Here is a 72,089-nt window from a genome sequence, read left to right as displayed (position 1 = left end):
TTTTCTTTTGCCACTCTGTTTGATAGCATAAGAGAAATGTATTCTTATCTGTCATTTCATCTGCTGCAGTATTTGGTCTACAATAAATGTTGATTTTAGAATCTTCCTGTTGACATTGCTTCAGAATATTTAACACATCCTCTTGATCTATCGTAGAATTCTGTCCGACATTTTTTGCTTTACACATAATATTAATGATATCTTTTCCATTGCAGAAAAATTGTCTACTGAATTGTGGTGGTGGTCCAGCACCTGTAAATAATTCTTTTGACACAAATTAATTCAAGTGTCGCATCAATTCACCTATTTTGCGTACACCATCATGGTGCAAACTAATAATTTTCTTCTCTACTCGGAAATCAACTTTTTCTTGTAAATCTGCCATCCGTTAATTAAGAATTAATATGTAATTATAATTACACACTACTCATGTTTGTATCGTGAATCTTTATATAGTGTTTTATCATACTGCATAATCCAGAAAAATAATATGTATAACGATTACTCTGACAGTGCAAGGTAAAAGACTTCACATTTGGCAGTGTAAATGTATTGTCTGTCATGTTTAAAAAAAACTACTTGTTTAAAGTTAATTATCTATTGAAAAGTTGTATATAATAAATATGAATGTAAAAAAACACCAAGAATAAAACAGCATGTTTTAATGTCAAATTATAAAAGATTATATAGACATTTACAATATTTTATGTCTCTGTAGCTTTGTTAAACATTACCTATTAATATTGTATTAAAGATTATATGTTTTATTAAAAAATTATGGCTGAATTAATAGTATGTCACTCAATGAATAATATTCTAGACATTAAGTTAATATTACAGAAAGAAAAAGAATGGAATGCTACACCAGTTTGGTGTTGCTTAATGGAATGCTTCTATGTACCCCGTATAATATATTCAAATGCTGTATACAAATTAATTAATTAAATATTTGATTCGGGGGTGCCGCCTCCTGACAACTAATTAATATACAAGGATCAAAACAGCAGAAAGTTGTTGTCCTCTAATAATGGTGCACTGTATTGCATATAAAACATAACTTATTATTTTCCAAAATAAAACGAAGATAATATAGTATTTTTAATCCAGCGAAATATTAAAAGACAGTCTCTAGACCAAGACAAACATATATAGTGTAGACATAATACATAGGATGAAATTAGGTGTGCTAATTATAAACTATGTGTCATTGTACCTATTAGTATGAGTTTAAATTGATGCACAGGTATTGAGAGTCTCCAATTATTTTAATTGTTAGGGATATTCTTAATGAATATATATGTATATAAATGGCCTTATATTATAGGCTAAAATACAGAAGTATATAAAGTCTCCTGTCACTATAGTGATTAAATATATTAAATATAATCCCTTTATATCTGACCATAAATTGGACATATGAATGTAAGTTAATACATTTTTCAGATGTGTGTGCACCACATGTTTTGGGTTGATTTTTAAATTGATTGCTAATTTATATTATTTTAATAAATTTTAATGGTCTCAGTTACTAAGCTGTATAAGGCACACTTCCCTTTGTGTTCCTTTTCAACAAATCCATTATTTATTTCATGCACAGGTCCTACTGTTCCCCTATCTCTATTGTGCATATTGTTTTTAATGTTCCAACTAACTGCCCCAAATGTCATGCACTTGTTTGCAATTTGTTTGCATTTATTATGGAATTGCCCTAGGGTTAGTGATTTTTGAACATTAGTGTGGTCAGATATTCAATTCACTTTCCCTTCATTACCCCCACCCAACTCTGTCTGTTTGCACTGAATTTTGAGGAAATGGTAAATATTACTATTTACCGTGATGTTTTAGGTTTATCTACTTTGGCTAAAGTGATTATTGCCAGTCCTTGGTGTGCTCCGGGACCCTCCAGACATATACAAGTGGCTGGCGCTGGTTAACCATACTATTGACCATGAACAATATGTTCATATTAGTTTTGTAAGGCCCTTCCTATTTTCATAAGATGTGGGATAGATGTGTCCTTTCTCCACTGGGTCTTCGCAGACATGTTGGGGATCCTCCGGTGTAATCTAACTTCCTTATACAAGTGTTTCTCTTATATGTTTTTTCTTTTATTCTTTTAATCTCTTTTTTTTTCATTTTGCCTCCATGCGCGAGACCCTTATTAGCTATATACTGTATATGTTGTTAGGCTTGGCTTACTATTACTGATTTCCCATTTGACCATTTATTTCCATTATACAATCTCTGTCAGCAACTCTCATTTGTCTTTTGCAATGTTGTTTGTTTTTTAATTTTTAGGTTTGTTTATACTAAGTAGTTAAAGATATGAGATCCAAACTTACAGGAAGTCCTGAGCCGGAACTCTGTTCTACTCTGAACCTCAACTTTTGGGTGTGTTTGTTTTTTAGATAAAAAAAACGGTCATCTCTAATAAATAGTAATGTTGAAAAAATGCCAAACGATGAAAGAATACATATTGTGTCAAACAATTCATAAATAAAGGATAGAAAAAAAACAGCTAAGTATTCCTAATTATGTAGTAAAAGAAAATGATGGTATTTACTGGTAATGAAGCCAATCCCGTGAGCGGTGTGATCCTTGGATTTAGCATTAAAAATGGCAGGATTGGAATCCTGGCATTGGTGCCTCCAATCCCGGGATTTTATGGATTAAGTTAAGCACAGCACATGTTCTCTTCAGCCCATGGGCATCGCTGAGCACTTCTGTTGGCTCATTTGCTCACACAGCCCAGTTTTTGTTAGTGTGGGCTAATTAACTCAATCCCGGATATCCAGCGATTGAGTTCTTTTTCAATCCCAAAGCAGCGGATTGAAGAATTAGGTGGGATTGGCTTCCCTACTTACCAGTAAATCCTTGTCTCTGATTCCATATGGGACATATACACTAGGGTAATAGGTGGTGTTGACTGGAGTCTGCCTCCTTAAATATTTTGTAAATCTGACATGGCTCTTTCCCCTATTTACTTTACCTGACCTCAGTTCAGATTAAATAAACCAAGTAGAGACAAAGAGGAGAGAATAGAACCAGAAAGTAATAGGGAGAAACAGTCTTCAAAAGGTGAAGCAACATGTTCCAGAACTACACAACAGAGTCACAAACAAGGAACACAGGGCCTGATTCAGAGCTGGACGCTCTGACGAGCGCTCACTCTGAATCAGGGCCGTCCTACCTATTATTGGAGCGGCCTCCTGGCAGCTCGCATAGCTCTGTGGGTGACCACCCACAGCTTATGCGAGCTGCCAAAAAGATGGTCGCGATGGTCAAGACCATCGCGACCATCGGGCTTGCGACGAGACCCTTGCGGTAGGGTCTCGTCTGCCGCAAGCCCGGAGTGCTTTTGGCTCTATCAGAGCCAAAAGCACTCCCACTGACATCACTACTGATGCCAGTGGGTCCGGCCCCAGATGGTAGGCGTTCCCATGTGAACGCCTCCGTCTGGGCAGCAACGCCTCCAGCACGCCCACCAAAGGGGGCGTGCTATCACTCACCATCGACAGCACGCCCCCTTTGGTGCGAGACCCCTAGTCGCTATTCGGGTCTCGCGCATGACGGAGCTCCCTCCGTCGTGCGCATGCGCACTATGGCAACATCGACCCGCTTGCGAGCGCTCAGCTGCCTGAATCAGGCCCACAGCACACAACAGAACGAACAGTGCATGGAGGGCATCCAGTGTCCACATGGAAGTGGAAAAGGATTTACTAATAAGTTATAAACTCCTATTTTCTCCATCGTCCACTGGGGGGCAATATACACTGGGGACGTGTTAAAGCATTACTCACGGTGGGAAAGTAGACACTGTGACAGCCTATAGCACCAGCACCCAAAATTTGCATAAGTATCTAATCAGTAACATTTAGCAAACATATGTACGTACGACCATGTGGCAGCGCAACAGAAACAGAGCTGAGCAGCTGAAGACCTGTGGCCCGCAGCCCATGACCTATTGTGAACAGCACTGGCCTGTCCTGAGACACTGACAGAAATGATTGCTATCAATATCTAGCTACAGTGCTAACAAACATTCAAGCACATGTACATAGAAAAAACTTTGCAAATTTGCCTAAGAAGCCTCACAGCACATCCCTGTGGCTGGGCCCCAGCCAGCTGCAGGGCAGGACCAGGGGGAGTTGTGGTGACAATGGTAAGATTAAGGGGCAGGAGTGAGAAGCAGGAGGCTGTGGTGAAATGCAGAGGTCTGTGGTAAGAAGCATGAGTGACAATCGGGTCTATGGTGAGTTGCAATGGGTTGAGGTTAAATATAAAATGATGTGGTGAAATGCAGGGGGAAGTAGTGACAAGGAGGCTGTAGTGAGATGCAGGGGATTGTGGCAAGATAAAATTGCTCCCGTTCAAAGGCGGGTTGGTTCGCTTGTATTAAAATAATTGACAATAAAACTGTTCTGAGAGCCACCGCAGAACTAATACTGGACCTAATGGTTGATGGAACAATGCGGCTTGAGAAAGGGGAACACCCGTTATCTGCTAGCCATTGAAGGAGCACTATTTACCAATGCTAAGCCCCTCTGGTGCATGGTGGAATCACATGTCTGAGAACACCGACCGTTTCGGCTTCCTTCGGAGGCTACCTCAGTGCAGGAAAACTGTTGGGAGTACACATTCTGCTTAGGAGGAATGCAAAGATAAAATATATAAATATATATTAAAAAATTATTCAGCCCAGCAACCCGCAAAGGATAATCCAGAGCCACATCTGCTTCCCCGCAGGTGAAGTGTGTGGCATGTTATTAATTTGTGGCTAAATATGTGGCACATCAATTTAGGCACTAATATATGACATAATATGAATTGAGGCAGGTATGATGTGACAGAATCTCATTAACTTTAAAGAGGCACGTGTGGTGTCTGATGGCATGTGAGGAGTTTGAGGGGCATTGAAGAGACAGGTGTGGTGGTCTATAGAAGTTATCATAATTTGGTCACGGATGATGGTCTGGCTCCTAAAGTTTTAGGTAGACTAAGATTTTTTAAAAAAAATTTCAAACCATAATTTACATTATGATTTATCATGAACAGTTGTATTCCTTGACACAACTTGGTTTCCAGACAAACATGGCTTATAATTTAATATTTATCTCATTGTTTGTTTTTAATGAGGTCCTGTCATAGATCTACTATGAGGTTCCACTTCAGGACACAGCTATTTACAATTTTTAACCCATTTGCCCAAAAATTTAATTGTTACTCATAAGTCATTAGTGTTTGGAAATACACATTTTATTGCTATGTATATTTAATTGATATAATCAAGTATAAATATAAAATTTTCTTAACTAAAACCTTAAAATATTCAATGTTAACTTTTTTTTAAAAATTAACTTTCAGACAAATTAATCTCATTTTTAAAACAAATTCTTACCTCTCCAGTAACTGTATGAAATTGAAGTTCTGATATCAGAGGGAATTTGGAGACATAGGTATGGATGCATTTAAGACTACCATCTAGAAGGGCTTATTTAATCTTCTTTGCAGTATTCTTCTTTTTTCTGTATCAATGGTGATCTACATTACCATGACAAAATAAATTATATAACACAATATACATTTGATTCCTAATTTTGCCAATTTTATTATTGATTGTAAGATATAATGACATGGGCATTATAAAAAAAAATACTGATATTGGTAAAGGTTTGTTAGGAGTAAGGGAAATAAAATAAATAATAATTTTACATGACATAAATAAATATAAATACATATAAAACACATTTTACGTGACATCAGCCATAACACAATTTAAGTTCAAATGTTAGCAGAATGACCCTAAAAGGATATATATGAAATAAAGATATATGGGTACATAAAGGAAATAAAGGTTAGATGAACCATACATTGACAACATGGCAGGATGTGAGCCAAAGCATTAAGCATGACATCACAGAGTATAGAGGGCCCTGTCCACAAGGGTATACTCTAAGTTGGAGTGTGGGGGGGTATAGAAACATGTAGAGGTCAGTGCTGGAGGAGGTGGAGGAGTACATTTCAATAAAAAAAGATGTTAAGGGGAAAACGAATAGTAAAAAGTCAATTGTTATGCTTCAATAAACGCATACAGGAGTGACATTTTATGGGGAGTATGATCAGGTGTGGAAAGGAATTACACAGCTGGAAGCAGCAGAGGAGAAGTATTGGAGGCAAGATTGACAAGTCATGAACAGAGTGTAGGATAGACATAAGTAACCTGCATAATGGAGAGGGTAATAGAGCTTTTATATGATGAAGAGTTACAAAATGTTTAGTACTGGGGGTGGCATTTTGATTGAGTGGTTTAAGGCTGAGGAGCTTGAACTTGATCCTGGAGATGGTGTGTTAGTGAAGGACTTATAAAGTTGAGAGATGATCAGTATGGCCACACCATTTGCAATAAATTTTAATAAATCTTTAACTGCAAAATGTTGACTTTGTATTCATAGGTGCTTCTGAAAGTCTACCTTTTTCTTGACTTGAGAATGTTAACTGCAAGATATTGTCATTATACATAGTGAGAAAACAGTAACACATTCAGCAAGAGAATTACAAACAATAGGGATGATTTGTGGTTGCTTTTTCATAGAAACAATGCTGCCTACTTACTATGTTATCCTAAGGCAAAAATATGGTACTGCCCACGAAGGGCAGTCTAAAGATAGTATACCTATTTAAAACCTCTATGCAATCCTGTCTATACCTTCTAAAATCCTTCCTATACCTTCTAAAATTGTTGCTCTTTAGCGTAATGAGTCGCACAGTAAATAAATGCTTTCAGACTTTGAGTGTGGTTCCACACCATAAAAAGTTATTATTCAATATAAAAACAGATGGTTACACGCTGTGATCTAAAGGCAATTAGCGCAAATAAATCATACAGACCCAAGGTACAGTTGTTACATACGCACACGCTCTGGGCCCAGATACCGGCATCAGCATAGAAACTTCCGTCAACAGTACAGCAAGAAGACTCTCTGCTGGGGTCAGAGAGCGCACATATATACACTTACAGGGATTGGCAATACAGTAGAACAGTTTGGCACGATTCCATTGGTTCTCCTTCATGGTGCTTCTGTTACAGGATAGTTCATAGGTCAATTCGTATGGACACAAGTCAGCCTCCAACAGCCCTTTGTGTCCTTTTTCCCACTGCATGCTAATCTAAGCTGGTAACATTACAGAGTACATTTTAATGTTCTAACTCTCTATAGTCCATAATGTGCAGACGCATGTTGCGATCTTCTCACCGATGATAGCAGAAATCTGTTGAGACACAGTGGATCAGTACATCACCAAACACGGTCTGCTTACCATGTAATAAACCTTAGATATCAAATAACCTTTATTACACAACATTAATAATTACTGAATAAACCTTGAATATTATACTTTAATGCTAGGGAACCTTTTTATGCAAGTGTGCAGTGTGTAAGTATTGGGGAAATGGGAAAAGACACTAGTTAGCGCTGTGCAACTATGTGTTTTGTTTAGTACACCATGGTACATGTTTTGCAGGGTTAATCATTTTATATGTTTTAGTGACTGTCTGTATTTGTATGGTGAGGACTTTTAACTTTTTTCTATTGCGTGGGAATCGCACGATGCTAAATAATAGCATCGCCATATGTACTTACAATGGCGTGATTCACTAAAATGGCGCTGGGCGGCCAGTCGCAAAATGGCGTCTCATTGCCATTCGCAAAATGGCGTCGTCCCGATCTAATTTTAAACCGGATCTGCCTCAGCCAATTATCCGGCTTCGACAGTCCACCCTTTGATAGCAAACAACATGCTATCATACTCTGACTTTAAAAATTGGATGAAATCAATTTGTATTACCTGGAAAGGTCCGTCAGTCGGAGGAATGTGGGATGGTTCGGTACGGATCATTTTCCCAATGTTTTATCTCAAGCAGGTCAGACAGGACATTGCTCTCTTTTCCGCTTGAGAAGAAAAACCCGATGCGCACCAGTATGCTCTCACCAATTTACACATACCTTGCTTTCCCAAATGAGTCAGACCGTGTGCTGCCTCAGCCAGGCTTGGGTAGTATGCCTTGGGAGCCACTGGCTTACCTTGTCCGTCTCTCCAGAGTCCAGAGGACTCTTGCCCACATCCCTTGGACCTCCAGACTGACTTTTCCTTGGACCTCCAGACTGACTGTGAGCGGCGCTGACTAGAATATCCCAAGTCTGCGCCGGCGAAATTCCGGGTCTGATCCGGATAGGAACTTTGTTCCAACTCCGGGTCAGACCCGGAATTTAGGTGGAAAAGGGGTATTAGTGATAACTATGGACTAATTCACACCTATGGAAAGTAAAGCAGTCACAGCACAGGCATATGATCGTGAACAAAAAACCTTACAGGGCCAGGCAGGGCAGCCATATCCTAATAAGTTATCAATATAAAACTGAAATAAGCTATATAGAAAATCTTCTTGGTTAATTCCATGGCTGTTTTGAGGTCTGTCCCAACAAAAGGGCTGATTTTCAGCCACAAAATCACGCGGAGTGGTAAAATATTAGCCGTGTGAGCATGTTTCAAATGTCGCATTAATACACATTCGTGTGCAAATGCTGGCCGTTACAGGTTAGCATGAAATTGGCTATAGCCTGGCATAATTAGGTAAATGCACAATTCAACTAATTATCATACGACTGTGAGGGGTGTATTAATTAAATTACATGCATATTTGGAGTGTGCAAACGGTATTCAGAGTTATTTTCAGATGCAGGAATTATGTGGCATCCCACAACTTCAAGGTATCAATTCATTGGTTTGCCAGTGCTACTCATGCCGCTGCAGTTATATTGAACTACCAGTCTCATCTAGGGCACATACACAGCCTGAAGTGACAGTTACAGAGAGGACAGTTGGTGACTGTTACAGTAGAGGCAGAGCTGGACAAGGAGGTGCTGGGTGATCTGCACATCAAGGTGAGAGAGAGAAAGACAGCTCCTGGACTTGGCAGTGGAATTCCACACATCCGTTGAGATTAAGAAAAAAGGAGAGATCAGTGAACTGAGAAAGGGGTTTGAAGAAATAGCATAAAGCTAAATCAAATCGGACTGCAAGCAACCCTGCATCCATTCCAGAGTCACACTTACTGCAGGGAGCCAGCAGTTGTTATTATACCTGACATTACCCAAGTACAGACAGAGAGCCTGATTCAGAGCCGGACGCTATTTGCGCTCGCTCGTCCAGAAAATGGGGCTGGCTATTTAAATTGACCGTTCGCACTTTGCGGTCTGTTGACGCCTCTATGTCTGAACGAGCGAACAAAACATGCAGACGTTTTTTTGTAAAAAACGCCCCCTGGCCGCTCGCATCATACGTCATCTCCGCTATTTATTAGATTAATCGAGTACATCGAAAGGCGAATGAACTGCTCGCTATTCTTGTGGTTGCATTTTCCTACCGCAATCATGCGAGCAGTTCTGGCTAAAAGAAACCCAACTGACGTGGTCGATGACGCTGCTTTGTTAATTATGCACACCCTTAAAACGCCCGTTTTGACCTTTTGGCACGCCTGCGTTCGGATCTCCACTCCCCGTTTTCAAGCACCTTCCTCTGTTACCACCCACAAACGTCTCATCCTGTCACTCAAATTAGCAGGCATTCGCTATTTTGCGAGCACGCGATTTTCGGCCGCACTGACTGGTTCGCGCATGCGTACTAAAACCCATATGCATGCACAGATGTGCGAACATCGCTCGGAGCGAACGAGCGGCTCTGAATCAGGCCCAGAGAGCAGATTCACTAGTGATATTCAGCATTAGGTGAGAACGTTCCTATTATTACACCAGAATATGGAATAAATATTGTTGTTAGATTACATCTAAACTGCTGCATCTCTCTGTGTCTGGGGAAATCTTGCCCCTCTGCTGGAGTGTGGCATTAGTGAAGAGCCATTACTGAAAGAAGACCCCCACCAAGGTAACTCTAATCTGTGGCCCTGATTCAGAGCCGGAAGCTCTGACAGAGTGCTCGCTCTGAATCAGGGCCGGGTTTTTGTTTTGTTTTTTAGAACGGCCTCCCGGCCACTCGCATAGCTGTGGGTTACCACCCACAGCTACAGCGAGCGGCCATGATGATGGTCGCGATGGTCAAGACCATCGGTCTTGCGACGAGACCCTTGTGGTAGGGTCTCGTGGCCGCAAGCCCCAGAAAGATTTCGTCTCTAACAGAGCCGGAATCTCTCCACTGACATCACTTGTGATGTCAGTGGGGCCGCCCCCAAACGACAGGCGTTCTCATAGGAACGCCTCCGTTTGGGCAGCCACGCCCCCGGCCCGCCCACCAAAGGGGGCGAGCTGTCACTCAACATCGACAGCTCGCCCCCTTTGGTGCGAGACCCGGAGCGACGGAGCCCGTCACTATCCAGGTCTCGTGCATTCACACGACGGAGCTGGCTCCGTCATGCACATGCGCTCTGGGTCACCATCAACCCAGTTGCGAGCGCTCAGCGCTTGCGACCGGGTCTGAATCAGGCCCTGTATGCGCACCACACAATTATCACCTTTACTACTCCGGGGTATCACAATTACACCAAGCAAAGTAGCCTAGATACTAATGATGACAGGTGCTTACTCGCACGTTTACACAGTTGGCTCAGTACATGCAGTGACACTGACTTTCAATACACTGAATATTACAGAAAGTACAAAGACGCAGCCGCAGTGGATGTGTTCACCTTAGAATCAGCCCCACAATATGTAGAGCTGCAGCTATGCTTACTTTGCACTGTAATACACCATCATCATAGTAGTGCATCCTAATATGTTATATATTGTCAGTTACAGAAATAATTTATTGGAGCCACATTCACAGAAGAGGCCCCCAAACACAATAGACTTATAATTGTTACTATCATAGTTTTGATATCAAGTTACATGATGTGAACCAACAGTGGACATTGGGCCTGATTCAGCAAGGATCGCAGTTGTTAATGCACACGCAATCAGCCAGTAGTTGTGTTCTGCAAACCAGCCTCTGCGATCGGGACTGCGATTGCAGTGACTACACAGACCCATCGTAGAGTGATTGACAGGAAGTGCCGTTTGTGGGTGGTGATGGGGGGTGGTCGGCGAAGCGCAGGCTTGCCAGTGTGTTTCAACGCCGTTACAGGGGCGTGAGTAAATTAGCCACTGCGATGCCGTACGCAGCCTGAGGATTCATAGCGTGCAATTAAGTTAGCAATTTCCTAGTGAGGTCAGACTTTGTGCAAGTGTGCGTGAGGCTGCGATGGTACACGATTGTACCGATGGTGTCACAGTCTTTCTAAACATTACGGATGTGTGTAAGGTAAAGTGGGCGTCCTTATGTTGTGCTGCGACGGTTTAGCGATTGTAATGTATTTGCATATTATCGCAGTTGAACTGCGTGCGTAATCACTATTGCATGTGCAGTTGCGATCTGTAGTGAATCAGGCCCCTTGTTCATTTGCACAATCAGCTTTATCAAAATCAACCCTCTGCTACCCGCCACTCCCATTTCACATAGCAGTAGTAACAAGACCAAGCTGGCTGTGTCTAGCACTCTTGTTGCAAGTAAGATCAATCTGTTAAATATAAAAATGTAGAATTATATATTCATTAAATGTATATTGCTATAAAATAAAGTAAACAGGCGACACAGGCAACAATTGATAGTATGTGTCATGCTCCACAGTTTTAAAACCATTTTCTTACCTCTGTGGTGTTTGTTTCGGCTGGCGCTGAGGTCCGCTTGCGATGTTACCACACATCACTCCCAGATGACGCAGAGGTCTGCCCGCGCTGCACATCGCTCCCAGCTGGCTAGCAGGTCTGTCTGTACTGTTCCTGCTAAGTCCACTCAGTGTTCTGTGGCTGGACATGGAAGTGGCTCTCCACAGCGCTCTGCTTTCAGTGTGTTTACACAGCATGCTAATACTCAGGCTGCACGCCAGAGTTCCCTCCACTATTTCTGTATGAGCGCACTAATGTTGACTCTCCTCCACCACTCAGAGCACTGCTCCCAGACCAGCTGACCGCAGCATCCAATCACTGAACACTCAGCCCTATAAGTTCAACTTCATGACTGGCCCAAATTGCCAGTACAACATCGCTTCTGCTGAAGTTACAGCTCTGTGCTGAGTTCCCAGGTATTCTGTAACTGTACGGTCGCAGGGCCTGATTCACTGTGGATCGCAATATTGCGTACGCATGCAGTTCAACTGCGATAGCAAGCAAATCCATTGCGATTGCAATGCAAACTCAGCATTACAAAAGGAAGCCCACTTTACCTTACACACATCAGTAATACTTATCAGTATAGCAAAAACAATGGTACAATAGAGTACCATCGCAGCATCATGCAGAAGCCCTGACCTTACTCAGAAATTACTAACAACCACGCACGCTATGAGACCTTGTAGGCTATCGCAGTGACTAATTTATGCACGCCCCTGAAACGGCATACCTGCGTTTCCCCGCCCACCCCGTCACCACCCACAAACGGCATTTCCTGTCAATCACTCTGCGATGGGTCTGCGTAGCCTCTGTGTTCGCAGTCCCGATTGCAATAGCTAGTTTGCGACTTTGCGCACTGCGATGCATACACAAAATGCAACAATCAGCCGATTGCGTGCATATTAGTAACTGCGATCTTTGCTGAATCAGTTCCCCAGTCCGTCCAAATACAGTTCCAGTCTGGTTAATGCAAGTCTCCATCTACCTCAGTGTTCCAGTCTGGTCTAACAAGAAACTTGCTTCTAGTGAGACATCATTGATTCCAGTCCGATAATTACATCATCAGCTCCAATCCAATATCTGCATCATTGGTCCCAGTCCGATATTTGCATCCTCGGTTCCTGCACGATATCTGCATCATCGGTCCCATCCCGATATCTGCATCATCGATTCCATTCTGATATCTACATCATTGGATTCAGTTGATATCTGCTCCATCCAGATCCATTACTGCACCATTACCCTGATGGCCTCATCTACTGCAATCAAGTTTAATAAAGCTATATTGTTCTTGTTCATGCCTTCGGGCTAGCTACTGCTAATACATCATCAGATCTCATCCAGTCCACTACCAGCAGTGCCAATGCCTCCTCTCTCCTATCAACTCATTAATGAGCTGGATTAAGCCTCTCAGCTTCATTCATCCCTCATCAATACCTGCTTCAGCCTCACACACCTGCCCAAGCCAACCCTTAGGCGTGACAGTATTGTCCACGATATTGTGCTCTAGTTCTTTTTTTTGCCCCACAATAATGCCTTGTGTACATAGTATGTCCCACAGTAGTGCCTCGGCCCCAGTTCATAATAAGCCCCATAATAATGTGCCCAGTCTATAGTATTCCCTCCTGGTCTCGGTGCCATTTCACTTCCACACTCCGCACTGCTCTGCTGATATTCTATTCACTGACTGTGTACAGGGAGTAGGACAAGTGGCTGTGCTGGCAAAGTGACTGTTTAGGGGGCACGCTGATGCTGCACTATACTCTGCTGATTAAGTGCTGTGTCAAGAGACTCACAAGTAGCTGTGCTGGTAAAGTGACTGTATAGGGGGCACACTGCACGCTAATATATGCTGAGCTATACTGTACTGATTAAAGTGTCGAGACTGTGTGTACAAAGAAAAGTTTTTAAAAAAATAATGTTTTTTGGTGCTGTACCCTACTGTGTATACAGGCACCGTGACTCCTTGGGCCTCAGCCCTCTGTGTATAAAAGCACAGTGACTCCTTGGGCCTTAGCCCACTGTGTATACAAGCACCATGACTCCTAGGGCTGTAGCCCTCTGTGTATAAAAGCACCATAACTCCTTGGGCCTTAGCCCACTGTGTAAACAAGTACTGTAACTCTGCAGGCTGTAGCTCACTGTTTATACAAGCACTGTGACTCATTGGGCCGCTGCGATGTCTGTGCCGTTGTTCTGTCGTTTAGTAACCAGCCAGCTCACTGCAGCCTAGGGCCAATAATGGTGAAAACAATATAGTAAGCTGTGAGGTGGTCTAAATTGACTGGAAATGACTGGCAATTAATGTTATTGAGGTTAATAATACTCTAGGAACAAAGAAAAAGCCCAAATTATGTGATTTTAGCTTTTATTGGCAATTTTTGTAAAAAAGTCCAAAGCCAGTCACGGCAGGTTTGGCAAATCCAAAGCCGGACGACGAATCAGAGCCAAATCCAGCAAAAATGGTCCGGCGCACATCCCTAGTAAAAAGACCAAGCACCTACCTGTCCTGGCTTGGCTGTGTTTTCTGTTAAATATAAATATATACAATTATATATTCATTAAATGTATACCACTGTAAAATAAAGGAAGTAAATAGGCCACAATGTAGAGTTACACTGTAGTTGGGGTGAGCAACAGAAATCATGGGGCCTGGTACAACTGGTAAACCCATCCATGGATCCCTTGCAGGTACAGGCCAGTTGTTTGAGAGTCTTCGTTACCTATATGTGGTTTCTTTGCAATGGAGAACCTCTGAAGGAATTGTTCCTCCCTGGGTAGATGGTGACTTCAGTCGGTATTCATGGTAGAGATCAAATGGTCCAGAAGAAGCCTGTTTGCATAGGAATACAACCAATGTCATTGTCATATAGTAGTGTTCCTTCAGCCCCAGTGTCCATCCACCCCCCACAGTATCTCTCCAGCCCACACAGTCACTCTCCAGTCCACAGTGTCTCTCCAGCACCCCATGTCCCTCCAGCCCACACACTTACCTTCTTCTGGCAGCTCACCATGGCTCCCCTGCTCTGTTTCAGCTGTGCGTCACTGTGCCACGATAAATAAATAAAGACTTGATTGCATCGGCCACTGCCGGAGAGATCCCATTGCCTGCTCCTTGCTGATTACTCTAGGCGGACAGGCAATAGTTAGATCTAGTTAATCTGTGGGGCTCTGGGGGCCCCTGGAACCTCGGGGCCCTGTACAGCTGTGCTCCTAGTCCCTCCCTGTTGCCATGCCTGACTGTAGTGCATACAATTCAGTTTTCCCCATAATAGTGGTTCTACTGTTTTTATGCCCCAAAGAAGTTACCCTAGTTCTTTTTATGCCCCATAGTAGAGTGCCCTCATTCTTTTTATGCCACCTGAGTATAGTATGCCCTCTCAAAAATCTCTGACACCAGTTCATAACAAGTCCAATAGTAATGTGCCCATCCTGGCAAATAGAGAACTTCATATCCTACTTTCTGCAATGAGCACCCCCATCCTTACACTTGTCTATAGCAGTGGTCTCATATACAAGGCTTTTACCTCTGCACCCCCAAGCTATCTGTACTCAGGCCATGTATGACTGGGCGATGCTCCACTCACTTGATATTGGGCCTGATTCAGATTTGGAAATAGAGTAACATATAGCAAGTAACTTCTGTATGTACCTGGACAAACCATGTTGCAATGCAAGGGGTGCAAATACATTAAAAAAAAAATTGCATGCAGGCTAAATACTGGCTTCTTTTTCATGTAGCCCACAAATGCTGAATAGCTTTATTTTTACACTGCAATTTAGATTTAATTTCAGACACACCCTTCTTAAATCTAATCTCTCTGCACTTTTTAATCTGCCCCACCTGCAGTGCAATATGGTTTTACCCAGGTGTTCAGTTACTTGCTATATCTTAAGGCCCCCATACATCTGAATGGGCATTGCGTGATCGGAAACGCTGATCCGCCGGTCGGAAATGCCGACCGGTGGCCATCGATGTTCCGCGATACGTCACAAGATCGGTGAAATTCTACATGTTAAATTTCATCAATCTGCCAATCATGATAATTTTTTGACCGTGATCGGCATATCTGTGACATCCAACACGTTGGATTTCAGCGATCCTGCAATTCCCGGGTTGCAGGATCGCAACATTGCGGCAATCTGTCGGTGATGTATGGGGGCCTTTACTCTATTCCCAAATCTGAATCGGGCCCATTGTCGCCAAACATCTATGATAGAGATAAGGCCCCCATACATCAGCGACGGATTTCCACGATGTTGCAATCCTGCAACCCGTCATCGCAGGATCGCAAAAAATTATCTTGATTGGCAGATCGGTGAAATTTAACATGTAGAATTTCACCGATTCTGAGACGGATCGCGGAACATCAATGGCCGACAGTCGGCATTTGCGACTGCCGGAACGGTGTATCCGATCGTAAGATTGCGCAATCCCCTTTCAGATGTATGGGGGCCTTTATCCAGGGGGGGTTGGGTATGAGATGCTGGCGCTCGGGATCCCGACAGGGCTAGGATAGGTGTCGGTATTTAAGTATCCTAAACCTCTCCCTAACCCCCCCCCCCTAGTGCCTAAACCCAGAGCCGTAACTAGACTTTTTGGTGCCCTGTGCAAGAGAGAGCATTGGCGCCCCCACCCCATTTTTTAAATAGTGACATAACCTGAAAAAGGGCCATGGACTCATAGGGAAGGGCCAGGAAAGAGATATGAGAGTCCAGCAGATGCTGGGGATAAAAGAAGAGGAAAACATATATAGTTATAAAATGTGCATGGGTTTTGTGCTGAACAGAAATTAACGATAGCCTCACTCACTGTCTTCTAATTTACAATTAAATATTTGATTCAAAACAACACGTTTTAGCACTTTAGCTCTTTAAAGGGGCCGGATTCAGTGATGCATGCCAACCTGATGGTTGGTGTACATCTCTGATGGAAAGAGGCCAGTGCATGTGCAGGATCCCCTAAGCTGCAGCCTAATAGACAGGCCTCGGTCGTTTGGGGGCGGCGCTGGGCAGCTTTCCCAAAAATAGGAGCATGTTTTCTGGGAGTGATGAGTGTAGTGTCTGCTTCTTCCAATGCAGATTTGCTGGCTTCGGCAACACAGATGTTGCGGCCAGTCTGTGTAAGCTTAGGCTTACTCAGATGGCTGATACTGCAAACATTGCGAACGATGATCGCAATGTTGACCCAATCCTGCGACTTCGGATGCAGGCATTGGATCTGAGATGCTGGTTGGGGGGTGTCTTTTTCAATTTTAAATGATCACATATCCCACGACCATCATCTGAGATACTAAATCAGAGGGGCTAAACCGACAGGTGGCAGCTGCTGGTGGATAGCCGGAACAAGCGTGACCGTAACAGCATCTGTTGCACTCGGATCATCAGCCACATGTGAGAGCCGCGAGCACTAGCCGTGACTGTGAGTCACGAACACGGATCATTAGCCGCGGGTAATAGCCGCGAGCAGCATCCAGGAGTGACAGTCACTAGCACGTAGGAGTAAGTGCTAGAAGAAGTCGGCCAGGTCTCGGCTGGGAGCCGAATCCTATTTTACATCTATCGCCCATCCTGGTTATAGGATTTCTTCTGAACTAACACTTACCCGTTGAAAACACATTGTGCCAGGATTGTTGTAACTTTGTTTTATTTCAAGCATCTAGCTGAGAGGTGCAGCTGTCAGGTGCAGCAGCAGTGAGGAGCGCTCTTTTTAGAAACCCTATCACACAGCAATCACCAGAATGCTGTTCCAGTACCCTGCACCACTACCTACATACACTCACTGGGGGAGATGTATTAACCACCGAAGCGGCATCAGTGCACGCTTTGTGCGCTGATACCGCTTCTCCCCTATGTATGATTGGGGGTCTGGGCGGTAAATGACAGGGGCGCTATGTGCCCCTGTCATTATCAGCTCTATCTACAAGATAGCAGCGCCGATGTGTTGGGCTATGTATGAACGGTCAGTTCGCCTGACCTTTCCGCACGCTACTGCTGTCGCTATCAACAGCTCCAGCCTGGCGATGCCCTAACCCCACAGCAGGGACTGCGTTCTCCCTGCTGCGAGGGCTGCACGTGGGATCTTGCGATACTTGCAAGATCTTGCGCATGCTCAGTGGAGCCGGCCAGGACTGAGACATAGCGCATCAGCACTAGGCTGATGCGCTGTGGTCTCTAGCAGGGATCGCCGGAGGGAGGAGTTATCACTCCTCAGCTCTGGCCGATGAGATGTTAATACATCTCATCGTTAGTGCTTCCTGCTTCGCCTCGCTAAAGAGGCAAAGCAGGAATCTTTATAGTGGCACGTTAATTGCTGCTGTAATACATCTCCCCCACTGTCTGGTGAGCTGTACAATATCCTGCTCCAACAACCAGTGTGTACAACAGTGACCTCCACTGATTAAGTAACTAGGCTAAAAGGTAAATAAATAACTTCCTGCGATCCAAACACTAAAAAATGCAGCTGGTATAAATCTGGTGACCTACACACGTCACCCGGTATACAATATAGAAAGCAAATGAAAATGCCAGCGCTCCCTTTAGGAGATATAGGGAATATGGTTACCGTAGCAAAAAAACACTTTAAATAGAAAGTCACATAGATATCATATAAATGTCAATTTCCCAAAACAGTGAAAACTGGTTTCTTTAAAATTCCTTAGTAAACAGTCTAAACTGGTTTCTTAGATCCTTCAGTTTGAACTTTTCCTAGTTATCGGGATAACTTCTTAAAAAATTCCTTCAGCATATAACAGCACCTCAAAAAAATCTCAATATGGATTCCACCATGTGAAGTGAAGTTACATTTATTTCTCACAAGATATGAAACAGTCCCAAATCAATTCAGGAAATAAAATCAAGATGGCAGTGTACCAGAATTGACCTTTACAGAAAGGCACAGCGTAAAAGCATAAGGGGTTACAATGCTACCCCCACAGCAAGTCACCTTCCCTTCAGATGGACAGGTCCCTCTCTGTAATAGTGAAGACTGGCAGTCCCTTCAATACCATCGCGTTTCGGCAACAGCCTTTATCAAGGTATATCCATATGTTCTAAGGTGCATAGTTTATATAGAGGTCCTAATGAGTGATGAGCCCGCTCTTTTTACTAATTGTCCAAGCGGGTGTGTACAATCAGGGCTATGCGTTCCATTACCTTGGAACGCATTCCCGCTGTTTCCGCCAGAGGTGATGTCAAACAACCTCCTTATCACTTCCGCTTCAGCCGCCGGAAGTCTTACTCTGATCCACGTGGTGCGTGACTGTGGTCTTCAATATATAGGTAGGACCACAAGAAAATTGAGAGAAAGATGGATGGAGCATTTAAGAAATATAAAAAAAGGTTTTGATAACCACTCTGTATCGCAACATTTCAAAGAAAAACATCTGTGTTTAACTAGTGGTATTAGATCTATGATAGGTATTAAAAAAGTGGAGAACCACTGGAGATCAAAGGGTGTAGAAACTTCATTAGCAAAAACTGAAATGAAGTTAATATATGACATGAAAACCCTAATACCAGACGGTCTAAATAACGACTTCGAATTGAAATGGTTTCTTTAATGGAATCTTCTTAGAAACTCCTTGGTGTATCCTAGTCAGTATAGCTTTAGCGCCACTAGCGTTCCCGCAGGGTGACTAGGTTATCCGTGATTAGGATATGGAAGGGATACATATATTTGATGTCTGTTATTTATGTGTTGTTATACGCCTGTACTTATTTATTTATAGCTTATTTGCACATTGCACTATATTCTTCTTTTATAAAATATCCTTTTATATGTTTAGCCTATCTTTATGATTATTAACCTATGTGATATATTTGTTTAGGTTTTAAAATGTTTTTATCAAATGGATATTATGGACCAACACTGTATGCACTTTAAATGCTATTTGCACATTATAAAGGGACCATATATATTATTTATTGGTATAACCTGCTTTATTGTTTTTGAGGTTTAAATACCATTATGATGGAGTAGATCTATGCATATATACCTATGTATTGTAATAAGTGGAATGCAGTGATATAAATGAAAGAGGAAGCGCTATGTGTACACTTAATAAAGGTGGAACGCATTTACATATATCCACCTAACTACGCGCGACTTCCTGGTAACGTCGGTGGAACGCACCACGTTGGTCAGAGTAAGACTTCCGGCGGCTGAAGCGGAAGTGATAAGGAGGTTGTTTGACATCACCTCTGGCGGAAACAGCGGGAATGCGTTCCAAGGTAATGGAACGCATAGCGTCAAAGGAGCACTCAATGTAATAGGCAAATAGGGAGGTTAATGGTGACATCACCTCCGGCGGAAGTAGCGGGCATGCGTTCCAAGGGAATGGAACGCATAGCCCTGATTTTACACACCCGCTTGGACAATTAGTAAAAAGAGCGGGCTCATCACTCATTAGGACCTCTATATAAACTATGCACCTTAGAACATATGGATATACCTTGATAAAGGCTGTTGCCGAAACGCGTTGGTATTGAAGGGACTGCCAGTCTTCACTATTACAGAGAGGGACCTGTCCATTTGCAGGGAAGGTGACTTGCTGTGGGGGTAGCATTGTAACCCCTTATGCTTTTACACTGTGCCTTTCTGTAAAGGTCAATTCTGGTACGCTGCCATCTTGATTTTATTTCCTGAATTGATTTGGGACTGTTTTATACCTTGTGAGAAATAAATGTAACTTCACTTCACATGGTGGAATCCATATTGTGATTTTTTTTGAGGTGCTGTTATATGCTGAAGGAATTTTTTAAGAAGTCATCCCGATAACTAGGAAAAGTTCAAATTGAAGGAACTAAGAACCCAGTTTACACTGTTTACTAAGGAATTTTAAAGAAACCAGTTTTCACTGTTTTGGGAAATTGACATTTATATGATATCTATGTGACTTTCTATTTAAAGTGTTTTTTTGCTACGGTAACCATATTCCCTATAAGTAACTAGGCTGTTCATAGTTTGAGTCACCCGCTGGTTTTGTGTCTAAAGCTGCATACACACACAACGATTTTTTGAACGATTATCGTTAAACGATATCGTTTAACAAAATCGTTCACTTTCTGAGTCGAACGATTATCGTTCATGCGCGTTCACGTTTGTAGTTCAGTCAGACTTGTCAACTCAACGATTTTCATTAAGTTAATATGCAAAATTCGTTTGTAGTTCAAAAAAATCGTTCATTACACTTTAAAAAATCTGACAGATAATCAATCGTTCATAAAATCGTTCATAAAATCTTTGGTAACAAAATCGTTGTGTGTGCAGCTTAAGGGGTGTATTTACTAAAGTGAGGGTTTTTAGAATTGGAGATGTTGCCCATAACAACCACTCAGGTTCTACTTAACATTTATCTAGCACCTTCTAGAAGAAAATAGCTAAAATGTGATTGGTTGCTATGGGCAACATCTCCATTCCTAAAAACCTGCACTTTAGTAAATATACCCCTTAATACTCTGCAACATCAACACCTGTACACTCCTATCATTTTCAACAGAAGGAATGTATGGGATGGATCAATTCAGATCTACATTGCTCATGTTAGCAATGCAGCATCAAGGCAGCCTACTATATATATATATATATATATATATATATATATATATATTCTAGTATTCTATAAAACACCTGTGTATTATGCTACATGCAGGGCTTCCATATATTGCTTTCCAAGTTGCACTGTTCTGTGCTGTGTTCCAGAGTCTTAATCAAACACCTGCGTGTATTCCGCCTGCATTCTAAACTGCTGTGCTGTGATCTTGAAACTTTATTATACACAAGTGTGTAGCACTTCAGTACTCAGTATCTTCTACTCAATTCTATTAGCTGTACCTTACATCTCTCCAATGTCTCTTCCTATTCCCTACAGTCACGTCTGGGGCTTGTCCAGGGCCACAACCTGTGGAGTATCTGCAGTGGAGCCCAAATCCTTGTGGGGAGCCCCTGGTGAAGACCAGTGATCCATCAGACACTGCTCCTCTGGGAAAGCAGTGTCAAACCAGTACTGACCAAATGAATTCCCCACATTCCAATGCACTTCTGACACTGATATCAGGATCCTAAATATTTCAGAAAAAACACAGATGTGTGTACACAGTCTAATCTGTACCCATATTACACTTTCAAAGCGAGTCACTGAAAGCCAACATTTCTATTATTATACCTCACACTTTGAGAAAGATTAATAAGGCACACTAACGAAAAATTGGGAAAAGGCCTGTATGTACAGTGCTGTATGCAAAAAAAAAAAGGTTTAAATAGTACATGTCAAGTATATTTAAAAAAAAACATACTGGAGAATGTTGCATGCCCCACTATAAATTAGGCGCTGTGTGAATCAATAGAAAAAAAAAAAAAGCCAAATTATATCTATTATGGTCTAAAAGCTAAATGGTACAGTAAATCCACAGCTTAAAAAACTCTGCCATTACAGTCCAGGTTTTAAGGATATCCATTGCTTGAGTTGGTTAAATCAAATTGACTGAGTTACTAATGAAGTCACCTGTGCTCAAGCATGGCTATCCTTAAAACCTAGACTGTAATGGGGGAGTTTGGTCATCTCTGCTATAAGGTGTTTTAACAGAGGGTATACTAATCAGAAGCTGATTACACCAGTGTGAAAAGTAATTAGCTTACTGAACAAGCTCAGGCTGGGATTCTCAGGTCATTTTGTCCCAGAAATGCTGAACTTATCTCACAGTCATCACTTCAAGCCACTAATGTCATGTATTACAGGAAAACCATGGTCATTCACACTGTATTTTCGGATGCAAGTATCCAGTATATGACAATAAACACAGTACCACGAATACCCCTTTTACACTAGTGCTAAAACCCAGGTTATTGCAGGGTTAACCAGGGTAGCTCCTTGGTGTAAAAGTGGACAGGATTGGATTTCCGGGTCGAGTGACCCGGCAATCCAACCCAGGTAACTTGCAGGATTTAACACGGGAATAACTCTTGAAACCCCGCAATGTACACGGCGCAATCCGGGTTACGATGACCTGGAGCGAGCCGCATGCCTGCCGATTGGCCGGCTTCAGTGGTACTTGGAGGTGACATCTCCAAGCGTCCACTTCCTTGCCGGAAGAGCCAGGTCACTGCAGACTCGGTTCCAGTGTGAACAGCGCCGACTCGGGAATTTCCTGGGTCGGCCCCGGCTAAATTCCGGGTCTGATCTGGTTTGGAACCCTCTTCCAACCTCTGGGTAAGACCCGGAATTTAGGAATAAAACCAGTATTATTGGGCAGCAACAAAAAAAAAAATTTAATGTGAAGTATAGATGAATGTCTCTATCATTCTTCATACATGTAATTTGGTTATGAAATATGATGTGTATGCCTCTGCTGTCAGGTGCACTGGCTAGGATAAATAAAAGTTGTGCAAAACTGATATAACTATGAAAGCTTTCATCACCTGTCTGAACAAACTGCAAAACAGTAAAGCCGGATGGGGGAGATATATCAAAGCTGGGAGAGAGATAAAGTACTAACCAATCAGCTTCCAATTTCCATTTTGCAGGCTGTGTTTAAAAAATTATAGTTTGGAGCTGATTGGTTGGTAATTTATTTTTTACAATTTTATCTCTCTCCCAGCTTTGATAAATAGCCTCCTATGTTCATTCCATATGTGTTCTGCTATTAATAGATGACCAGGCAAAGTACTAGGTTTTGGCTTTGAATAAGAAAAAAATGATGGTGCAATCTGTTAACCATAATAAATCAGTATTAGTAAGGGACATTAACTGTATGCATACACACAAGACATACTGCAGTGTTGAATGATGGTTATTGCAATGACAATATGAGTTCAATATTATAAAGCACTTATATAAAAAAAAAATTTGTTTTGTATCACATGTAACACATCCTTTTGACTTCTTTTTGTGGTGTGAGAATAGTCTATTTCTGCTTTTCCCACTTACATTTCATTTACAATAGCCTGGTGTGATTTAATACCATTGACAATGCCAATTGGGTTATTCAGATGTTTTGAGAGAATCTGTTTGTGCCACAATGTAAATGAAATATTTATGATGCAAAGCTGCACTACAAGTCACAGGCATGCTGCACATGGTAGAAAAAAGTAAATCTACAGGTGTGCAGGCTAATTGCAGTGTTGCCACACATCATGTACAATTCATATGGATAGAAACTTACATTTTAGGGTCACCATTCTGGTAACCCTAAGTGCTTGTTGAGACAAGCGTATTCGTTATAGTGGCTCATGCCACAGTAGTAGTATAAACTGTGGATCAATTTTTGTATTTGGAACACAGCATGAATAAATTGTGAAAATTACATGTTTACACACTGCCATGTGACACCTCGGGCAAGATCAATGGTAAGCATTACATTTTGTATGGAATCAGTTTTGTTTAATTCTTCCTAGTGCAGGGTTGAACCAAAATGATTAGAAACAGCTGTATTTTAAGATACGAATTTGACTTGCAGGGGAAACAGTTAAGTAAAGCTGGCCACACATCTAAAGATTATCTGTCCAACCAGCCAACTAGTTGATTGGTTGGAATGAAAATCTGGTAAGGTATGAAAGCAAATGACAATCAGCAATTTGCTCCCAAACGCCGGAAAATGGACAAAAACTGTTTGAACAAATTGTTTAGATTATAAAAAATGAAACAAACTTGTCTGACGACCATTTTCATCAGTTTTCTGGCATTTAGGAGCAAGTTGCTGATCATCAGTGACTCCCATATCTTACCAGATTTTCATTCCAACCAATCAGCTAGTTGGCTGGTTGGACAGATAATTTTAGATGTGTGGCCAGCTTTAGTCCTTGAATGATTGATTGTGGGATTGCTGTCATTGGCTGATTGAATGTGATTAATATATAATCACTCAGCAGCCCTACAAAAGGCTGTTCAGACCAAATGAGACTACTTGGTGCAGAGATTAGTCTATGATCTACATCGCCAAGCATCCAGTGCTAAATGTATGCTATGCTGGAGGGTGATGTCAAAAGCCCTTTGCAGGCTATGAAAACTGTGCAATTCGGAGTCAAACATGATAAGGTTGCTCTGAGCCCAAAGCGAATCAAGAGGCCTATGAATGCCTTTATGGTATGGTCCAGAGGGCAAAGGAAAATGCTGCACCTAGAATATCCCAAAATGCACCATTCTGAGATCAGTAAGAGACTGGGAGCAGAATGGAAACTCCTTACTGATGTGGAAAAGAAACCTTTTGTAGAGGAGTCAAAAAGACTGAGAGCTGAACACCAAATAGATTATCCAGATTACAAGTACAAACCAGAAAGAAAGCAAAAGACCCTCAAGAAAAAGGACCAGTCGTCTTTGCCTGACAACCTCAATGCTCCAGATGTAAAACCAGACACCAGTATTATTGGAAGTGGCCGCATGACAGACAATGTTACCCACATGAATCCATGGCCTACTGGGGCTTCTACTCTCACACAGGACCAACTGGGCTACATGCAATATACTGGGACAACTGGTCCCTTTATTCCGCATATGCACAGGTATGATATGCACCGCTTGTATTATAATCACATGATGCCTTTTCCTCAGGCCTACATGATTGCAGCTTCCACCTGTAACTCATCACCAGCCTACAACCAGCAGATCCCAACTGATCTGAGCCTGGGAAATTTGGGCTCTGTGGCAAAACCTGATTCCAGTTCTTCAACTGCCCTACATGCACAAAGAGCTTCCTCAGAAGACCTGCAATGTATGACTAGCATGTACATACCTCTAGGGAATACTGGAAGTGATCAATGTTTCCTCCCGAATACCGCACAACCCTATGCCCATCAACATTATCAAAGTGTGGGTAATGACTGGGATTAATGGCACTGCACTATTAATGCTCACTTAGGCTGTGACTATCCTTATTTTAAGATGCTTTGCTTGCTTAACAGGAATATGAACATATATTAACAACTTGGGCAAAGAATGGAAAGGGGCATTATTTGGACAATGTGTATAACTTTTAGAATTTTTTCTTTTTTTTTTGTCCGTCTTTTAGCACTGCATTTGTATGTATGAAGGTATTTCAGGTTTTAATTGTTTCAGTGAGGCCTGGTTTTTTACTAAAGAGGTCTTTTATAAATGACTCTTATAATGAAGGAGAATTCTATGAAAGCCTCTTAATGTTTTAGCATTCATTTAACAAACCTTTGCCGGTCACTCATGCAAGAGATGTTCGCTTTTTTTTTTTTTTTTTTTGGAGGGGGGGGGGGGGGGGGCTACTTTGTTACATTGCAAACCCATATTAAATCACACAACATGTTAGTAAATGGTTAATGTGGTTTTTTTTTTTTTTTTTTTTTTTATAATGACTTGCTTTGGGTTGAAAGCTATCAATAAATCTTCTACAATGAATGTTTATCTACTTTTGTTTTCGGAATATAAAATCCTAATATAATTCCTGGATTTGATCATTGTTGGTTTGGGTAATGATGAAATTATCTCTAGTTGTCAGCTGAGTTGCATTGTAATTAAATCCAATAGCTAGTTGGTGGTTTATGATCCTACTGTGGGGGAAAGCTGGGTACTCTCCTGCTCAACCTAACTTTTGGTAAGTGGTCAGTGTATATGCAATCATCCACCCGCTATGTCTGCTAGCAAAGCCATTTAAATAAGCCCACCCATTTGTGATGTCATTCAATGGATTTTGCGGGCAACATGTCAGTGGATCAGATGTACACATAGCCAGATATCTGAAAAAAATTATAGAGATATATAATATATATTCATAGCTGATCGGCCCTGCAGCACAGCCGATGCCTATGTCTGTGAACTACATCGTTCAGACATTCAGTTGTACACACCCACCATTTGTACAATCAACCGATATCGTTCAGGTGGGTACCCAGCATTAGTCGGCTGGCTGAATGACCTATCGAATAGTGTGTACCCAGCATGAAGCTGCATACACACGAGTTAGTTAATGAACGATTTTAGTAAATGATTTTCTCCCTTGAAAAAATGAACTAAAATTGTTTACTAAAGTTGTTCATTTACTATGTTCATTTAAATGTAATGAACGATTTTTTTAGAACTACAAATGATTTTTTCATATTCCCTTACTGAAAATCGTTGAGTTGACAAGTCTGACTGAACTACAAACGTGAACACGCATGCAGGAAAATCGTTCATCGTTTGACTCAAAGTGAACGATTTTTACAAACGATATCGTTTAACGATCGTTCAAAAAATCGTTGTGTGTATGCACCTTTAGACCCCACTTGTGGATGCTATCCAGTATCTCTAGGCAGCAGAGTATCACCCAGCTACCCTGTTGAAGTTATTAATTGAGGCAATGCAAGTTTTCTATTGCTGTAGTAAAATCTTTATTGGCTTTAATACTTTACTGTTAGTTTTGAATAACATGCAATATCTAATGTTATATTTTATTTAATACATAACTATTTGCTTGGTGCATAGAAAGTAGCTACTAAAGGTTATCATATATGGTCACATTGTTTAGTATGGAGTATTCTAATGTTTGTTGGGTATATAATAAGTGGTGGGCTTTCCCTGTGGTACTTAAAACTGCAATAATAAATGCAACTTTAATAAGCAGCCACTTAGTAATTATAGAAAATTGTATATATATAGAATGGTACTTGTCCTGAACTTGCAAACGCCTTCTCATGATTTACAACACATTGCAACTATCTTTCTATTCCATGTGTCTTCATTAAGGGTAGAGAGCATAAAGCGTGATACGTCTCCGCGTGATACGGTGTTGGTAATCGGGTACCCCTTTTCATCTGGCACAAAATATCCTTCATGAGTCAATATTTCTTTCTCTGTAGAGGAGATTAAATAAGTAGTTATTAGCTTGTTCTATATACTAGTCTTTTACATTTTACTACTAATACAACACTTGAAGTAGTATAATAGCCTGTTTATTAGGGTGCAATTAGATTCTTATGCAAGGAAGATCACATGAGGGGTGGGATGTACTAAAGTGAAAAATTAGGTAAAAACCCTGAACATGCAGTTTTTGGGGATTTACTGCAGTTTCCATATGTACAAAGCAACAAGATGCATTCCGGTGCCTCGTCCTGGTGGGTAATGCCATTTTCAGATGGTATTACCCAATAGAAGCCTATGGGCTTCTTTTCGGGATGTTTCCCCAAGAGGGATCCATTCGGATCCCTCCCATCTCTGGTTGTTAAACCTGGAAGTTCCTCTACGTTAGGGTGTCGCAAATGAACGCTCTTATTGGGAGAGCTGTCCTTTGTGACTTTTATTACATTTGTAAGTACATACCACGGTATGTACCTGATGAGAGGTGAGATGTACCACATCATGGATGCGATGCTTAGTACATCACACCCAAAGACTTTAGACCTTAATGGGGAAACTTTACCGGTGAAATCTGTTAGTATAGTAATATACCATCAGGGAGTATGACGATTTGTTGGATGTTTTGACTATTGGGGGGAACTGCAAGTGCTCAGATACCATAAGTAAAACTTTTTCCAGAAAAAAAGTTAACGTTTAGGTCCATTTATATGGAAACCTATTTTAAGTAAACTAAAGACATTAATTTGAACACTTCAAATGGTGCTCAAAACTCTGCTTGAAAGTAACAATATAATTGTGTACATTCCTCTTTGTAAGTAGGCTTAATCATGGAAAAATACTTAAACATATTCACCCTACTAGAAATGTCCCCTATTTGTTTATTATTCTCACCTATAACCACATACCAGCATAATGAGTAAAGGGTATTATTGTGTGGCATAATGTGTACAGGGGCCCTACTACTTCTGTGGCAATCTGTTAAGGGCATTACTGCGTGGCATAATGTGTAAAAGGGGTACTACTGTGTAGCATAACCTGAATGGGCTCTGGGCCTGATTCAGACCCGGTCGCAAGCGCTGTTTGCTCGCAACCGGGTCGATGGCCCAGAGTGCATGACGGAGCCGGCTCCGTCGTGCGCATGCGCGAGACCCGGACAGCGACGGGCGAGCTGTCGATGGTGAGTGACAGTTCGCTCCCTTTGGTGGGCGGGCCGGAGGTGTGCCTGTCCAAATGGAGGCATTCCCATGAGAATGCCTGTCGTTTGGGGGTGGCCCAACTGACATCACAAGTGATGTCAGTGGAGAGCTTCCGTCTCTGTTAGAGCCGAAAGCTCTCTGGTGCTTGCGGCCACGAGACCCTACCACAAGGGTCTCGTCGCAAGCTCGATGGCCGTGATGGTCTTGACCATCGCGACCATCATCATGGTCGCTCGCTGTGGGTGGTCAGACCGCTCTGTCAGAGCGACCGGGTCTGAATCAGGGCCTCTGTGTGGTGGGGAAATGTATGTTTTTTTTGGGGGGGGGGGGCTTACCTCTGGGGGGACCCTTTTAAGATATTGCGCTGTGGCCCACAAAGTTCTAGTTACGCCCTTGCATGCGCAAACACAGTGCTGACTAATATATATGGTCACTTTAGCAGTGCACTAGCTTAGTCCTTTTAAACAGATTCCCAATGGTTGGGAATCTGTGCAGGCACCCAACTTTGTGCTGCGCATGTACAGTACGGGTCCTGCGTGATCGAACGCAGATCGGCAGCAGACTGGCAGTGATTGACAGTCTGCTGCCGTTTGTGGGCAAGGAGGGAGCGGTGACTGACTGACTGTTTCCCCACCGTTGGGGGTGGGGGGGGAGAAGAGGAGATTTCCTGGTCTCTTTCGCTCATCGGCTGCAGCCAGCTTGCTTGACCACCTGGGTCACTCAGCCAGCTTGCGTGACCACCTGGGTCACTTAGCCGGGCGATGTTCCCGCAGATTATCCGATGCTGTTTTGTACAACGCAGCTTGGATAAATAATGCAGCAGGAGGCCCCCCGTGTAGTTTGCACCTCCGCCAGGCCCGCCACTTTCGATATCCACTCAAACACATACATTGTCTAGTGTATATGAGCCTTAAGTCTGGATTTTATATGAACTTGCATGAAGTCATGAAGTTTCACTTGCTCAGACTGATGTTAAAAGCATACTTTTGTAGCATTTACACTGGTTTTTGGCAGACTGCCAATTTCCACTTGAGCCAGACCTGGAACTTGTGTAACTTAAGTGTCACAATTTTTAGGAATTGTGTGACAGTGTGTTGCCCTGTCGAAGTTCAAACCTAGGCAAAAACCTAATCCTGGTCAAACTATACCACCATGCCAAATTTGGTGGAGCAAGGTCCAAAACTCTGGCTGTGCATAAAGGACAAAAAGACAGTCGCACTTGCTCGCTTATTATATAGGTATTCATTTATACTTCTATCATAAGACTGTATTTTGTGTTTAAATATAGATTACAGCACATAGTACATAGCCACATCACACTGGAAAAATTTAATTTCAAGGTGGAACAATAATGGATGATATAACTGGCCACTTAATTGTGTTTTAGGACATATAGGGGTCTATTTACTAAGCTATGTTAGGAGATAAAGTGAACAGTGATAAGGAACCAGCCAATCGGCTCCTAACTGCCATTTTTCAAACACTGCCTGTGTTGGTACCTTTATCACCGTACACTTTAACTCCTAATGCAGCTTAGTAAATAGACACCACAGTTGTTTACTGTAAGGAGTGTCTTGTTTAGACCCTTTGCCTTATAAGGATTTGATAGATGTCATGTGACTGACTGTAAGTGTCAAGATGAAGTAGATATTTTATTTTATATTAATTTTAGACCTTTATGTAACCCTAATTGTCAATTTTACGTGTAGAAATTTGAGGATTTACACCATCGCCAAACTGGATGATGGTACTTCTGATTAGAATGTATTAATCATATGCACTAAATAGTTATAATATTGTGTTGTGGGTATCAGTGGCGTCACAAGGGGGGCGTGGGCCACACCTGGGTGTCACCCGCTGAGGGGTGACACCAGGGTGCCGATGACTTCTCAGGGACAGGAGCCGGGTGCTGCTTTGTAGCAGTATGAGCAGCACTCCGCTTCTGACAAAGTGAGGGAGCCGGCACTGCACACAGGCCAGTCAGCACCTTGGGCACCAACCCCGAGTGATAAGAATGCCCCCTGCCGGCAAGGCCACGTTCTCTTTTGTCGCCACGCGTACCCCAGCCCTCCCTGCAACGGGTGTCAGTCAGGGTAGGGGGGGGGGCTGCCACGGGTGGGTATTTTTATTGCATCAGAATGCCTTCTTAGATTTATTAAAATTGTACTCCAAAAATTTAGATTAAACTGTAATACATAGACTAGAAATTATTTGTATTGGATGCATATTAAAGCTATTGAATATTAATAATCACCTGATGGAATAAGATTTATGGTGAGACTAAAGAATCTGTGGCTTTGATCTCCGCATACCCCTCATGCGCCTTTAAGTGATTATAAGGGAGATGCATTAAGCATTGGATAAATTGTCCTCATTAACAGAGCATATTGTTGCACCTGGGGACACCACACACTAGTTCTGCCACTGAGAGTAGAGCTATTCAGCACTGCAGGATTTCATGAGAGACCAGTACGATGTGGTCGCTCTGGTTTGAAAACTGGAGTTGGCAGAATTTAAACTGCCCAGGTTGTTCAGCTGATGATGGATTCTGTTTCTCTGGGAACAAGGCCTTTCCAGGCTCTGTTTTGTAGTTTATTTATCATGACTGAATGTGGATATTAGTGTTTTCCAGCATATGCCTTTAACATAATTTGTACCTTGTAAAGCAATGGTCATCCCATGCATACCTGTTGCTGGTGTGTTCTGTAGCCCTGGTGGCCTTACAACAGTCCAATTAAGATCAGAACATTCTTTTTCCAGGTATTTTTCCATCTCAAACATGTTTGTAAGCACACTTCTGATTAGAGGTATGAGTAGATTGCGTACAAAGAATGAAGAATTATGTGCTGAGCTAGCTGTAAAGCGGGGGGGAAAAGACCATTGTTTATATAGAGTACATGTAATAAAAATGCTATCAGTTGATCTGTACATTATTCACTGAAAATATACAAATTACATTATTTAAGACCATACTTGCCTACTTCTTATATGTCCTCTCCAGGAGAAACCCGGAGAGGAGACTCATCTGGCCACTTGGGGGGGGGCATTCTGCTAGCCTAATCTGGCTTACAGAGTGCATAGAATGGCATCCTGCAGCCAGAATCTATGCAGCAGTGCCACCAGGACACTTCAGACGGTCACACTGCTGCCCTTACAGGATGCTCCAGGCATTGTTGTAATCACTGGCGATTGTGGCCCTGCTCCTGTGTCACATCACACGGAAGGTACGTGGCCTGCAGCGGACCCACGAATAATACAGTAATAGAACTAGAGAGAGAGATATAGATATATATATATATCTCTATCAAAATGGCCCTCGGCAGAAAAAAGGTTCCCCGCCCCTGATGTAGGGGATCAATGAGTATGTCTGTCTGGCATTTTGGTTGATATGTGGAACTGAAACCTGACATGGCTTCTATTGCTGAATTTTCATGTCGACATGTACATGTGACTACAGAATAAAGTATATGCTATTATAACAAACCATACATAAACTTGTTTATTTACATGCCAACGTTTCTCTGTCTCTTCATGCTTAGCTATCAAACAAATCTGGGACGTAATAGGAGTTTGTTATACAAAACCTTGGTTGACACACTAGTAGAGAAGCTTGAATAGACTTTATATCACAAATACCTACTATCCGTATACCATGAAGTCATTGTCACCATCCTGCTCACTCCACTCTGACGCATGGCACTCACTAGGGCAGTCATGGAGTCTGTGTATCCACTGATGGATGAAAACATTTTACATGGGAATCCCAAACATGATAGAACTGCGTCCTGTCCTTTAAAATGCTCTGTTAATGATTCTGATGAAAATATATTGCCTTCTACCACCTGGAAAATACATGTGCCTATTAAATAATTTATTTAGAGCATTTTTAATTTTACATTGCAACTATAATAATTTATTGTATAAAGCCGCACATTTTATTCCATAGTTACCAAGAACATCCGGGATCCAGTCTACAGATCTACAGTAAAAAGGTAGATAATGTCTAGATAGACGCCAGATGTTAGACAGCTAATGGTTCAACACACTAAAGATCGACGTGTAAGAAGGTCGACAGGTACAAATGGTATACAGTCAAAAAGTCGCATGAAAATGACTGACACAAAAAAAAGGTTGACACTTTTTTGTTGCCTTTTTAGGATTTTGGCACTAACCCCAACGGTTAGGGTTAGGTTCTAGGAGATACGGTTAGGATCAGGCACCAAGTGGTAGGGTTAGGCACTTACCGGGGGTTAGGGTGGAGATTAGGATTAGAAAAAAAAATGTCGACCATTTACCTGCCGATCTTTTGACCTTTAGGGCCAAATGTAATAGGGTGAGAGTTTAGAAGTAAGCATCTGGAAAACATCTGGATGAGATTTTAAATCACAAGTTTTTTGAGTCTGAAAACATGCAAGTTTGTTCTCGGACTCTTACATTGGCTGAGTTTTAAAAAGTGTGAAAAAACTCAGGGTAAGAGTTTAAAAAATGTGAGTTTTTTTCACACTTTAAACTCAGCCAATGTAAGAGTCCGAGAACAAACTTGCATGTTTTCAGACTCAAAAAACTTGTGATTTAAAATCTCATCCAGATGTTTTCCCATTTTGAAGATAAAACTCGACCAATATGAGAGCTTGCTTCTAAACTGTCACCCTATTACATTTGGCCCTTAGTGTATCAACATTTTGTCCCTGTTGACCTATTTACTGTCTACCTTTTTACTGTAGATATTTCAATCCACATCTGAACATCCGTGTGGCTCCCAAAATTTTGTTAGTCCTACGGATATCCAGAGGTGTAGGTCACCCTATTGAAACCCATGCACTTCTAAGTGAAATGGGGTGGTGTGATCATGATGATGTGATTCTCATGAAATTGCCCCACGTTGGCCCCAACCCCTTTTCATGGACCTGTTATTGGCAGTATTATGCCATGAGCGAGCGGGAACTAATGACAAGAAGCACCAGCTCTGCTACACACACACACACACTCACACTGATTTGCTGCAAATCCCACCTAGCTTTAAAAGTAGAGGAAAATCTCCTGGAGATGTAGATTTTATTTTTTGTTTGTAAAGCAAAGTTAACCTTTAGTGCAACATATGTTTAGCTATTGTTTTTCAGTTTTATAATACATCAGAAAAAGTACTACATTGTATGACATTATTTTAATTTTGTAAAAATAAATGTAGGACATATTTTATAAGGCATAGTATAGATAGGTAATTGCAGCAGTATGCTCCGTGTCGATGCACCATTAGAGGCACCAGCCTCTATGGCATGTGCAGTTTCTCCGTCTGAGCATGGCCTCCAGTGTGAGTAGTTGTGCGTCTTGGGGCTCAGCCGCTTACAGCAACACACCTGCATCTGTTTAGGCTGCCAGCCACTGCATTGAAACCACTGTATAACCAATGATGGTTATACTACTATTATTATTATTTTTTATTTATATGGTGTCTCAAGGGTTCAGCAGCACCTTACAAAGTATATAAGCAAATAAGAAAACCGTTATTAACAGTACAGAACAATGACTTGGTTTATAAACATTGCTGCACTAGCGATTATAACATTCAAATAAGCAGCAGGGAGCAGTGGTGTAACTACCATAGGTGCAGGGTGTGTGGCTGCTATGGGGCCTGGCCCTCCCCCTGCACCTAAGATGATAGGCCATAGTATGCACCCTCCTCACTCCCCTCGGCTTACCTGCTGGCTGCTCCGTGGTCCCGCTCCCCACTCCCTCTGTTGTCGCGTCTTCTTGGTCAGCTTCGGCTCTCCTCATTGACTGATACTGGGAGGAGGTGTGACCGCCTCTTACCCAGCATCAATCAGTGAGGAGAGTCTGATAGAGCCGACCAGGAGAGGAGATGTGCCTAACTGCGCAGCATGACAATGGAGCAGGTAAGTCGAGGAAAGGGGAGTGAGGAGGGGGGGGGTGGGACCTAGTTGGTGCCCGTGAAAAATTTGCTATGGGGCCTCCCTAGCTGTAGTTATGCCCCTGGCTGGGAGTAAATGATAGTATAAGTAAGGGAAAGGAAAAGCACATGACAGTAGAGGGTCTTGCTTGTGAGAGCTTACATTCTAAAGAGAAGGGGCAGACAGACACTGATGACACAGAGGTGGTAGACAGTGAGGAAGGAGAATGGAGGATTGGGTTAGGATAAGAGCTGGAAGGCTTTGGTGAAAAAGTGAGTCTTGAGATTTGTAGAGCGGTGGAGATGTAGTAGCATTAAGAACAGATTGGAGTGGAGAAAGGTGAAAGTCAGGGAGGCCAGATAGGAGGAGGTTACAATAGTCCACTCTGGAGATGACCAGTGAGTGGATAAGTGTCATAATTGTCTCCCGAGTGAGAGAGGGTCTGATGCCTAGAAATGTTTCTGAGATAGAAATGGCAGATCCGCAGAAGGTACTGTGAAGGAGAGGGAGGAGTCAAGGATAACTCCAAGATGGCGCACTTGGGTGTCAGAGGAGACGGCTGTGCTGTCAATGCATGCTCACTTTAGCTGAGCTGCAGACGCCACTTTGGATGTCTGCAGTTGAAAAAAGTCAGTCATTGGAAAGCTGCATCCGATGGCAGGCATCCATCAACTATAATTATTATTATTCTTTACTTTTATGGCGCCACAAAGATTCATCATCAGCGACTTACAGTGCATAACAATGCAGGAGAAGGACATGGTTTATAAACATTGCTGCATCCGTGATCATAACACTCAGTTAAGCAGCAGGGCGGCAGTAACCAGGGCTTAGGTGCCATTGTAGGGAGTATATGACAATATGAGTAAGGGAAAGGAGTAGCACACGAGGGAAGAGGGCCCTGCTCGTGAGAGCTTATATTCTAAAGGGAGGAGCAGACAGACATGGCTGACAGATGAGTTTGACATTCAGGAAGGAGCATGGAGCAGTGGGTTAGGATGAGTCCCAGATGGCTTTGATAAAGAAATCGGTCATGACAGCCAGTGTGAAGTTTTGTGGAGAGTCTGAGAGGGAGAGAATTCCAGAGGTAGGGAGCAGCACTGGCAAATCTTGGAGGCAGGAGTGGGAGGAAATAATCAGTTGGCAGGAGAGGCGGCATGCATATGTGAAGTGGTAGGGCAGTAGTGTGAAGGGAGATAAGGTAAGAGATGTAAATGAGAGAGGATTGGGTGAGTGCCTTGTGAGTGTGAGAAGCTTGAATTGGGTTCTAAAGGGGAAGGGGAGCCAGTGTAGGGCTTGTAGGAGAGGTGAGGCAGATATAATATGTTCAGAGAGGAAAATAATCTGGGCAGCAGCATTGAGGACAGATTGGAGTGGAGAGAGGTGGGCCAGATGGGAAGTTACAGTAGATGACCAGTGAGTGAATGACTGTCTTAGTTGCCTCCAGGGTGAGAGAGGGTCTAATCCTAGAAATGTTTCTGAGATGGAAATGGTAGGTCATAAAAAGGTACTGAATGTGTGGTTTGAAGGAGAGGGAGTCGAGGATAATGCCAAGATGGCACACTTTGGGGCTAGAGATGGTTGTGCTGTCAATAGATAATGAAATTATCAGAGGTGAGGTTATGCGGAAGTGTGGGAAGATGATCAGCTCAGTCTTAAACATGTTAGGTTTAAGAAAGCGCTGAGACATCCAGGAAGGAGTATCAGAGAGAAAGTTGGAGATACGAGTGAGGAGAGAGGGGGAGAGGTCAGGGGAGTAGAGGTAGATCTGAGTGTCATCAACATAGAGATATTGGAGGCCAAAAGAGATGATTAGCTCACCTAGAAAGAGGATTTAAAGAGGGAGATTAGGAGAGGTCTCAACAGTACTTTGAACTTACCATTAGTGGGAGTCGGGGTGAGTGGAGTGATGATAGGAGACTGAGAAAGAGCAGTCAGAGAGTTTGGAGGGCAGTATCACGGAAACTGAGGGAGTGAAGGATTTGTAAAAGGAGAGGGTGGTCTCCAGTCTCAAAAGCAGCAGAGAGGTCAAAAAGAATGAGCAAAGAGTAGTGGCCCTTCTATTTGGCAACAAGGAGGTCATTGCTGACTTTTATGAGGGCAGTTTTAGTGGAGCAGAGAGGACGGAAGCCAAACTGAAATGGGTCAAGTATGGAGTGGGAGAAAAGAAAGGCGGTTGAAGTCAATATACTCAAGGAGTTTGGAGGGAAATGGGAGGAGAGAGTGGGTGGTATTTGGAGAGAGTGTTAGGATCAATGGTGTTTTTTTTTAAGAATGGTGTGTGACAAGGGCATGCTTGAATGCAGAGAAGACAGTGCCTGATGTATGGGAGTGATTGAAGAGGTGGGCAAGATGGAAACAAGCACAGGAGAGAGGGGATAGCATTAAGGGCGGAGGTGGAAGGGGAAAGGACCAGATGAGGGCCATGACTTCATCTTCAGATAAAGGGAAGAAAGATGTCAGAGTTTGTAAGATGGACGGGAAGTGGTGGTGTGAGAAAGGAGGATGTGGTGTGCTGAGGGTCTTGTGGGATATAATGTCCTGACATTTGTAGTCAAAAGTGGCAGAGATGATGGAGGTTTGAGTACAGGGATAAGGTTCTTGAAATATGACTGTTTAGAGAGGGAGAGGGCGGTAGAAGCACCCTTTCCTCTATTGTCACTCGGCAGTTTGTGAGCACTTTTGCAGGTATATGATGTATTTGGAGTGAAAGGGTTGAGGTGTGGATCTGCGAGGGTGAGTAGTGAATTGATACACTATATTCTTAAATTATGAATATTAGTTCAGCCCACAAATTGTCTGGTGTCGTGATGTTTATGTGACAGTTCCATTTTAAGGCTGGTAGCACCTGAAAAGCATTTGGTGCAAGCTCTATTAATAGTGAACTACAGGGATGCTAAGCATGGGACCACAACAGAAGTCATACAAAAAAAAATGTGCATGGATTATCCCCCAAAAAATAAATCAGCAGCTTGCTAAACTAAACAAAATGGTCTAAAGCAGCAAATGTGATAATCAGGTAGTCTTATGTGAAAAAGTTAGTAATATACAATACTGTAGAGTGCTCCTAATTTTGCTTTCATTCAAATTAGGACAGAAAGCCGATACAGCATGGCAATGTCTGGGATGTTTGGGATTCTGCGCATTTGCAGGACTAGTTCTGCATAAACGCTCATAGTCCACCCTTAACTGCAGCATGATTGACATGTTGCAGCGCTTGAGGGAGCGGCAACCGGGAGCATTCTACAAAACAGAGGCATGCTGCCCCTGTGTTGTAGGTGTGCTAAGCCAAGGGTCTGTGTAATCAGACGCAGATTTCCTGGACCGGGCAGAGAGGTTCCGACAGCCAGGCTAAGTAAGCTTTGGATTACGCAGCCTGGCCAAGGACAGCGACTAACACAACCGATGATCCAAAGCAGCATCTACGGACGCTGAACTGGGATCGCAGATGCAGGAGATGTCTATTTCCTACAGATACCTCCTGCTGCATTTGCATTTTAGTTGGACGGTAGCCGCTATCTTGTAGCTGTGCAATACCATCCACATCTGAATTAGACCATGTGAAAGTAATGGAGCATACACACGGGACGATGTACAACGATAACGATATCATTGTACGATCTCCCGGGTGTGCTGGATGATCGATATCGATCATCCAGCACACCATGTACCCACCAACGATGGCCATCGTTGATCGCGGGTCCCTATAGTAACCTGGTCAATATCGACCAGATTGGCCTACATGCACGGGCGATGGACGATATCGTTATCATCCATGCGTGCCCGGGCATTGCAGGTCGTTGGCCACTGCAAAATGGACGATGTGAATGATAACGATATGATCGTTATCGTTCATATAATCCATTTGAATCGTACCGTGTGTGTACCCACCTTAAGACACACTACCTCCCAACTTTCTGACCCACTCAATAAATTCAAAATCAAGCCAGTTGGGAGGTATGCGCAACAGCTACCTATACATAATATTTTAGTTTACACTAAAACAAGTACTACAAAAAATACTCCGAAACCTATTTTACACATTTAAAAAAAAGTTTGGTGTTTCTATATTGTTTTAGCTTTAAATAATAAAGTGTCAGATTAGCAGGATCACAAGGTGAGTTTATTGTCCTTTACCTTAAGATTCTGGTGCTTAATAGTCAATTTACTGACATTTCTCACAATAGCTGTTACTTCATGTCCATCCTGCAAGGCTTGGGAAACCAAGAACAAACCAGTCTGTCCAGTAGCTCCAACAACAGATAATTTCATTTTGATACCTGCTTGTGACACAGTTGTTTTTATTACATAATTTTGTTACTGCAGTCAACTCTAAAGCTGGGTCCACATTATGCCGATCGGAACGATATATATCGAACACAACGTTTAGTGTGTACACATGGTCCATCGTTCCTGGCTATCATTCATTGAATCATTCCATCTGCTGTCGTGCACGTCAGATGGGACGATTCAATGAACGACCTGGTGCAGTTACATGCAGCATGTGACAATATGTCTCGACATCGTACAGCGGAACGTGCAGTGTGTACAACGCACACAAAGTAACATTACATTGCTCGCCACATCACTGGGTCGCACCGTCTTAAGGTCTACCCAGCCTAATGGTGCATACACACGATCAGATTTTTCCTTCAGATATGAACGATAACGATTTAAAAATCGTTCAGTCGTTCATATCTGAAGGAAAATCGTTCATATCTGACATGCCTGAACGATGGACGATCAACGATGCGCGTTCCCGTTTGTCAGATAACGATATCTGACATCTGATGGGTTTGCAGTCAGACTTGGACGATTCCATTCATTTTAATGCAGTCAAAAATCGTTCAAATCGTTCAAAACTTTGGTAAAATCGTTCAGTCGTTCATCTGACAAGTCTGACAAATCTGACCGTGTGTACGCTCCATAAGAGTCAGCATCAAGCTACCAATATGAATAAAAATGCCATTAATAAGAAGGTGCTGCACATGCTGTGTAAATTAAGTATTTTAACAAGTGAAGGTTGTGATTTCTTATTTTATATAAATGCTAAAGGGTAATTACATTTTTTATGCCAAAAATATGAAGCATCCTGTTTTGTTAGTTTTATGTCTACATAAGTGACTGTTGAAAAATACTGTTCTCTGTTAGATTATAAGTTTAAAGTTGTGTATAAAACGGTACTCCTATACATGATTTTTACATGTTGACCACATGATGTCACTGTAGTAATGCAGGTGTCTGTGTAAATAGTTACAGTACTGTATATGACTTTTGTCAATGTGTGTACTGTATGCTGTTATTAATGTTGGGGTTCGTTGTTAAATTATATGTATATATTTTTTTTCCAGTACTATTATGTCATTTTTATTACCTGTTTTATATTGGATATGTGAAATATTGTACAAAAGCTACTTTTATGCAGAGCACAAAATCAGTGAAGTATGTGTTAGTGAAAAGGGGTACCTATGTGAAGGCAGCATGTATAAATGTCACTAAAATCTTCCCAAACTTAAAATATGTGACACAATGGAGACTTCATAGTACTAATTCATCACGTTGAAGGGTAATAATTAAATTACGTCTGAATGCCTTGTTTACACTTTCACACTTCAGTTTGCGCATGCTGAAAATCCTATTAGAAAGGCTGCAGGCATAAACAGATCATCCCCTGTAACTGCTAGACAAATGAAGAAATTCTTACCTGGAGGATTAGGCTAGCCGACACCACCTTTAATGGACTGTGGTAATACTGTGTGTTTGTACATTGTCTTAGTGATGCAATCATGCAAGGGGAGGACCAAATTACACAACCAAGACCAAAGTATCACATTACATACTGTATGTCTATGATCTGTGCAAAGAAGCACATTTCTCTGAGACACTCCCATTACCCTGCATTTAGCTAGTGCTCTTGACTGCAGTTTGATCAGTACAGGCCTAGCACGAGAAAATGCAGGGCCTACAGCTTAGACTGATTTAAAAAAAAAAAAATGAGCTCATGGACAAATATAATGCCGCATTGGCAGTAAAGGGCAAAAAAGCATTTATCTAGTGCACTGTGCTTGGCACGGCACTGGATATGGCAGAGACTAAGGGGCATATGTACTATGATTTGCAATTTAGCTGCGTTTTTTCTCAATCCAATTCACCACTAGAAATGTCTCTTTGTGTATTTTTTTTACACCTATGTACAAAGGATGTGTTGCTTAAGTATTGGATGCGATAACCAATACTTCTACGATAACAACTTTAATGTTAACGCCGCTTTTAGCACCGGTTTGGTCTCCTGTGCACTCTCCCCGGTCTGGTCTCCTGTGCGCAGGCGCTGTCTTCAGGTCGCCCAAGGCACCCACGCATACTAAAAAAGGGGGTATATCTGACATACATATATATAAAACCAGGACTTGAGGACTGAGGTTGGGAATCACTGCTGTACACTGTTGATCTGAGAAACCAAATGGACCACAGATTGCAGAGACTGCCTATTCTTCCTTAGGGTGCCACCTTCAGTTCCAGTACACCGTGCTAAGGCAGACTGCTGTGCTAATGACAGACATCAGCGGAGGTAGAGCCTGGCTAATTTAAAGGCCCTTATCCTCTTTGGCATTGAATGATGTGCAAATTGCTTCTAATGCAGTGAGTAAACTTCAGTACTCAGGATTGAGATTTGATACTGGGTTGCTCACAGGATTTGGATCCAAGGATTCATAAGGTCATTCATGCTGATACAAAAGTGGTGTTTTCCACTTACTAAGGTACACCCGCATTCACATAGAGGGGACCACACTTGGTGGAGGTTACCACGAATATAAAATACTGCACTAGGAGGCGCTCTCTCTCTACCTTTTTGTCTTATAGGATAATACGCTGTCTGAACAACAGTCTTTGGGAAAAGGAGCTGCCACCCTTGAGACTTGGGGAGTGCATCAACTGATGATCATTTAGACATTGATTTGATTGAACTAAGACTAAGCGCCATTACCACTTTCTTGTAATTATATATATATATATATATATATGTGTGTGTATGTGTGTGTGTATGTTTGGAAACCCCCCTAAAAATCCTGCCTTTGCCACTGCAAGGTGCCCTCTGAATAACTGTGTATTCAGTCACTTGGCCTGCAGTGGGAGAAGTGCGGGAATCGGCTGCGGAGTGTTCACGGGCAGCAGAGTTCAAGCCCCAGTGGTCATCAGCGTGCCAGAGAGCGGGCGCCCAGCAGAGAGTGCACCACAGCATTCATCAAGGACAGTGACGGACAGTGTTTTGGATAGTGGCAAGAGCGGTGTCACGGCAGAAGCCAAACTGACAGTGCAGCGTTTTGTAGCTGAGGTGGAAAGCACTTATGCAGGCAAGTTTGATATGTTCTGTTAACACTGCGGCAAATGTGTACAAATACGTGTAGTAGTAGTAGTAGTATAATAGTGGTATGTGGAGCAGGTGGGGGCGGTGGGTGCCAGGTCTCCGTGGCGCAATAATGTACCAATCCTTTACCAAGTTTTTGCCTTAATTGTAGAGGTTACGAACAATGGAATCATGTGAGGAGAATGGCGCGTAAAGGAAAAATGTAATGCAAAAACATTTTGAATGATGTTTTGGTCATTTCTCCCCAATACTATACCCACACTACACTGCCATTTTAAACTAGATATCTCTGTGGTAATGGATTTTGCCCTATCAAAATCCATTATCACAGAGGACAGGATGCATGACGCATTGCATTTTAAATGTGATCCTGCCATCTTTCACATGCATGCCGATGTCCGCAACGCCAGTATTCATGACGCTCTCTTGGTAAGTGTGCCCCTTAGCAATGGAGGGACTTCCAGGTCTATGACCCAGAAGCCCCTCTGGCATCCTTCTGCGCATGTGCAGAAGGAACCGCACTGCAGGGGGGTGGTGACAGGGATCTGATTAAATCCCTCTCACAGCACACTCTGATAGAAGCCCATATGTTTCTATAGGGTAATGGCATGAGGAAGACTGTATTAGCCTTTGCAACCAAGCTTGTCAGTGCATTGCATTCTGGGGATTTCTGTATTTGAGAAATTCAGTCAAAGCTCCATCTTGGGGTTTTGACAGCTTTTGTCCTTTTGTTGTATCTTGGCCGTTATCTTATTATATTGGGTATTATAGTTGCTCACATTGTGGTGCTCTAACTAATACTGCTTGACCTCTCTAGTGAGGTGAATCTTGAAAAAGTACTAATGAGATGTATTAATATTTCATCTGCCTGATTGTGGGAGTGTAAACTCTCCCCTCGGGCGATTCAAGCCACAGCATACAGTGCATGAGACTCGTGCTGATGGGCTGTCTCACCTCCGGGCTGGTTGGACAGTGCATGCACTAGATATTGTGGTGTATGTATTCATAACTACGGTACTTCCGCAATGATTAACGGGCCAACTTACTGTGGATATTTTTTTGTTAAATATCCTGCCTATGTACAATGGAGAACTTGCAGGGACAGTGGTTGCGGTAACCACTGTCCCCATGAGTTATATGGCCGGCATTTAACTAATTTATTTCACTGAAGTCAAAGCCTTTCCCGGAGGGAGCGGACACTGTGTCAGCTTCCTGAACTGGCCGGGGTCAGCAGGGGAGAGATCAAAAGACATCTCTCTTGCACCTGCAGCCCCCATAGGCTTACAGCAGTTTACACCATCTGAAGATGTTGTAAACTACCGGGCTAAGGGGCATATGTATAAATTATTGTGGCACTTTCAATGAAAATATTCTGGTTATGTACCAAGGGGAACTCACAGGGACAGCGGTTGTGGTAACTGCTGTCCCCACGAGTTATATCCCCAGCATTTTGGAGAAGTCTTTCACTAAAGTAAAAGACTTCTCCGAGGGAAGCTGACACTGCGCATGCGTACAGTGTCAGCTTACGGGACTGGCCGGGGGCTGCGGGGGAGAGGTCGGAAGATCTCTCTCCTGCCTCTTTAGTCCCCATAGACATACAGTAGTTTACACCATATAAACTCCAAATAGTTTTGCTTTTTTCTGTGAAATCTCCTGCAAAGTGCTATTAGTGCATCGGATCGTTACATAAAATTATGCAGAAACTGCAGTTTCTGCATAATTTTATGTTAAAATCAGCTTGATACATATGCCGCTAAGGGATCTATGTATCAAGTCCTTTTGTTATCATTATGCTCAAACTGCAGTTTCTGCATATTTTTATGTATCGATCTTATGCACTAATAGCACTTTTCAGGAGGATTCACAAAAATCTCCCGCAAAGTGCTAATAAGCATTTCAAATTGCAGTCGCCATTATTATCAATGGGGACTACGATCTGCCCCATATGTACTAAACTCCAAAAAGTGCATGCACACTGTCAGCTTTCCCCAAAAGAAGTCTTTCAGTTGTGCGAATGACTTCTCAGAAATTCCGGGGATATAACTTGTGGGGACAGTGGCTACCACAACCGCTGTCCATGAGAGTTCCCGGTAATACATAGTCGGGATTTTTTTCCTATAAAATGAAACTATTCACAGCAAGCTGGATTGTTAATAATCACAGTAGTGCCGCAATTAGTAATACATAGGCCCCTAAAAATGTTGAATTTACCTGCCGATATGGATACATACTAAGGGGCATATATGTATCAAAGCTTGATGTGAGATAAATTTGTGAGATATACTGTATATGACCAACCTATCAGCTTCTAACTTACATTTTGCAGGCTGTGTTTAAAACATGATAGTTAGGAGCTGATTGGTTGGTGATATATACAGTATCTCACAGTTTTATCTCACATCAAGCTTTGATACATATGCCCCTAATTGCGGTTGGTCCGTGACTATTGGTGCAATCCAGTATTGAATTCTCCAGCATTGTGTTGTTTAACATCGGTACGATGTAGAAGATTTTGCAGTAACAATTATTTAGTTTAAACACATAGTCCCCTTAAAATGTAAATTTTGAATTGAAAACTAAACGTTAAATAGCATTTTCCCCTATAATATTTTGCAGATATGTCTTCAGAAACAAATAGTGGGATCGAGGACGTTGACGACATACTGGAATCTACCTTGAGTCAAGACACTAGTTCACAGGCAAATAACCCCCCCAAAAAATTTAGATCCCCGAGATTTTCATTTATTGAAAATGTGACTTTAGTAAATGGTGTGATGCGCAATTATGGTTTTAGTTATTGAGGAGAAGCTAAAGGTGCACATCCACTAAACGATTTTAGCCCTGTCCAACCTCTAAACGATTTTCCCTTGAATTTTCCCTTGAAATTTGATCTTCCACTCTAAACGATTTGCAAACGATTTGCAAAAGATCTAAGGATAAACGATGTCGTTTCAAACTGATTGACAGCTTTCAGCTATAGTGGGCAGATAATATTTTAGAGGGGTGGGCGTGGCTATAATGAGGGAATAAATAGGTGGCGGCCATTTTACTCATTGCATTTATGCTCTGTGGCTAGTTTGGTTTGGTTTATACCTGCTGAACGCTGTTGCATTGCTCATTTGCTGTGGTTTGTTTTTGGCTTGTCTTTAAACAAACTGTGCTTATTTCTCTTCCTCATGGATCCTTCTTATCGCTATCGTGTGATGACAGCATATGCTGGAGTCGTGCTTTTAGCTGATAGGGAGAGGTCTGAGAGACGGAGAAGGGTGCACTCATGCTGGACCAGGGAGTGGTTGCTGCAGAGGGATACTCTGTCGCACATGCCACTGCTGATGGGACTTCGTGAGAACAACCCTGATGACTTCCGAAACTATCTGAGGATGGATGACGTCACCTTTCGGGAGTTATTGAGTTTGGTGACGCCCTATATCGAGAGGCAGGATACGAGGATGCGAAGGGCCATACCCCCTGAGGAGAGGCTGATTGCTACCCTGCGGTTCCTGGCGACTGGCAGATCCCTGGCTGACTTAAAGTTTGTCACCCTCATCTCTGCGCAAACTTTAGGTCGCATCATTCCGGAGACCTGTCGAGCCATATTTATGCTTTTGAAGGCTGAGTATTTTAAGGTAATCACATTTTATGCTGCTCATTTATTTAGGAACCCATTACCCCCCTCTCCCCTCAGAAATGTTTGTATGTGCAGGACTCCTAGTATACACTTGCAGGTCTCCGCAATCTGCCCTAATCTCTCACACATCATGTGCTGCCCCTCTCCTATATGCTGCAGGACCCCACATTCCCCCCCCCACCCCCCGAAATGTGTATGTGCAGGACTCCTAGTATACACTTGCAGGTCCCCGCAGTCTGCCCTAATCTCTCACACATCATGAGCTGCAGGACTCCACTATCCCCCCCCCCCTGAAATGTGTATGTGCAGGACCCCACTATCCCCCCCGAGATGTGTATGTGCAGGACTCAAGAGTAATTTTATTTGCTAAAACACACTTCACTTACCCTTTTTTAATAATCTGTTTTAAATTGGAATATAATGGGGTTGATGTATGAAGCCCAAAACCAGTATCAGCGCACGTTATGTGCGCTGATACCGCTTCTCCCCGATGTATGATCGGGGGGTCTGGACGGTAAATGATAGGGGCGCTATGTGCCTCTGTCATTATTGGTGCTGCTATCTACAAGATAGCAGCGCCGAGCATAAGCGCTATATATGAACGGCCATACCGCATGACCATTCGTCTGGCTGTAGCTGGCGTTACGGACAGCTACAGCCTGGCGCTAGCCTATACCCACAACAGGGACAGCGCTGTCCCTTCTGGGGCTGCTGCCGGCTCTAGGGCTGCACGTGGGGATCTCACGATACTGGCGAGAGCCGGCCGGGACAGAGACACAGTGTATCAGCACTAGGCTGATGCGCTGTGCTCTCCAGCGGTTAGTGCCGGAGGGGGGATTTAACGCTCCCACCTTTCCGTCCGATGAGATGTTCTTACGTCTCATTGGTAGTGCTTCCTGCTTCACCTCGGAAAAGAGGCGAAGCATGAAGCGGTATAGGGGCACGGTAAGTGCCGCTATCATACATCTACCCCAAAGTGTTGAAATCTCTTTTTGCATTTTTTTATTTTTTTTATTTATATTATTTTGTTTTAGTTTCCATCTACCGTGGAGGAATGGCAAACAATAGCTCAGCAATTTGAAGATAAGTGGAACTTTCCAAATTGTGGTGGGGCAATTGATGGGAAGCATGTGCGCATTGTCCCACCAGCTAATAGCGGCTCGCTCTACTATAATTATAAAGGTTATTTTAGCCTTGTGTTGATGGCCATTGTCAGCGCCAACTACGAATTTAATTTTATAGATGTGGGTAAAAATGGCCGTGCATCAGATGGTGGATCATTTAAGGACACTGAATTTTACCATCGTATGATCTCTAGAGCCCTCAATTTACCACCTGTTTCACATTGCAAGCATCAATTGAACTTTGTGTTCGTAGCTGATGCGGCCTTTGCCTTACAGGAGAATGTAATGAAACCCTATCCCCAAAGGGGTTTAACCAAAGAGCGGCGTATCTTTAATTATCGCCTTTCAAGGGCTAGGCGTACTGTGGAAAATTCGTTTGGCATCATGTGCAGCAGGTTTAGAATTTTCTATACACCTGTTAATCTGGAAATTACAAAAATTGAATGGGTAGTAATGGCCTGCTGTGCTCTACACAACTTGTTACGGCATAAAGCAACATCGCAAACATACTTACCTACCTCTGTTTTGGAGCGGCCCGAACAAACGGTGAACAATGAACTCTTGCCATCAGTATCCCAATCCAGAGTCCCTCAGGTTGCGTCAGGGCGTGCAAAAGCAATAAGGGATGAATACCTCCATTTCTTCAATGGTGTGGGTGCCGTGGAATGGCAAGATAATTACATCTAATTGTATATTTTACCCATACTTAATATTTTGAAAATGACAATAAAAGTTTTTACAAACACTGAGTTTTTGGATACTTATTTGAATTAAATTTATTAAAATGTCATTAGATTATGTACCAAAATGTTCTTAAAGTAGCTTATGCTTTTAGATAAATTCATTTGTAATTATTCTGTTTTTTTAGGAAAATGTAAAGTGGTTTTTTTTTAAAAGTGGTTTTTTTTTTATAAGATTTTTTTTTTGCTTTTCGAACAACGTCTGGATATAATATGGGTATAAAGCAATGATTAGGTGGGAAAATTGTGGGCCTGATTCAGATACGGTCGGTCTGATAGAGCGCTCGCTCAGAATCAGGGTTTTTTTTTTTTTTTTAAATGGAGTGGCCTCCTGGCTGCTAGCATAGCTGTGGGTGACCACCCACAACTATTGCGAGCGGCCAGGATGATGGTCGCCATGGTCAAGACCATGGCGACCATCCGGCTTGCAACGAACCCCTTGTGGTAGGGTCTCGGCCACCGCAAGCCCCAGAGATCTTTCGGCATTAGTAGAGCCGGAAGTTTACAAGTGATGTCAGTGGGGCCGCCCCCAGACGGCAGGTGTTCCGGCAGGAACACTTCCATTTGGGCTTCCACCCCCCCGGCCCGCCCACCAAAGGGGGCGTGCTGTCACTCAAGGAATTGGCTGTAGTTGGGATGAGGTGGGATAGGGAAATTGTCAGAAGACAATGGGGTGGGCTGCGCCATCATATATGACCCTACGTTACTATGCTCGTCCAATTTTCCTTCGTGAGCTAGTAACATAGCGTTATATATAATACGCTTGAAATGATGCAGCTGGTTATGAGCCATGCTGTCCATTTCGTTGCCGATGTAAGCAGCAAAAGTTTGATTTGGACTGGGGGGTGCATGTAATACCTCCTCCGAGTGACTCAAAAATCTGTCACTTGACGGGCCAGAGGATGGAGTCCTGGAAGCCGTCCTCCGCTTCTTGGCGGGTGCTGCCACTGCCGGCCTCTCAATTGTAGACTCCATAACCTCTGTGGTCTCGCTTATTGAAGGGACAGGATTCACATCCAGGACTTCCTCCTTTGGAAAAGTGACAAACAAATAATAAAAGTATTAGATATTAACAAAATAAACATACATACAGTGCCTTACAAGTTGTTTTTATAATTAAAAAAGCACAACATTTGGAGCATCACCATCCTGTCCATCCTAGCAAAAAATAATACACTATGGGCCTGATTCAGACCCGGTCGCAAGCGCTAAGCGCTCGCAACCGGGTCGATGGTGGCCCAGAGCGCATGCACACGACGGCTCCGTCGTGCGCATGCGCGAGACCCGGCTAGCGACGGGCAATCTGTCGCTCCGGGTCTCGCACCAAAGGGGTCGTGCTGTCGATGTTGAGTGACAGCACGCCCCCTTTGGTGGGCGAGCCAAGGGGGTGGCTGCCCAAACGGAGGCGTTCCCATGCGAACGCCTACCGTTTGGGGCCGGCCCCACTGACATCACGAGTTATGTCAGTGGGAGAGATTTCGACCATCATCATGGCCGCTCGCTATAGCGGTCCTGATTCAGAGCGATCACTCTGTCGTAGCGAGCGGCTCTGAATCAGGCCCAATGTCCAATTAAAAAATACAATAGTTTAATGGCATACCTGGTCCTGCCCCTCCACATTCTCCACGAGGGTCTCTTCCTCGGGAACCAGCGAAGACCGCGCCCGTGTCTTTGGCTCTTGGTCAAGGATGAAGTTGAGCAAGTCATAGTACCATAACTTCGGCTTTATGACTTCATCTGCACCTGCTCCCGAACGTTTAGATTCTTCATACTTCTTGTGCTCCTTCAGGAACACTGTTCTCAAACCCTGGATCTTGTTCTTCACCCACTCTATGCCAACATCACTGTCGCACTCCCGACTGTATACTAACAATTTCTTCAGTGCCTGAAGCTTGACGTCACGATTGGAGTAGTCCCGATCTGCGTGCTTCCAAAGGCACTCATTGGCCTGGTAGATCTCAATGAACCCGGTCACAAACGCTCTGGATTGAGTTCCAGTCATGTCTGCAAGTGAGGGAAAAAAAAAAAAACAGATGCATTACCCCATGCAGCCTTCCCCCCTATGCCCTTTATGCAGCCTCTCCCCTATGCCCTTTATGCAGCCTCTCCCCTATGCCCTTTATGCAGCCTCTCCCCTATGCCCTTTATGCAGCCTCTCCCCTATGCCCTTTATGCAGCCTCTGCCCTATGCCCTTTATGCAGCACCCCCATGCCCTGTAAGCAGCCTCCCCCCCATGCCTTGTATGCAGCCTCCCCCCTATGCTCTTTATGCAGCTTCTCCCCCTATGCCCTTTATGCAGCACCCCCATGCCTTGTATGCAGCCTCCCCCCCATGCCCTTTATGCAGCACCCCCATGCCTTGTATGCAGCCTCCCACCTATGCCCTGTATGCAGCACCCCCATGCATTTATGCAGCACCCCCCCCCACAGTATGCCCAGACAGCACACCCCCAAGTCCCTCTATGCAGCACCCTCCAAGTGCCACACCCCGCTTGTGTGCCCCCTCTTGTACCCCTTCCCAGTGCCAGTCCCCAAGGAGTGCTACATTGGTGGACAGTGGTTTACAAATAAATACTTACCGAACTTGATTGTCTGATCTGCGTGGTCCTCCAAATGTTGCCTCTTGTCAGACGCTCCGTCAGGGCAGAATAAACAAAATGGTGTTGTGGGAGTGTCAGGGAGTGGTTCATCGTTTGATCGTTCAGTCTGAACGATTTGCAAACGATGTGTAAACGATGTGCAAACAATCTACAAGCGATATAGAAGCGATCAAGTGAAATTGACCTGCATGTTCACTCGATGGAGGAGACGATCACACGATCAGCGGGAGCGCGCATCGTGCATCGTTAGAAACTATTTCTGCACGATTTGCAAACGATTTTTGAACGATATCGTTATCGTTCAATCGCCTGCTAACATCGTCTAGTGGATGCCCCCCATAAGGCAGAGATCTGGCGTAAAAATACAAACGAGGTGTCTGCTATTGGCCAATGCAGAAGATCCCCCGGAGTATGTAAAAGACGTTTTTCTGACTGTAAATTGAGGGTGAAGCAAAACTTATCTGATATGTATAAACACCAAAAAGGTACAGGTGGAGGCTCCCCACTACAAATGTATTTCAATGAGTGGGAAACTCGTATTCGTGACCACCTAGCTCCTGAGTCTTTTGTCGGTGTAGTGGGTGGCATTGACACTGCTGTGCCACTGGGAAATATCGGATCTAATTGTGGTATGTGACACTTTTTTTTTTTTTTTTTAAATGTTCTCTTTCAAATTATACATTCAACACAAAATAAGTAATGTTGTTTGTCTGTTATGTTGCACTGTAGGAGACAGCACTAATGGAGCTGGCAAGTCCTCAAACACCTCAATTCCTAAACCTTCTACTTCAAGTAATGGGCCTGATTCAGACCCACTCGTGAGCGGCTGTCCGCTTGCAAGTGGGTCGATGGTGTGCACTGCGCATGCGCACGACGGAGGGAGCTCCGTCGTGCGCATGCGCGAGACGCGTTGAGCGAAGGACTTTCCTTTGCTCGTTGTGTCTGATCAAAGGGGGCGTGCTGTCGATGTTGATTGACAGCACACCCCCTTTGGTGGGAGTGCCGGGGGCGTGCCTCCCAGACGGAGGCGTTCCCAAGGGAACGCCTACCGTCAGAAGCCGGCCCCACTGACATCACTAGTGATGTCAGTGGGAGTGATTTTGGCTCTTGATAGAGCCAAAATCACTCCGGGCCTTGCGGTTGAGAAACTCAACAGCAGGCTCCGGCTCGCAGTGGCGATGGTCGCGATGGTCAAGACCATCGCGACCATCAACCTGCACGCTCGTATAGGCTGTGGTTGGTGACCCACAGCTATACGAGCGTCCAGGAGGACGCTCCATAATTATGGAGGTGGGCCCTGATTCCGAGCGAGCGCTCTGGTCAGAGCGTCCGGCTCTGAATCAGGGCCAATGTTTGCATCGATCTGTATGTCTTTTCGTATGATCAGGATGTAAGTTTAAACATTTTTAGTTGATATCTTTCTATCTATTTCTTAAACAGCATTTTCAATTAAACTTATGGACCAATGTCTCAAGGTGTTTTTTATGTATTGTTCTGCATTATTTTATGTATTGTCCAGATGTACTAATGGCACAATGTCGGAGAGTTTTATGAATCTCTGACAAAGTGCTAATTAGCACTTTAAATTGCAGTCCCCATTAATATCAAAGGGGGATAACACCTGACCACATTGTATTGCACTCTAAGGGGCCTATGCAGCAAGGCATTTTTTACCTAAAAACTTGATCCTATGTAGTAATAGCACTTGGCAGGCGTTTTGACCGACATCTCTGGTAAAGTGCTAATTAGCACTACAAATTGCAGGCCTCATTATTATTAATGGGGCTTACGATCTGCCCTCTATGTACTAAACTCCAAAAAGCAAAGCTTTTTGGAGTTTAGCCCTGGTAGTTTACGCCATCTTCAGATGGTGTAAATTACTGTCTGTCTATGGGGACTCCAGGGGCAGGAGAAAGAACTTTCTATCTCTCTCCCGCAGCTCCTGGCCGGCCCCGGAAGCTACACTGTGCGCATGCGCAGTGTCAGCTTCCCCCGGGGAAGTCTTTCACTTGTGTGAAAGACTTTTCAAAAATGCCAGGGATATAACTCGCGGGGACAGCGGTCACCTCAACCGCTGTCCCTGTGAGTTCCCCTTGGTACATAGCTGGGCTATTTTCATTAAAAGTGAAAATATTCCTGGGGCATTGAAATGTTAATAATTGCTGTAGTGTCAAGATTACTTATACATATGCCCCTAAGGGGGGTACTTAACAAAGCTGGGAAAGAGCTAAAATTGGGAGAGTTAAGGCGCATACACACTGGCAGATATTTTGGCCGACTGAACGCTATCGTTCAGTCGGTCATTTTATAATCCAGTGTGTATGAAACAAGGACCAACAATGCGCGCTCCCGCAGGTCGATGTCGGTGATTACCCGTACATGCAGGGCAACCCGATGATATACTCATGTTGCTGCATGTTTAGGGTTCAGGGTGGGAGCCCGGCACTGAACAATATCGTTCAGTGAGTATGCACAATGTCGTTAATGACATTGTGCATACACCTGGCGGGGAGACACTGAACAATGTTGCTCATGGAGCAAATATTTTAGTGTGTATGCCCCATAAAAGTAATAACCAATCTGCTTCAAAATTAAATTTTTCACCCTGTGTTTAAAAATGTAAAATAGGAGGGGGTTGGTGTTTTTTTTTATTTTAATTGTATCTCTCTCCCAGGTTTGAAAAATACCCCCATAAATCTTTATCTGAAAAGTACAGTTTTAACCTTTTACATGCTTACATTTTGCTCTAGGAGTCAAATGGAATTCTGCAGTAAACCTTCCAAAAAAAAAAAAAAGATGCCTCTAAATAGGACACGTAACGGGATCCTAGTAGGTCTGTAGGTGTGTAGGTTTTTTTTTTCTAGTCAAATTGTAGATGGCGCCATTTGGTAACATTTATTGCTGTACCCATTATTAACAATGGGGATTAAGATCTATCCCATATATGGCAACGATATCGGTAGCACTGTACAGCTAAGTTTTTTTTATGCTTTGTAACTGTTACTTTACTCCATGTTCAGATGGTGTAAAGTGTATCAGCAGGAGTCAGATGTTTGTCTCTCTCTTCTATAGTCTGTGGCAGTAGAGTGTGACTTTTTCTCAGGGAATTATTTGACTTTTGTTAGTCTTTTAATAACACTAATGTACTTATTGTATCCAATAGGTACTGTGGCTAAAAGGCCAGAAAAGTTAGCCACAGAACACACTACCGTAATGTATACCTCAGGTATAATTTAAATATACATTTTTTGAACCGAAAATATTCTTAGATCACAGAATATGTTAAAAAAAATCACAATATTTTTTTTTCTTCTTTTAAAAAAACTACATATTCCTAGGACTGCAAAACTTCTTGTCCTGCAAGTCTTTAGTGACAAATTCCACAGGTATGTTGCCAACATTTTTAACACATCTAATAGGATTTTGTTTGAAATTCTACTTTTAAAACAATTGATACTCAGAACTACTTAGCAAATGTAGACAATTATATAACATATGTATGTATGTATGTATGGATACATAGAGAAAGGGGATATTACGCAAAGGGTATACGTTCAGCTTCCCACTGGTTGGGATGGTGACGCCTAAATTTGTGCCACATAAAACACATCGCCAGTTAGAATCCCCAGTGTCATCCCGACCACCGGAATAAATAAGCTAAGTAGCTGCTTTGGGGGGGAGAGTAAGACTTGCCACTAGGGGGAGGGTTAGGGTTACACATTATGGGGTGAAGCTTTGGTTTAGTCGCTAGGGGGGAGATTAGGTTCAGACCCAAAGAAGGGAGGGTTTTGGTTTGGGCAGGGAGAGGGTGAGGGTTAGCATAACGGCTAAGAAGGGTTGGGATGATAACCCTGTTGGAATGCTGCCGTTGGGATTTTGTTTAACTGGGATCTAAAGTGCTGCCATCCCCTACCCTACAGTAATGAAGTTCAGTAATATATAACTATGTTTGGGTCTATATCTAAATGTAGGGGTCATATCTAGGTGGGCTTTGTATGTGTATATTTTGGTACTGTTTATTCCCAAATAGTAGTTTGTTTAATTGTTGTATTGTATTTTGGTTATGCAATGGGGGGTTTGATTTTAATTTAGCAGATCTCATCCAATGGACTTATTAACGCATGGGAATTCGTAATGTTTGATCAAACATGCCTGCTAGGCTCGTTTTCTAAGTGTTTTTTTTTTTTACAAAATAATACATATTCCAAAAAAATTTATTTGTGGTTTTTAAAACAAGAATCTATGTGTACTAACCAGTTTCAGCAATCGTTTAAAAAATGAATACAGTGAAGGAATACCACAGGTTTTACAGTTTCACATAATTATCCAGCAAAGTGCAATTGTTGACTAGACATTTCAGGCACCCTTATTATCTAAGTGAACTTTGTCCTGCAGTATGTGTCCCAAACGTAAGAAATTCATTTTGCCATGACTCTGTCCCTGGTAGATTACACTTTTTTGATAGGGTGAAAGCTGCTTTAAAGCTGCTTACACTGTGTAGAAAAACCATGGCGTCAACCAGTCATAACTGTATAGAAACGAATTGCCAGGCCCATGTGCTGCCCTTGACACATTAACCGGGTGGCCAGTTACATTGCATACCCAGTTGAGCTGTCATTCATGGCCGCATCCATGCATAATGTGTAGGTCCAATGAGTGGGTTGCCTGTACACAACAGCAGATGTCTGATATATATTTCTGATATATCACAGCAGATTGCATCTGTATCCAGACTGGTATTCAATTAGGCTGCGAACAGCCGTTATCGGTGATAATTTATCGCCGATGACAGCGTTTTCGCCTGTTTTAATTATCCCGTATATAATTTCAAAGACTTTTCGCAGGTGCAAAAAGTCTTTGTTAAAAAACGGGGATAAGTTTTCGCCATGTAATACATGGCGAAAAAAAGTGCAGAATTGAGGTTTAGGGGAACAGAATAAAAAAAATAGCCTGCAACCTTTTTAATGTCCCCTAAATGTAATCTTTGTCAAAAAAATTTGAAAAAAAATCTTAGGACATCCTAAAAAATGTACTTTCATTTTGGGGACAAAAAAAAATATTGGGGAACAAAGTTTTAAACTAGCGAATTTGATTCAGGGGGGGTTCCCAAGTATGCAACAGGTGTTTTCTAGAATGCAGGTGGTAGCGGCAGGTGCATTTTTGAAGAAATTTTTAATCTGACTTTAGGAACTTAAAAATATGCTTGCACCCATTTTTCATGTACCCCAAATTTGATGGGAATAGTTATTTCCCCCCCCCCAAAATTAAGTGCTATTCTTCACCACTTCTTCTAAAGCCGCATTGATGCACCTGCCGCGGCTATTAAAAACCCCGACTACCTTCAGCAGGCCAAATCGGGGGTACCCATAGCGATCCCCTATGTCAGACCATCTTTAGGGGGGTGCCAGGATGATTTCCTGAAAATTCCCAGGACTTTGATACTTACCTTTCCGCCGGGTCCCGTTTTCGCCGCATCCTAATTGAATGCGGGGATAAGTAGGCATGTGTACATAAAGATTATCGTGCCACAAGATGGCGCTGCATATACAACCAAACAGAAAAATATACAGTTCTGCCTGTATAAGTCATTAGAATCTCACTGTCTGCAAAATTAAGGATGAATGGGAGGTGCTCATGAGCTAGTGGAGAGTTGGAATAGAGAGTAAAGAAACCTTGATGAGCATCTAACACACATTGCACATGTGAGTAAGGTATGCCACACCTTACAAACTATCTCTATTTGAAGCACCTGTGATTTATGACTGCATAGGTTAAAGGATAAAAGATACCTTGATGTGAATATTCCCATACTTTGACCTGTGAGTTTGGGTACGCTCATATATATATTTGGATCAGATTACTATTAATAAAACACGTTACCATATGACTAGAAGTATAAGTCCAAAAGAAACCTTGATGTGATCATCCCTATACTTTGTCTTGTGAGTTTGGGTACGCCTATATATTTGGACTACTACACCATTAAAACAAAAATCTTGCTATATGATTAGAGGGATATTGCCTATTGCACTGTATGTACTATTATTAAGGAGCTGTTTCCATGTTGTTCCTTTTGCATATATACAAAACGGAGACCATTTGAATCTTTGGGATCTCTACGTTGAAAGAACGATTGGCCGAAAGGACCCTTTTTCATATTGCACCATTATATAAGGACTAAGGGGCCTATTCATTAAACCTAAAAATTCTCTAGAGATAATTAGGTTTAGAACTCGCATGGAGTTCTATCTAATTATAGGTGGAATTCATCATTCCACCTCTCCATAAGTATCTATTCCGAAAAGCTGTCATTTTTGCGATGACAGCTTTTCGGGAAATAGATACTTTTCCCTGCCTACACTAACTTATCGCATCTGGAAACAGTGCTGCGCATGCACTGTTACATCTGTAAAACCAGCGCATGCGCAGCACTGCCTACAGATGCGTTAAGTTTGTGTACCCCCCCAGACCTCCCCCCTCTGCTCACCTAGCCCCCCCCCCTCCCGACTTACCTGTCCACGCAGCAGCCTCCGGCTCCGTCCTGCTGGTCTGTCATGTGGTTTCCCAGCAGACCACATAACAGATTAGAAAAAAAAAAAAACTTTTTTTTTTTTTCTAAACTTTCTTGTGCTCTGCTGTGGAGCACACATGTCCGACCAGCCTCCGGAGCCTGAGGACGGAGCAGAGCGCCGGAGGGACTCGTCGGGGGACCTGCACACGTGGATACAGGTAAGTCGATTCTACTATTCGCCACCTCACAGTGGCGAATAGTAACTGCATCAAATTCCGAAAATTCATAATTTTCGGAATTTGATGAATACCACAATTATTATCTGTGATATCTCCTGTGCTAAGTCTGTTCATGGATACCAAAATAACGTTATTTAAGGAAAATGTCCTTAAAAACGTTATTTTAGTGTTGATGAATAGGCCCCTAAGGGCTCTATTTATCACAATGCGCATTGCGAGTTATGTTCTTTTCACATGAATGTATTAAAATTCTCAAACTGGGACTGAGCTTGCGAATAAGCTGTGTCCCGGCGAATCTGTCTCCTTTCATCATCGCAATATTTACACTTCTTTACTGCGCATGCGCTGTCATTTTGTAGCGCTGTAGCCTTCCTTGGCGCTGGACAGGGTTGACTCCGATGCTGGAGGAGGGAGACCCGGCGGCGCTGGAGGAGGGAGATCCGGCGGTGCTGGAGAGAACGGACGCTGGACTAAGGTAACCTGCACAGCTACCCTGACTCTGACAGTCACGCTGCTGTCCGCGCATCGCTGGTTTCTGCCTGTCACCAAGGGTCTGGTCCTAATGAAGTGACAGGCTCTGAGGGCCGCCGCTGGGGAAGAAGATCACCTCCGGCCTGGACAGCAGCAGCACATGCGGGGTCTCTCTACCGCAGTAACCGCACCACTGAGGCCGTTAACTTATTCACCCTGGGCCTACAGAGCAACAGTGCCCGTGAGGAGCCAGCCTGGATGCTTGTAATTCACCCTGTGTAAGTGCAGCACTGCCCACACTCACCTCTATCCCTGCAGCTGGCATTGCTCTCTGTCCCTCCCATGCTGCATGCTTGCTGTCTCTGCTTACCCTGCCACTAGCTTGTTTTACTAGTCAGTTTTCTTACCTCAATACCCTCCCGCCTGTCGCCCACCCTGCATTAATACCATGTCGCCCACCCTGCATAAATAATCTCCCTCCTGTCGCCCACCCTGCATTAATACCCTCTCTCCTGTCGCCCATCCTGCATAAATACCCTCCCTCCTGTCACCCACCAAGCAAATTAGCTGGTCTCTCCCAAGGACCAGCCACATAAGTGCGGCAGCGTGGATCATTGATCCATCCCTCTCTCCTTCCCTCCAGTTACCCATCTCCTTCTGCCACTCTCCTCTCGCTCTATGCCCCTTCCTCCATAGTTACGATTTGGTCAAGTGGGCATGGCATAGCTCCAGGTGTGAGTGGGGCGCCAGCAGGGAGAAGGAATGTCGGCAGTTGTGCAGTTCTGGGCAAAAGGTGATCACCAGCTGAATTTTTCGTTTAGTATCACTGTGATACAAATTAAAAATTTACTGGTATTTACTAATACTTGCCCCTCCGGCGAGGTCCCACGAAGTCCTCCTCCTCTTCGAGGTCTTCCGCTTGGCTGCTGGCAGCCTAACGCTGACAGCAATGGGGCTCCTGTGTTATGCACAAAGGTCCGTCTGCGCATGTGCATGACACAGAGACCCGGCAGTGCCTGGAAGGCTTCTCCATTGCCAGCAAAGGGGATCGCATCACTCTCGCCATCTAAAAGATACCGAGAGTGGTGCTTGACAAGCAGCAGTAATCTTAGATTACCACTGTTTGTTAAATTCAGAAAGGGTGGCCTAACCCCTTTAGCGAGCACTAAAGGGGTTATGCTTCGTTGATAATTGGGGGCCTAATGGGCCTATACATTAAACCTAAAGTATAATTTTTCATGTATTTTTACACATACTTATGTATGTATTGTATTCATTAAAAGACTTAATGCAGGAGATATGACAAATATCTCATTGTTAAGTCAGTCTCCGTTAATTTCCACACTCCCCATATAGTAATATGAGGATGTGGAAATTACTGTGTTCATCAAATTGATGCTGTTAATTTATGCCGTCTGCAGACGGCGTACAGCTCCCCGAAAGTGCTAACAAGCTGCCGTTTAGACGGCACGGCAGCTTGTATAGAACATATTCCCCCAGTCTGTGCGCTCCCCCTCCCTCTACTCTTCCGGCAGCGGCTGCCCGCTCCTCAGGACACAGATCTTACCCAGGCCACTGTCTACTGTGGGACCTCACACGACGCTCCGGCATAACTTGTGTTCTCCCCGGCGCTCCATCCTGCTGCAGACTAAAGCATCTCCCTCTGCTCCCTGGTGGCACTTGTAAGTAAGCTGAATAATTAACTGTTTACTTACTGTTGGAGCACTTACAAGTGCAGAGGGGAGATGCTTCAGTCTGCAGCAGGATGGAGCGCTGGGGGGAACATGGGTAAAAGTTAGAAATATAAATATATTTTATATTCTTACGGCAGCTGAAATCAATGCTGCGCATGTGACTATTCTGTGATTAGAAGCAGCGCATGTGCAGTACTGACTACAACTGTGCGAAGGAAGGAGAAGCAGGGAAAAGTATCTATTTCCCGAAAAGCTGTCATCGCAAAAATGACAGCTTTTCGGAATAGATACTTATAGGGAGGAGGCAGGGGCATTTTAAGAGAGGAGGGGGCCTGTGTGCAGCCTCCGTTTGGGCCCCCTCCTCTCCATCGGCGGCTCAGCGCGGTACTGAGCGCTGTAGATTCTGACTTCATGCCAGAATCTACAGCGCATGTGCGGGTCTCCTGGTAAATGGCGCCTGTGCCTGCTTTCCCGGGGACATCTTTTCTGCGCCATTTTCCCAGTGTGTTTGCTGCTCTGCAGCGCCAGTACAGTCATGCACCTCATGGGCTCTAATAACTTCCTTCTTACACCCGCATCTGTCTCTCTCCTTACCCACACTACTTCATGCACCTCATTGGCTCTAATAACTTCCTTCTTACACCAGCATCTGTCACTCTCCTCACCCACACTACTTCATGCACCTCATTGGCTCTAATAACTTCCTTCTTCCACCCGCATCTGTCTCTCTCCTTACCCACACTACTTCATGCACCTCATTGGCTCTAATAACTTCCTTCTTACACCCGCATCTGTCTCTCCTCACCCACACTACTTCATGCACCTCATTGGCTCTGACTTTTTACTGTCCCTCTCCGCATCCACTGTGTCTGTCGCTCTCTTTCTCTGGTATTCCATCCATCTGTTATCCCCATGTCTAACTAAATTCCTTGGTCCTAATACCTCCTTCTTTCTATCTTCATGCTCTGACTTCCTTTTCTCTCTCTCTTTCCTCATGTCTACATTAATTCCTTCATCCTTATACACCTTCTGTCTCTCACCGGCTCTATTGCTCTCTTCTTAAATCCCCCTCTGTCTCTTTCCTCACCCACACTGCTTCATGCACCTCAAGGGTTCAATTGCTGGTTTTATACCCCCTTCTGTCTCTCTCTTCACCCACACTACTGCACGCACTCACTGACTCTATAACTTCCTTCTGTCTCTCTCTTCACCCACACTACTGCACGCAGCTCACTGACTCTATAACTTCCTTCTGTCTCTCTCCTCACCCACACTACTGCACCCAGCTCACTGACTCTATATCTTCCTTCTCTCCCCTCACCCACACTACTGCACGCAACTCACTGACTCTATAACTTCCTTCTGTCTCTCTCCTCACCCACACTACTGCACGCAGCTCACTGACTCTATAACTTCTTCTCCTCACCCACACTACTGCACGCAGCTCACTGACTCTATAACTTCTTCTCCTCACCCACACTACTGCACGCACTCACTGACTCTATAACTTCCTTCTGTCTCTCTCCTCACCCACACTACTGCACGCAGCTCACTGACTATAACTTCCTTCTGTCTCTCTCCTCACCCACACTACTGCACGCGGCTCACTGACTCTATAACTTGCTTCTGTCTCTCTCCTCACCCACACTACTGCACGCAGCTCACTGACTCTATAACTTCTTCTCCTCACCCACACTACTGCACGCAGCTCACTGACTCTATAACTTCTTCTCCTCACCCACACTACTGCACGCACTCACTGACTCTATAACTTCCTTCTGTCTCTCTCCTCACCCACACTACTGCATGCAGCTCACTGACTATAACTTCCTTCTGTCTCTCTCCTCACCCACACTACTGCACGCGGCTCACTGACTCTATAACTTGCTTCTGTCTCTCTCCTCACCCACACTACTGCACGCAGCTCACTGACTCTATAACTTCCTTCTGTCTCTCTCCTCACCCACACTACTGCACGCAGCGCACTGACTCTATAACTTCCTTCTCTCTCCTCACCCACACTACTGCACGCAGCTCACTGACTCTATAACTTCCTTCTCTCTCCTCACCCACACTACTGCATGCAGCTCACTGACTCTATAACTTCCTTCTCCTCACCCACACTACTGCACGCAGCTCACTGGCTCTAACTTCCTTCTCTCTCCTCACCCACACTACTTCACGCAGCTCACTGACTCAATAACTTCCTTCTCTCTCCTCACCCACAATACTGCACGCAGCTCACTGACTCTATAACTTCCTTCTGTCTCTCTCCTCACCCACACGACTGCACGCAGCTCACTGACTCTATAACTTCCTTCTGTCTCTCTCCTCACCCACACTACTGCACGCAGCTCACTGACTCTATAACTTCTTCTCCTCACCCACACTACTGCACGCAGCTCACTGACTCTATAACTTCTTCTCCTCACCCACACTACTGCACGCAGCTCACTGACTCTATAACTTCCTTCTGTCTCCTCACCCACACTACTACACGCAGCTCACTGACTGTATAACTTCCTTCTGTCTCTCTCCTCACCCACACTACTGCGTGCAGCTCACTGACTCTAACTTCCTTCGGTCTCTCTCCTCACCCACACTACTGCACGCAGCTCACTGACTCTAACTTCCTTCTGTCTCTCTCCTCACCCACACTACTGCACGCAGCTCACTGACTATAACTTCCTTCTCTCTCCTCACCCACACTACTGCACGCAGCTCACTGACTCTATAACTTCCTTCTGTCTCCTCACCCACACTACTGCACGCAGCTCACTGACTCTATAACTTTCTTCTCTCTCCTCACCCACACTACTGCACGCAGCTCACTGACTCTATAACTTCCTTCTGTCTCTCTCCTCACCCACACTACTGCACGCACTCACTGACTCTATAACTTCCTTCTGTCTCTCTCTTCACCCACACTACTGCACGCAGCTCACTGACTCTATAACTTCCTTCTCTCCCCTCACCCACACTACTGCACGCAGCTCACTGACTTTATAACTTCCTTCTGTCTCTCTCCTCACCCACACTACTGCACGCAGCTCACTGACTCTATAACTTCCTTCTGTCTCTCTCCTCACCCACACTACTGCACGCAGCTCACTGACTCTATAATTTCCTTCTGTCTCTCTCCTCACCCACACTACTGCACGCAGCTCACTAACTAGAACTTCCTTCTCGCTCCTCACCCACACTACTGCACGCACCGCACTGACTCTATAACCTCCTTCTGTCTCTCTCCTCACCCACACTACTGCGTGCAGCTCACTGACTCTAACTTCCTTCGGTCTCTCTCCTCACCCACACTACTGCACGCAGCTCACTGACTCTAACTTCCTTCTGTCTCTCTCCTCACCCACACTACTGCACGCAGCTCACTGACTATAACTTCCTTCTCTCTCCTCACCCACACTACTGCACGCAGCTCACTGACTCTATAACTTCCTTCTGTCTCCTCACCCACACTACTGCACGCAGCTCACTGACTCTATAACTTCTCTCTCCTCACCCACACTACTGCACGCAGCTCACTGACTCTATAACTTCCTTCTGTCTCTCTCCTCACCCACACTACTGCACGCACTCACTGACTCTATAACTTCCTTCTGTCTCTCTCTTCACCCACACTACTGCACGCAGCTCACTGACTCTATAACTTCCTTCTCTCCCCTCACCCACACTACTGCACGCAGCTCACTGACTTTATAACTTCCTTCTGTCTCTCTCCTCACCCACACTACTGCACGCAGCTCACTGACTCTATAACTTCCTTCTGTCTCTCTCCTCACCCACACTACTGCACGCAGCTCACTGACTCTATAATTTCCTTCTGTCTCTCTCCTCACCCACACTACTGCACGCAGCTCACTAACTAGAACTTCCTTCTCGCTCCTCACCCACACTACTGCACGCACCTCACTGACTCTATAACCTCCTTCTGTCTCTCTCCTCACCCACACTACTGCACGCACCTCACTGACTCTATAACCTCCTTCTGTCTCTCTCCTCACCCACACTACTGCACGCACCTCACTGACTCTATAACTTCCTTCTCTCTCCTCACCCACACTACTGCACGCAGCTCACTGACTCAATAACTTCCTTCTGTCTCTCTCCTCACCCACACTACTGCACGCAGCTCACTGACTATAACTTCCTTCTGTGTCTCTCCTCACCCACACTACTGCACGCAGCTCACTGACTCTATAACTTCCTTCTGTCTCTCTCCTCACCCACACTACTGCACGCAGCTCACTGACTATAACTTCCTTCTGTCTCTCTCCTCACCCACACTACTGCACGCAGCTCACTGACTATAACTTCCTTCTGTCTCTCTCCTCACCCACACTACTGCACGCAGCTCACTGACTCTATAACTTCCTTCTCTCTCCTCACCCACACTACTGCACGCAGCTCACTGACTCTATAACTTCCTTCTGTCTCCTCACCCACACTACTACACGCAGCTCACTGACTCTATAACTTCTTCTCCTCACCCACACTACTGCACGCAGCTCACTGACTCTATAACTTCCTTCTGTCTCTCTCCTCACCCACACTACTGCACGCAGCTCACTGACTATAACTTCCTTCTGTCTCTCTCCTCACCCACACTACTGCACGCAGCTCACTGACTCTATAACTTCCTTCTGTCTCTCTCCTCACCCACACTACTGCACGCAGCTCACTGACTCTATAACTTCCTTCTCTCTCCTCACCCACACTACTGCACGCAGCTCACTGACTCTATAACTTCCTTCTGTCTCCTCACCCACACTACTACACGCAGCTCACTGACTCTATAACTTCTTCTCCTCACCCACACTACTGCACGCAGCTCACTGACTCTATAACTTCCTTCTGTCTCTCTCCTCACCCACACTACTGCACGCAGCTCACTGACTCTATAACTTCCTTCGGTCTCTCTCCTCACCCACACTACTGTACGCAGCTCACTGACTCTATAACTTCCTTCGGTCTCTCTCCTCACCCACACTACTGCACGCAGCTCACTGACTCTATAACTTCCTTCTGTCTCTCCCCTCACCCACACTACTGCACGCAGCTCACTGACTCTATAACTTCCTTCTCTCTCTTCACCCACACTACTGCACGCAGCTCACTGACTCTATATCTTTCTTCTCCTCATCCACACTACTGCACGCAGCTCACTGACTCTATAACTTCCTTCTCCTCACCCACACTACTGCACGCAGCTCACTGACTATAACTTCCTTCTGTGTCTCTCCTCACCCACACTACTGCACGCAGCTCACTGACTCTATAACTTCCTTCTGTCTCTCTCCTCACCCACACTACTGCACGCAGCTCTCTGACTATAACTTCCTTCTGTCTCTCTCCTCACCCACACTACTGCACGCAGCTCACTGACTCTATAACTTCCTTCTGTCTCTCTCCTCACCCACACTACTGCACGCAGCTCACTGACTCTATAACTTCCTTCTCTCTCCTCACCCACACTACTGCACGCAGCTCACTGACTCTATAACTTCCTTCTGTCTCCTCACCCACACTACTACACGCAGCTCACTGACTCTATAACTTCTTCTCCTCACCCACACTACTGCACGCAGCTCACTGACTCTATAACTTCCTTCTCCTCACCCACACTACTGCACGCAGCTCACTGACTATAACTTCCTTCTGTGTCTCTCCTCACCCACACTACTGCACGCAGCTCACTGACTCTATAACTTCCTTCTGTCTCTCTCCTCACCCACACTACTGCACGCAGCTCTCTGACTATAACTTCCTTCTGTCTCTCTCCTCACCCACACTACTGCACGCAGCTCACTGACTCTATAACTTCCTTCTGTCTCTCTCCTCACCCACACTACTGCACGCAGCTCACTGACTCTATAACTTCCTTCTCTCTCCTCACCCACACTACTGCACGCAGCTCACTGACTCTATAACTTCCTTCTGTCTCCTCACCCACACTACTACACGCAGCTCACTGACTCTATAACTTCTTCTCCTCACCCACACTACTGCACGCAGCTCACTGACTCTATAACTTCCTTCTGTCTCTCTCCTCACCCACACTACTGCACGCAGCTCACTGACTATAACTTCCTTCTGTCTCTCCTCACCCACACTACTGCACGCAGCTCACTGACTCTATAACTTGCTTCTGTCTCTCTCCTCACCCACACTACTGCACGCAGCTCACTGACTCTATAACTTCCTTCTGTCTCTCTCCTCACCCACACTACTGCACGCAGCTCACTGACTCTATAACTTCCTTCTGTCTCTCTCCTCACCCACACTACTGCACGCAGCGCACTGACTCTATAACTTCCTTCTCTCTCCTCACCCACACTACTGCACGCAGCTCACTGACTCTATAACTTCCTTCTCTCTCCTCACCCACACTACTGCACGCAGCTCACTGACTCTATAACTTCCTTCTCCTCACCCACACTACTGCACGCAGCTCACTGGCTCTAACTTCCTTCTCTCTCCTCACCCACACTACTTCACGCAGCTCACTGACTCAATAACTTCCTTCTCTCTCCTCACCCACAATACTGCACGCAGCTCACTGACTCTATAACTTCCTTCTGTCTCTCTCCTCACCCACACTACTGTACGCAGCTCACTGACTCTATAACTTCCTTCTGTCTCCCTCCTCACCCACACTACTGCACGCTGCTCACTGACTCTATAACTTCCTTCGGTCTCTCTCCTCACCCACACTACTGCACGCAGCTCACTGACTCTATAACTTCCTTCTGTCTCTCCCCTCACCCACACTACTGCACGCAGCTCACTGACTCTATAACTTCCTTCTCTCTCTTCACCCACACTACTGCACGCAGCTCACTGACTCTATATCTTTCTTCTCCTCATCCACACTACTGCACGCAGCTCACTGACTCTATAACTTCCTTCTCCTCACCCACACTACTGCACGCAGCTCACTGACTATAACTTCCTTCTGTGTCTCTCCTCACCCACACTACTGCACGCAGCTCACTAACTCTATAACTTCCTTCTGTCTCTCTCCTCACCCACACTACTGCACGCAGCTCTCTGACTATAACTTCCTTCTGTCTCTCTCCTCACCCACACTACTGCACGCAGCTCACTGACTCTATAACTTCCTTCTGTCTCTCTCCTCACCCACACTACTGCACGCAGCTCACTGACTCTATAACTTCCTTCTCTCTCCTCACCCACACTACTGCACGCAGCTCACTGACTCTATAACTTCCTTCTGTCTCCTCACCCACACTACTACACGCAGCTCACTGACTCTATAACTTCTTCTCCTCACCCACACTACTGCACGCAGCTCACTGACTCTATAACTTCCTTCTGTCTCTCTCCTCACCCACACTACTGCACGCAGCTCACTGACTATAACTTCCTTCTGTCTCTCCTCACCCACACTACTGCACGCAGCTCACTGACTCTATAACTTGCTTCTGTCTCTCTCCTCACCCACACTACTGCACGCAGCTCACTGACTCTATAACTTCCTTCTGTCTCTCTCCTCACCCACACTACTGCACGCAGCTCACTGACTCTATAACTTCCTTCTGTCTCTCTCCTCACCCACACTACTGCACGCAGCGCACTGACTCTATAACTTCCTTCTCTCTCCTCACCCACACTACTGCACGCAGCTCACTGACTCTATAACTTCCTTCTCTCTCCTCACCCACACTACTGCACGCAGCTCACTGACTCTATAACTTCCTTCTCCTCACCCACACTACTGCACGCAGCTCACTGGCTCTAACTTCCTTCTCTCTCCTCACCCACACTACTTCACGCAGCTCACTGACTCAATAACTTCCTTCTCTCTCCTCACCCACAATACTGCACGCAGCTCACTGACTCTATAACTTCCTTCTGTCTCTCTCCTCACCCACACTACTGTACGCAGCTCACTGACTCTATAACTTCCTTCTGTCTCCCTCCTCACCCACACTACTGCACGCTGCTCACTGACTCTATAACTTCCTTCTGTCTCTCTCCTCACCCACACTACTGCACGCAGCTCACTGACTCTATAACTTCCTTCTGTCTCTCTCCTCACCCACTCTACTGCACGCACCTCACTGACTCTATAACTTCCTTCTCTCTCTTCACCCACACTACTGCACGCAGCTCACTGACTCTATAACTTTCTTCTCCTCATCCACACTACTGCACGCAGCTCACTGACTCTATAACTTCCTTCTCCTCACCCACACTACTGCACGCAGCTCACTGACTATAACTTCCTTCTGTGTCTCTCCTCACCCACACTACTGCACGCAGCGCACTGACTCTATAACTTCCTTCTCTCTCCTCACCCACACTACTGCACGCAGCTCACTGACTCTATAACTTCCTTCTCTCTCCTCACCCACACTACTGCACGCAGCTCACTGACTCTATAACTTCCTTCTCCTCACCCACACTACTGCACGCAGCTCACTGGCTCTAACTTCCTTCTCTCTCCTCACCCACACTACTGCACGCAGCTCACTGACTCTATAACTTCCTTCTCTCTCCTCACCCACACTACTGCACGCAGCTCACTGACTCTATAACTTCCTTCTGTCTCTCTCCTCACCCACACTACTGCACGCAGCTCACTGACTCTATAACTTCCTTCTCCTCACCCACACTACTGCACGCAGCTCACTGACTCTATAACTTCCTTCTGTCTCTCTCCTCACCCACTCTACTGCACGCACCTCACTGACTCTATAACTTCCTTCTCTCTCCTCACCCACGCTACTGCACGCAGCTGACTGACTATAACTTCCTTCTCTCTCCTCACCCACACTACTGCACGCAGCTCACTGACTCTATAACTTCCTTCTCTCTCCTCACCCACACTACTGCACGCAGCTCACTGACTCTATAACTTTCTTCTGTCTCTCTCCTCACCCACACTACTGCACGCAGCTCACTGACTCTATAACTTCCTTCTGTCTCTCTCCTCACCCACACTACTGCACGCAGCTCACTGACTCTATAACTTCCTTCGGTCTCTCTCCTCACCCACACTACTGCACGCAGCTCACTGACTCTATAACTTCCTTCTGTCTCTCTCCTCACCCACACTACTGCACGCAGCGCACTGACTCTATAACTTCCTTCTCTCTCCTCACCCACACTACTGCACGCAGCTCACTAACTCTATAACTTCCTTCTCTCTCCTCACCCACACTACTGCACGCAGCTCACTGACTCTAACTTCCGTCGGTCTCTCTCCTCACCCACACTACTGCACGCAGCTCACTGACTCTAACTTCCTTCTGTCTCTCTCCTCACCCACACTACTGCACGCAGCTCACTGACTATAACTTCATTCTCTCTCCTCACCCACACTATTGCACGCAGCTCACTGACTCTATAACTTCCTTCTCTCTCCTCACCCACACTACTGCACGCAGCTCACTGACTCTATAACTTTCTTCTCTCTCCTCACCCACACTACTGCACGCAGCTCACTGACTCTATAACTTCCTTCTGTCTCTCTTCTCACCCACACTACTGCACGCACTCACTGACTCTATAACTTCCTTCTGTCTCTCTCTTCACCCACACTACTGCACGCAGCTCACTGACTCTATAACTTCCTTCTCTCCCCTCACCCACACTACTGCACGCAGCTCACTGACTTTATAACTTCCTTCTGTCTCTCTCCTCACCCACACTACTGCACGCAGCTCACTGACTCTATAACTTCCTTCTGTCTCTCTCCTCACCCACACTACTGCACGCAGCTCACTGACTCTATAATTTCCTTCTGTCTCTCTCCTCACCCACACTACTGCACGCAGCTCACTAACTAGAACTTCCTTCTCGCTCCTCACCCACACTACTGCACGCACCGCACTGACTCTATAACTTCCTTCTGTCTCTCTCCTCACCCACACTACTGCACGCAGCTCACTGACTATAACTTCCTTCTGTCTCTCTCCTCACCCACACTACTGCACGCAGCTCACTGACTCTATAACTTCCTTCTGTCTCTCTCCTCACCCACACTACTGCACGCAGCTCACTGACTCTATAACTTCCTTCTCTCTCCTCACCCACACTACTTCACGCAGCTCACTGACTCTATAACTTCCTTCTGTCTCCTCACCCACACTACTACACGCAGCTCACTGACTCTATAACTTCTTCTCCTCACCCACACTACTGCACGCAGCTCACTGACTCTATAACTTCCTTCTGTCTCTCTCCTCACCCACACTACTGCACGCAGCTCACTGACTATAACTTCCTTCTGTCTCTCTCCTCACCCACACTACTGCACGCAGCTCACTGACTCTATAACTTCCTTCTGTCTCTCTCCTCACCCACACTACTGCACGCAGCTCACTGACTCTATAACTTCCTTCTCTCTCCTCACCCACACTACTGCACGCAGCTCACTGACTCTATAACTTCCTTCTGTCTCCTCACCCACACTACTACACGCAGCTCACTGACTCTATAACTTCTTCTCCTCACCCACACTACTGCACGCAGCTCACTGACTCTATAACTTCCTTCTGTCTCTCTCCTCACCCACACTACTGCACGCAGCTCACTGACTCTATAACTTCCTTCTGTCTCTCTCCTCACCCACACTACTGTACGCAGCTCACTGACTCTATAACTTCCTTCGGTCTCTCTCCTCACCCACACTACTGCACGCAGCTCACTGACTCTATAACTTCCTTCTGTCTCTCCCCTCACCCACACTACTGCACGCAGCTCACTGACTCTATAACTTCCTTCTCTCTCTTCACCCACACTACTGCACGCAGCTCACTGACTCTATAACTTTCTTCTCCTCATCCACACTACTGCACGCAGCTCACTGACTCTATAACTTCCTTCTCCTCACCCACACTACTGCACGCAGCTCACTGACTCTATAACTTCCTTCTCTCTCCTCACCCACACTACTGCACGCAGCTCACTGACTCTATAACTTCCTTCTGTCTCCTCACCCACACTACTACACGCAGCTCACTGACTCTATAACTTCTTCTCCTCACCCACACTACTGCACGCAGCTCACTGACTCTATAACTTCCTTCTGTTTCTCTCCTCACCCACACTACTGCACGCAGCTCACTGACTCTATAACTTCCTTCTGTCTCTCTCCTCACCCACACTACTGCACGCAGCTCACTGACTCTATAACTTCCTTCTCTCTCCTCACCCACACTACTGCACGCAGCTCACTGACTCTATAACTTCCTTCTGTCTCCTCACCCACACTACTACACGCAGCTCACTGACTCTATAACTTCTTCTCCTCACCCACACTACTGCACGCAGCTCACTGACTCTATAACTTCCTTCTGTCTCTCTCCTCACCCACACTACTGCACGCAGCTCACTGACTCTATAACTTCCTTCTGTCTCTCTCCTCACCCACACTACTGCACGCAGCTCACTGACTATAACTTCCTTCTGTCTCTCTCCTCACCCACACTACTGCACGCAGCTCACTGACTCTATAACTTCCTTCTGTCTCTCTCCTCACCCACACTACTGCACGCAGCTCACTGACTCTATAACTTCCTTCTCTCTCCTCACCCACACTACTGCACGCAGCTCACTGACTCTATAACTTCCTTCTGTCTCCTCACCCACACTACTACACGCAGCTCACTGACTCTATAACTTCTTCTCCTCACCCACACTACTGCACGCAGCTCACTGACTCTATAACTTCCTTCTGTCTCTCTCCTCACCCACACTACTGCACGCAGCTCACTGACTCTATAACTTCTTTCTGTCTCTCTCCTCACCCACACTACTGTACGCAGCTCACTGACTCTATAACTTCCTTCGGTCTCTCTCCTCACCCACACTACTGCACGCAGCTCACTGACTCTATAACTTCCTTCTGTCTCTCCCCTCACCCACACTACTGCACGCAGCTCACTGACTCTATAACTTCCTTCTCTCTCTTCACCCACACTACTGCACGCAGCTCACTGACTCTATAACTTTCTTCTCCTCATCCACACTACTGCACGCAGCTCACTGACTCTATAACTTCCTTCTCCTCACCCACACTACTGCACGCAGCTCACTGACTCTATAACTTCCTTCTCTCTCCTCACCCACACTACTGCACGCAGCTCACTGACTCTATAACTTCCTTCTGTCTCCTCACCCACACTACTACACGCAGCTCACTGACTCTATAACTTCTTCTCCTCACCCACACTACTGCACGCAGCTCACTGACTCTATAACTTCCTTCTGTTTCTCTCCTCACCCACACTACTGCACGCAGCTCACTGACTCTATAACTTCCTTCTGTCTCTCTCCTCACCCACACTACTGCACGCAGCTCACTGACTCTATAACTTCCTTCTCTCTCCTCACCCACACTACTGCACGCAGCTCACTGACTCTATAACTTCCTTCTGTCTCCTCACCCACACTACTACACGCAGCTCACTGACTCTATAACTTCTTCTCCTCACCCACACTACTGCACGCAGCTCACTGACTCTATAACTTCCTTCTGTCTCTCTCCTCACCCACACTACTGCACGCAGCTCACTGACTCTATAACTTCCTTCTGTCTCTCTCCTCACCCACACTACTGTACGCAGCTCACTGACTCTATAACTTCCTTCGGTCTCTCTCCTCACCCACACTACTGCACGCAGCTCACTGACTCTATAATTTCCTTCTGTGTCTCTCCTCACCCACACTACTGCACGCAGCTCACTGACTCTATAACTTCCTTCTGTCTCTCTCCTCACCCACACTACTGCACGCAGCTCTCTGACTATAACTTCCTTCTGTCTCTCTCCTCACCCACACTACTGCACGCAGCTCACTGACTCTATAACTTCCTTCTGTCTCTCTCCTCACCCACACTACTGCATGCAGCTCACTGACTCTATAACTTCCTTCTCTCTCCTCACCCACACTACTGCACGCAGCTCACTGACTCTATAACTTCCTTCTGTCTCCTCACCCACACTACTACACGCAGCTCACTGACTCTATAACTTCTTCTCCTCACCCACACTACTGCACGCAGCTCACTGACTCTATAACTTCCTTCTGTCTCTCTCCTCACCCACACTACT

The 72,089-nt window shown here is 44.4% G+C and overlaps 2 protein-coding genes and 1 pseudogene across 3 annotated transcripts; 1 reads left to right on the top strand and 2 right to left on the bottom strand.

Annotated features, from left to right (window-relative positions):
* The window catches only part of LOC148474510 (uncharacterized), an 11,576-nt pseudogene extending 11,191 nt beyond the window's left edge, over positions 1-385 (bottom strand).
* Positions 386-24,615: 24,230 nt separating this feature from the next.
* On the top strand, positions 24,616-25,891 carry LOC148474509 (transcription factor Sox-3-like). The gene has a single exon (XM_088458508.1). The coding sequence runs from the start codon at positions 24,671-24,673 to the stop codon at positions 25,541-25,543; it is 873 nt and encodes a 290-aa protein (XP_088314634.1). The 5' UTR covers positions 24,616-24,670; the 3' UTR covers positions 25,544-25,891.
* A 1,147-nt stretch (positions 25,892-27,038) lies between these two features.
* On the bottom strand, positions 27,039-40,392 carry LOC148474508 (flavin reductase (NADPH)-like). Of its 2 annotated transcripts, none has more exons than XM_088458505.1 (5): positions 40,324-40,392; positions 38,757-38,899; positions 32,351-32,552; positions 31,398-31,565; positions 27,039-27,510 (listed from the first exon to the last, which is right to left on the bottom strand). In XM_088458505.1, exons 2-5 carry the CDS (start codon positions 38,889-38,891, stop codon positions 27,350-27,352), a joined length of 666 nt encoding a protein of 221 aa, XP_088314631.1. In that variant the 5' UTR covers positions 38,892-38,899; positions 40,324-40,392; the 3' UTR covers positions 27,039-27,349. The 2 variants fall into 2 exon arrangements, with proteins under 2 accessions (XP_088314631.1, XP_088314632.1); XM_088458506.1 differs by having other exon boundaries at positions 38,757-38,902; positions 40,324-40,361.
* Positions 40,393-72,089: the final 31,697 nt, after the last annotated feature.

This window comes from Taudactylus pleione, unplaced genomic scaffold, assembly GCF_031769625.1.
Source record: "Taudactylus pleione unplaced genomic scaffold, aTauple2 ptg000839l, whole genome shotgun sequence".
Taxonomy (NCBI): Eukaryota; Metazoa; Chordata; class Amphibia; order Anura; family Myobatrachidae; genus Taudactylus; species Taudactylus pleione.
Note: the sequence above shows the minus strand (reverse complement) of the source record. Positions and strands in the feature narration are given on the sequence as shown.

Coding starts and splice junctions, on each gene's coding strand:
- LOC148474509 (XM_088458508.1), top strand. CDS start 24,671: ATGTATGCTATGCTGGAGGGTGATGTCAAAAGCCCTTTGCAGGCTATG.
- LOC148474508 (XM_088458505.1), bottom strand. CDS start 38,891: ATGAAATTATCTGTTGTTGGAGCTACTGGACAGACTGGTTTGTTCTTG. Junction 31,566..32,350: donor GACTTCATGGTATACGGATA/GTAGGTATTTGT, acceptor CCCGCTTTACAG/CTAGCTCAGCACATAATTCT. Junction 27,511..31,397: donor ACAGAACACACCAGCAACAG/GTATGCATGGGA, acceptor TCTCCTCTACAG/AGAAAGAAATATTGACTCAT.